This window comes from Tachysurus vachellii, chromosome 19 (genome assembly GCF_030014155.1).
Source record: "Tachysurus vachellii isolate PV-2020 chromosome 19, HZAU_Pvac_v1, whole genome shotgun sequence".
Taxonomy (NCBI): Eukaryota; Metazoa; Chordata; class Actinopteri; order Siluriformes; family Bagridae; genus Tachysurus; species Tachysurus vachellii.
In genome coordinates, this window is record NC_083478.1 from 3,900,360 (window position 1) to 3,971,067 (window position 70,708).

At 38.9% G+C, this 70,708-nt stretch overlaps 6 protein-coding genes across 12 annotated transcripts in view; 1 reads left to right on the plus strand and 5 right to left on the minus strand.

Moving 5' to 3' along the window:
• tpx2 (TPX2 microtubule nucleation factor) overlaps positions 1-4,694 on the minus strand; it is a 7,112-nt gene extending 2,418 nt beyond the window's left edge. For 2 of the 3 annotated variants that reach the window (XM_060894673.1, XM_060894672.1), the window contains exons 1-12: positions 4,541-4,694; positions 4,142-4,256; positions 3,207-3,356; positions 2,968-3,088; positions 2,417-2,488; positions 2,286-2,333; positions 1,951-2,073; positions 1,749-1,858; positions 1,513-1,667; positions 781-952; positions 419-557; positions 96-312 (exon numbers count right to left, since the gene is read on the minus strand). In XM_060894673.1, the coding sequence (XP_060750656.1) occupies positions 96-312; positions 419-557; positions 781-952; positions 1,513-1,667; positions 1,749-1,858; positions 1,951-2,073; positions 2,286-2,333; positions 2,417-2,488; positions 2,968-3,088; positions 3,207-3,356; positions 4,142-4,253 (1,419 nt within the window). In that variant the 5' untranslated portion in view covers positions 4,254-4,256; positions 4,541-4,694. The remainder of the gene's footprint in view (positions 1-95; positions 313-418; positions 558-780; positions 953-1,512; positions 1,668-1,748; positions 1,859-1,950; positions 2,074-2,285; positions 2,334-2,416; positions 2,489-2,967; positions 3,089-3,206; positions 3,357-4,141; positions 4,257-4,540) is intronic. The other variant, XM_060894674.1, reaches the window with a different exon arrangement.
• A 3,957-nt stretch (positions 4,695-8,651) lies between these two features.
• Positions 8,652-13,798, minus strand: trappc6b (trafficking protein particle complex subunit 6B). Of its 2 annotated transcripts, XM_060894862.1 has the most exons (6): positions 13,541-13,795; positions 13,251-13,318; positions 9,962-10,079; positions 9,718-9,801; positions 9,458-9,551; positions 8,652-8,935 (listed from the first exon to the last, which is right to left on the minus strand). In XM_060894862.1, exons 1-6 carry the CDS (start codon positions 13,616-13,618, stop codon positions 8,904-8,906), a joined length of 474 nt encoding a protein of 157 aa, XP_060750845.1. In that variant the 5' UTR covers positions 13,619-13,795; the 3' UTR covers positions 8,652-8,903. The 2 variants fall into 2 exon arrangements, with proteins under 2 accessions (XP_060750845.1, XP_060750844.1); XM_060894861.1 differs by lacking the exon at positions 8,652-8,935 and having other exon boundaries at positions 9,384-9,551; positions 13,541-13,798.
• Positions 13,799-15,461: 1,663 nt separating this feature from the next.
• Positions 15,462-22,272, minus strand: plagx (pleiomorphic adenoma gene X). The gene is made up of 2 exons (XM_060894902.1): positions 22,033-22,272; positions 15,462-19,002 (listed from the first exon to the last, which is right to left on the minus strand). Exon 2 carries the CDS (start codon positions 18,890-18,892, stop codon positions 17,702-17,704), a length of 1,191 nt encoding a protein of 396 aa, XP_060750885.1. The 5' UTR covers positions 18,893-19,002; positions 22,033-22,272; the 3' UTR covers positions 15,462-17,701.
• A 2,544-nt stretch (positions 22,273-24,816) lies between these two features.
• On the minus strand, positions 24,817-47,973 carry pan2 (poly(A) specific ribonuclease subunit PAN2). 3 transcript variants are annotated; one of them, XM_060893501.1, is made up of 26 exons: positions 47,865-47,973; positions 47,276-47,522; positions 45,356-45,525; positions 45,139-45,259; positions 43,160-43,237; positions 42,508-42,778; positions 41,813-42,158; positions 41,524-41,620; positions 40,027-40,146; positions 36,624-36,743; positions 36,352-36,480; positions 36,007-36,203; positions 34,968-35,116; positions 34,612-34,715; positions 33,071-33,169; positions 31,754-31,827; positions 31,389-31,530; positions 31,102-31,239; positions 30,378-30,437; positions 30,201-30,291; positions 29,939-30,096; positions 29,245-29,388; positions 28,674-28,853; positions 28,452-28,545; positions 27,656-27,856; positions 24,817-27,110 (listed from the first exon to the last, which is right to left on the minus strand). In XM_060893501.1, the coding sequence occupies exons 2-26, from the start codon at positions 47,507-47,509 to the stop codon at positions 27,076-27,078; spliced, it is 3,552 nt and encodes a 1,183-aa protein (XP_060749484.1). In that variant the 5' UTR covers positions 47,510-47,522; positions 47,865-47,973; the 3' UTR covers positions 24,817-27,075. The 3 variants fall into 3 exon arrangements, with proteins under 3 accessions (XP_060749484.1, XP_060749482.1, XP_060749483.1); XM_060893499.1 differs by having other exon boundaries at positions 31,745-31,827; XM_060893500.1 differs by having other exon boundaries at positions 31,745-31,827; positions 47,276-47,519; positions 47,865-47,950.
• Positions 47,974-59,642: 11,669 nt separating this feature from the next.
• On the plus strand, positions 59,643-66,424 carry ormdl2 (ORMDL sphingolipid biosynthesis regulator 2). Of its 2 annotated transcripts, none has more exons than XM_060894221.1 (4): positions 59,643-59,681; positions 61,065-61,248; positions 62,468-62,619; positions 63,712-66,424. In XM_060894221.1, the coding sequence occupies exons 2-4, from the start codon at positions 61,075-61,077 to the stop codon at positions 63,845-63,847; spliced, it is 462 nt and encodes a 153-aa protein (XP_060750204.1). In that variant the 5' UTR covers positions 59,643-59,681; positions 61,065-61,074; the 3' UTR covers positions 63,848-66,424. The 2 variants fall into 2 exon arrangements, with proteins under 2 accessions (XP_060750204.1, XP_060750203.1); XM_060894220.1 differs by lacking the exon at positions 59,643-59,681 and adding an exon at positions 60,215-60,347.
• A 1,783-nt stretch (positions 66,425-68,207) lies between these two features.
• The window catches only part of nemp1 (nuclear envelope integral membrane protein 1), a 5,943-nt gene continuing 3,442 nt past the window's right edge, over positions 68,208-70,708 (minus strand). Inside the window, exons 6-9 of the mRNA XM_060894901.1 lie at positions 70,683-70,708; positions 70,323-70,548; positions 69,538-69,714; positions 68,208-68,797 (exon numbers count right to left, since the gene is read on the minus strand). The exon at positions 70,683-70,708 is cut by the window's right edge and continues 89 nt beyond it. Of these exons, the coding sequence (XP_060750884.1) occupies positions 68,593-68,797; positions 69,538-69,714; positions 70,323-70,548; positions 70,683-70,708 (634 nt within the window). The 3' untranslated portion in view covers positions 68,208-68,592. The remainder of the gene's footprint in view (positions 68,798-69,537; positions 69,715-70,322; positions 70,549-70,682) is intronic.

Consider the following 70,708-nt stretch of genomic DNA (forward strand, 5'->3'; position numbering starts at 1 on the left):
ATGGAACGTTAGCAAAGAGCCAATTTGGAAAGCGCAATGCCAGTCAGTTCATTTGAACAGACAAAACTCTTATATACAGTCTAAAAGGTCCTTACCACCACCTCTTCCAGGATACGTGTTGGTAAGGGCTTGGAATGGAAGGAGTAGTCTTCCTGCTCTTCTGTCTTTTTGGTGGCGTTTCTCTCGTGCAGACGTTTCTCCACCTCCAGCTTAAAGCTCTCTGGACGAGTCGCTTCTTTAGGTGGAGGCTTCCTCGGAGCCAGGGCCCCTTCGAGGATCTTGCGATTGAGCTCCAGAGCCTTGAACTTGAACCTGAGGGAAAAAAAAAATAAAAAAATCAGATAGATTATTCCTTATAGCAAAAGCTAAAACTTTTGTGGGGACACACAAGATAAGACAAAAACCTAGAGCTACATACTGCTGCAGTTTTTCAGCTTCTTCAGCCTCAAGCTCAGCAGCGCTCTTCACCGTGACAGGGCGGCTCCTCTGGCGGGTGAGGAGCTGAGGGGTGTGAGGGTGAGTAACCTTGGGCTTCTCAGTCTTTACTGGTGATGGGCCTGAGGACACACATGGAAGTCTAGTTAACAGGCTGAACGACAACTAAAGCTGTACATTTACAGATTGTATATTAAGAGACTACAACTTTAGTTACATTAACCAGTACAGAACCTGTGTTATTGCTCTACATGCATAAAGTCACTGTGATTAGCATGTTAACTCAAAAAATTAGAAAAGTATTAAGCATCGATTACACCTTTAATAAGGGAAGCTTTGACCCACCCTTTTCTTGACTCTGTCGGCTGCGCAGGTGATATCGAGTTGGTGTGCGCCTCTGAAACTGTTCGATCTGCTCAGCCATGGATACGTAGGAATTGCTTTCATCCAACTTCCTCTTGTTACCAGTAGAGAGGTTGAAGGGCTTTGGAACGGTGGTGCCCTTAGGAGCCTTGAACTATACAAAAGGTCACAAGTGGAAATAAATGAGCCTGTTTGAGTTCATGGCCTGTTCGGTCATATCTCTGATACAGTGCTCAAAACATATGCATTGTTGCTAAATATTTAAATGAAGGCAGCTCCATGGACCAGAGATTACCGACAAGGTTAGAAGTATTTGATCAGACAGTGAAAACTGTACTTGCCCTCTGCTTCTTTGTTTAGTTAATAGGAAATTTGACATGTTAAAAGTAAAGTCTAAGACAAAAAAATTTAATGCTTTAAGGAGAAAAAAAACAAACAAGACTTCATCTCTCCTCCTGGACCAAATTCACAATTGATGCATTACCAATTCACAGTTTGTGTTGCTAGATGGAAGTATGGAAGTGACACTATGAACAGGAAGATGGGGAACCCACCTCACCCACCCCCACTTGTCTTACGCTTAAATATTAAGAATTAGAAAGTAATTTTCCTGTCAGGTTTTTTTTCCATCTCTGGACTTCTATAACAAGACCTATTTTTAGCTCAACACTCCTGACCTAGCCGTTCACACCTGCTTTCAAAGTAGATACTCACGGGTGAGGACGGGTGCTTGCGCAGTTGTGAAGTAAAGTTCGACTCCTTGTATGAAGCTTCAGAAACATCTGTCTGGTTTTTCAATCTACTGTCTGAACGGAAGTTAAATTCTTTGGGAATGGTGGAGGACAGCACGTGTTTCTTTGGAGGCTGACCTTTAAAGAAAGACCGTTAGTAAGACTTGTCTCTTAAAACAAAAAACTAGATATCATACCAGCAAGAGCTTGTATACTCACTTCCTGCCAGTGCGGCTCTGTAGCTGGCCTCGTTTCTCTTGCGCTGCTCGGCCACCTCCTTCTGTAGGGCTTCGATGCGCTCCAGCTCCTGCTGCTCGGTGCTCTTCTGTCTGCAGGCAGAAAAGTAATTTGAGTAAGTGAAACAAAATGAAACCATATCTGACTCGGGGTAGACAACTATCTTAATGTTACTACTACTTACTGGGTAGTGGAGGCAGAAGACGCAGATGCAGCACCTGAGGGTACGGGTAGTTTGTTCTTTAGCCTGATGCTGCGTCTGGCAGCAGTACCACTCAGACAAGCTTGCCTTGCACCAGTTGAGCTCCTGTAAAAAACACACACAAAAAAAATCTCCACATATGTAGCAAGATTTTATGTATGAATACTGAAAAGCCTCTTGTGACTACCCAAAAGATTTATCAAAATCACTTTATATAGTGTGGCACATATTTAATGCCACCAGTGATCATGCCCCATCATGCAACATCACCATTAACCCTGTGTACCGACTCTACACACACTCAAAGTCCATTTTACCTCCTAGATAGACGCATAACTGTTCTTCTTCTTGGAGTTGGAACGACTCTGTAAACAATCGATACGAACCTCTAACTGAACACTATTATTAAAACACTGCAAGTCATTTTGTATCCTGGTCCTTATCTTACCTCCTTTTCTTAATCGCAGGGGGCGGTGACTGAGCTTGAGGCCGATCTTTGACCACGGAACGCTTCAATATTCTGTATGAGGGGGTAAAACAAAATAAGATAAAAATTAAATTTTAAATTGGATTAGAGCACAACAGCTTCTTACCCAAAATTATTTTTTTATATCTATAAAAAGTAAAGAAAGGAAATAAAATTTGACAAACATGTTGAACATTCACATCTATCACACCAAACCCCTATTATATTAATTCTGACATTTTTATGTCGGACATTTTTTTAGATCCACTCTTTTATAAACAGGTTTGCTAGATAGCAAAGATTTTTAGTCATTTGTGAATTCAACTTCAGAAAAATCACCAGTCTCAACCATCTGCTTTCATTTATTTAATTTAAAAAAAAAAAAAAAAAAAAAAAAAAAAAAAAAAAAAGCCATGCAGCCATTGGATTGCACTGATCCAGCAATAGACTGGCCATTGGTCAGTACTTGAAGGGTAAGAATGTACTGTACATTTACAGCATTTGGTAGACACCCTTATCCAGAGTGACTGTACCTGCGTGGCTGAGCTGTTGCATTCTTCTTCTGAGGCTGACTAGGAGCTGTGGTTGGTCTGTTGTCTCCCCATGAAGTCACAATGTTGGTTGGAGGTTCTGGAGCAGAGCTTTCAGGAACATCTAAGTCCAGCACAAAATATCCAGCTTTTAATTCCACACATCATTTCAAAAGACTCAATAAGCTATATTATAAACCAAATATCGATAGGATCCAAATAGAACACTTCAGAAGTCTGACCTGCTGATGCTTTCGTATCCACCCCATGGACCATGGGTGAGACTATGGCTTTAGGCAGGTCTTCACTGTGCAACGCATCAAAAGGTTTTGTCACCCTCAAGGGGGTTGTGAGTTGCTCCAATTCCCCACTTTCTGGAGCAGCCATCATGTCTAAAGAAAGAAAGCATTTCCAGGTAAGTCGTTTGATGTGTTTCATAACCCCTTATGGACTGTCGGTTTTCATCATGCATACATCCATGGAACACATTTATGCATGTGGAAAAAAAAACAAAAACATTTATATATAAAAGAAAGAGCATCAGTGTGTCCACAAAGCAAAATTAAAAATTAAATAATTAAATACATTTATCAAACTGATAGATGAAGAAAAAAAAAAGATATTAAGAGTATATTAATATTTTTCTAAGGCAGTCTTTATGGGGCAGTGGTAGCACAAGTAGTGAAGGCTCTGGGCTGTTTGTTCTGAGGATCAGGGTTCAAGCCCTAGAGCTGCCAAACTGCCACTGTCGGGCCCTTGAGCAAGACCCTTATCCCTCTCTGCTCCAGGGTGCTGTATCATAGCAGCCCCTGCTCTCCAACCCCAACCTCCTCAGTTGGGAAATGACAGTGGTAGAGACACGGTAGACTAGTAGTTAAGATTTCGAACTACCAATCAGTTGGTTGCAAGTTCAAATCCCACGTCCACCGAGCTGCCACTCTTGGGCCCCCGAGCAAGGCCCTTAACCCTCAATTGTTCAGTTGTATAAATTGAAATAAATAAAATGTAAATATCACTCTGGATAAAGATGTAAATGTAAATGATGAAAAAAAAAAATCTCAAAAAAAAGTGTTACCCCAATTTTTTTTTTTTGGGAAAAAGACAAAAAGTTGATTTCTGATTAACACAGAGTGTTGATAGGTGCACGCTACTGTTCAAGAGGATACATGTAACTTACCAAACCACTGATCAGCATTATCTTCAGAGTCTGGACTAAAGTCGTGCATGACATGAGAAGGAGCATCGAACGTGTAGGGATCAGCAGAGTCTCCAGGCTGCTGCGCGTCCATCTTCTAAACCACAGAACACTTATATAAAACTCACCAACACCAAGTGAAATCAACTACAGGAGGTTTTCTCACAACTTTAACATCGAATGAAGCGTTTATTCGCGTGTAGTCACGGTGTAAACGACGTCAACACAACAGAAGATGGAGGACTAGCATGCTAGCGCGTTAGCATGTTATGCTACTATTTCCTGTCACCAACAGGACATATAAACTAGAACGGATATTACTATAAAATGATACAGTATTATAGTACGTAAGCGGTTAATAATCAGTTATATCGTTCTTACCCTCGAAAAAACTCTTCTATCGACGCTGGAATCTGTCAACAAACGAAGTCCAACGAACGCGAACGAAAGCCAACAGCAATGAAGAGAGAAAATGGAGTTTGAATATCAGCGCCGTTGGGCCGCGTTTTAAAAATCAGCCAATGGCAACGCTGATCAGGATCAACTACGCTTCTAATTGGTCACATCAAGGCGAACGGTTAACCACGTGACGTTTATTTTAAACTCTGCCACGAATGAACGCGCTTCCGGGACATTTAAAAAAACGAGCTTGTTGTGTTTTCTTCCTTATAAAAGTATAATATCTCACCAGTGTATGTGTTTATCCTGGGACCTGGGTTTTGTTGTAGACCCTCCTAAACGTACGTGGTCAAAATTAATTTGGAGCACATCAGAGAAATAAAATCTAAACTATGAAAATATTTCATTCCTCAAATACAATCATGTCTTAAGTCCAACTGTGACAGCAGTCAAAATTCACTGTCCTCAGTAAGATTTAGCCCAGATGCCTCCAAATATATATATATATATAGAGAGAGAGAGAGAGAGAAAGGGAGAGGGGGAAGAGAGGGAGAGAGAGAGAAAGGGAGAGGGGGAAGAGAGGGAGAGAGAGAGAAAGGGAGAGGGGGAAGAGAGGGAGAGAGAGAGAGAAAGGGAGAGGGGGAAGAGAGGGAGAGAGAGAGAGAGAAAGGGAGATGGGGAAGAGAGAGAGAGAGAAAGGGAGAGGGGGAAGAGAGGGAGAGAGAGAGAGAAAGAGAGAGAGAAAGGGAGAGGGGGAGGAGAGAGAGGAGGGGAGGGAGAGAAAGGGAGAGGGGGAAGAGAGGGAGAGGGGGAGAGAGAGAGAGAGAAAGGGAGAGGGGGAAGAGAGGGAGAGAGAGAGAAAGGGAGAGGGAGAGGGGGAAGAGAGGGAGAGAGAGAGAAAGGGAGAGGGGGAAGAGAGGGAGAGAGAGAGAGAAAGGGAGAGGGGCAAGAGAGAGAGAGAGAGAAAGGGAGAGGGGCAAGAGAGAGAGAGAAGGGGAGAGGGGGGAGAGGAGGAGAGAGAGAGAAAGGGAGAGGGGGAAGATAGGGAGAGAGAGAGAAAGGGAGAGGGGGAAGAGAGGGAGAGAGAGAGAAAGGGAGAGGGGGAAGAGAGGGAGAGAGAGAAAGGGAGAGGGGGAAGAGAGGGAGAGAGAGAGAGCGAGGGGGAAGAGAGGGAGAGAAAGGGAGAGGGAGAGGGGGAAGAGAGAAAGGGAGAGGGGGAAGAGAGGGAGAGAGAGAGAGAAAGGGAGAGGGGAAGAGAGGGAGAGAGAGAGAGAAAGGGAGAGGGAGAGGGGGAAGAGAGGGAGAGAGAGAGAGAAAGGGAGAGGGGCAAGAGAGGGAGAGAGAGGGGGGGGAAGAGAGGGAGAGAAAGGGAGAGGGGGAAGGGAGAGGGAGAGGGGGAAGAGAGGGAGAGAGAGAGAAAGGGAGAGGGGAAGAGAGGGAGAGAGAGAGAGAAAGGGAGAGGGAGAGGGGAAGAGAGAGAGAGAGAAAGGGAGAGGGGGAAGAGAGGGAGAGAGAGAGAGAAAGGGAGAGGGGCAAGAGAGAGAGAGAAAGGGAGAGGGGCAAGAGAGAGAGAGAAGGGGAGAGGGGGGAGAGGAGGAGAGAGAGAGAAAGGGAGAGGGGGAAGAGAGGGAGAGAGAGAGAAAGGGAGAGGGGGAAGAGAGGGAGAGAGAGAGAAAGGGAGAGGGGCAAGAGAGGGAGAGAGAGAAAGGGAGAGGGGGAAGAGAGGGAGAGAGAGAGAGAGGGGGGGAAGAGAGGGAGAGAAAGGGAGAGGGAGAGGGGGAAGAGAGAAAGAGAGAAAGGGAGAGGGGGAAGAGAGGGAGAGAGAGAGAGAAAGGGAGAGGGGAAGAGAGGGAGAGAGAGAGAGAAAGGGAGAGGGAGAGGGGGAAGAGAGGGAGAGAGAGAGAGAAAGGGAGAGGGGCAAGAGAGAGAGAGAGAGAGAAGGGGAGAGGAGGAGAGAGAGAGAAAGGGAGAGGGGGAAGATAGGGAGAGAGAGAGAAAGGGAGAGGGGGAAGAGAGGGAGAGAGAGAGAAAGGGAGAGGGGCAAGAGAGGGAGAGAGAGTGAGAGAAGGGAGATGGGGAAGAGAGAGGGGGGAGAGGAGGAGAGAGAAAGAGAGAGCGTCTTCCTATGCTGTAACATTACAATTTCCTTTTACTGGAACTAACAGATCCAAAGCTGTTTAGCATGACAAAGCCCTCGTGCACAAAGCTCTATGAAGACATGGTTTGCCAAAGTGGAGTGGAAGAACTCAAACAGGTTGCTCTGACCTCAGCCACACCAAATCCCCGATCTCACTAATGTTCAAAAATCAAGCAGAAGAGAGAAGATTCTTATTAGAGCAAACGGTGACATTAAAGTTGAATGCGACGTTAAACAAGAACATACCAAGTGTAGTGATCAGGTATCACACACTTTTGGAATCTTTATTGTTAACATCCAATCAAAAGTGCTAACTAGTCTAGAAACTTTTGATTTTTTTTTTTTGGTATATCTGAGTCTGTGGTTAATGAATTAATATTTTCGCAGAAAGTCTGGTGTTGTGTTGGTGAAATTTCTCATTTCAAACAATGAGTATCCGCACCTGATATCTCCTGTTTAATCAGCCGATCTTGGCCTTCATCAGACTGTGAAAACCTGCACACAAACTTAGTCCCTTTCTGGATATTTTACATAAATGGATAATACGCACCCGTGCTTCAGAACTGTTTTCCAACAGATTGGAATTTCTGGATTGGAAATAGATTGGGCAGATCCACAGCTTTGCTTAGAGATTTTAATTACAGCCCTGTCCTGAAATATTACTCACTCACTCACTCATCTTCTACCGCTTATCAGAACTACCTCGGGTCACGGGGAGCCTGTGCCTATCTCAGGTGTCATCGGGCATCAAGGCAGGATACACCCTGGACGGAGTGCCAACCCATCACAGGGCACACACACACACACACTCTCATTCACTCACGCAATCACACACTATGGACAATTTTCCAGAGATGCCAATCAACCTACCATGCATGTCTTTGGACCGGGGGAGGAAACCGGAGTACCCGGAGGAAACCCCCGAGGCACGGGGAGAACATGCAAACTCCACACACACAAGGTGGAGGCGGGAATCGAACCCCCAACAATGGAGGTGTGAGGCGAACGTGCAAACCACTAAGCCACCGTGTCCCCCAGAAATATTAAATATGTTTATATTGAAATATTTGTAATGTGTTTACTGATTCTGTTGTTCTTTGGAAATTAGAGGTTGTCTTTCATGCGATGTCACATGTGGACATTGCTGGTGCAGTTTTGCCCCCTTTAAACCAGAAAGAACCGGGTGCTGGTTCAGAACCTTCTAAGAACCGGTTTGCCTTTCCATGGGCCAGAGAGCCATCACATAGCCGAGTCTTACGTCATTGTATACAACGTTATACAGCAACGTTAGCGCAGCAGCGACAAACACAACATCAACAACGGCGGATGTTGCTTTACTGTTAATGCTTGTGGCTTTGCGAACCTACATTGGCATCCAAATGTGGCGAATCCTGATTTAAAATGATTTAAAAATGGCGCTAACGACGTTCTCTTTTGTCTTGTTGGTCAGAGTAACCCTGCTTCCAGCCCCTAACGCAAGTGGTTCTTAAGTCTATACCAGCAATGTTTTGGGGCCACTTTTCCTGATTCAGAGCCGGTGCTTTAGGTGTCGAAAAAGAAAGAACCGATTTTAAGTTAGGCTCTGAACCAGCACTCAAACTGCCTTGTTGGAAAAGGGGCATTACAGTGGTGGTTCATAGAGAAACAAACTCATTCACAAAGGTCAGATTTTGCTGTTAGCCCCAAAACACAAGAGGTGCTTCTTTCATTCTTGATTTGCCACCATGGTAGAGAAATCCACTGTAGATCCTGGTGCAAATGTTGGCTTTCCAGGTGGATTTTTCCTACTGGCAACTCGTCCACTGTATTCCAAGAGAATAAAATCAAATATACACTAGAAATCCAACAAACATATAATCCTGAACTACACTTTGTGACACAGCGTAACGCTTATTTAAACTAATTTGATTTGCCAATATTATATCCTGCACATTCAAATAAGACACGGTGTAAAACTCCTTCAAACAGAATATGTTTTAATATCTTGTGCAAATGATGTAGGAGATAAAGTGTAAACCCAACGATGAATCAAGGTTATGGTACAAATGAACACAGTACAATAAGGCATGACCTCAACATGCTGTAGATTGCATGCAAGGAATTTAAGAGGCTTTGATGGAGAGAAAATACAGTAGAATAAAATCACAAATAAACAAAACTATATGACAGATGCCTATATATTAGAAAGACTTTGTTCTTGTTCGGTGTTTACATCTTCTGGATCATCACCTGGAATTTACCTGAGAAGAGAAGAACAGTAAGTGTGTTACATTGAGCTCCCTACTATCCTGTTGTTCTTCTCTCTAACGTTCTTTCTCTCTATGTCCGAGTTAGTCTCTGTCTTTCTCTTTATCTCTCATCTCTCTATCGTGTTTCTTGCTCTGTCATATCCATTCTCTGTCTCTCTCATCTCTGGCCCCTTATTCTGTTTCCATCCTTTCTTATTTTTCTCCCACCATCCATCCTCTCTCTCTCTCTCTGACCATCCTCTCTCTCTCACCATCATCTCTCTCTCTGTCACCATCCTGTCTCTCTATCTCTCTCTCACCATCCTCTCTCTCTATCTCTCTCTCTCTCTCTCAATCTCCATCATGTCTCAGTCTCTCTCTCTCTCTCCATCATGTCTCACTCTCTCTGTCTCTTTCTCAGTCTGCAGCCTGTCTCTTTCTCAGTCACCATCATGTCTCTCAGTCTCCAGCCTATCTATCTCATCCTGAACTCTGTGTGTGTGTGTGTGTGATCATTAAAACAGTTCTCCTTACAAGCAGGCATGACAGACACCTCAGCGGTGACAATGCTCTTCACACCAAGGTTGTACAGCCCTCCTCTCACCAGGCCGCAGGTAAACGCCAAGTACTGTGCAGGATGAAACAAAACAAACAAACCTTTAATCACCAAAATGCGACGTTGTTTATTTTCAGTGAAGCCAAAGTACGCAAAAATACACAACAGCACATAGAGTGACTACGCTAGGTATGAAAGAGTGTAGGAATGTGTTGGTGTTGTCAGGGTGCATGTGTACCTTCGGGGCATGTTCCAGATATTGTTTACCAGCAGACAGTTGGTTCAATAAACGGAACTTGTTATCCTGTAAGACGTAAATACCCTGCCAAAAAAGATTTTTGGAATTACACGCTATTGCAGTATTTGAGGTAATAAGTGTGTAAACAGCACGTCACAGTGACTACAAGCTTTTCAACCCATTAACATATTCAGGCTGTGATCAGCAGACATCGCTTCAAGTAGATTCATCTATTCACACTTACCTGGTGGTTTGTTCTCAGGTTATCGATCTGCTTCTTAAACACACAGGTCCAGAAATCTTTGCAGATGAATTTCATGACGTCGAGCTCGTCTTTAAAGCGCGCCGTGTCTTTGGTGAACCTACAGAGACAGCAATCACCACCACGATCACTTATTTTGCACGTGACACATTTTCATTGTAATAAATTCAAGGAAATAAAATAAATAAAGTGCATCGGAATTAGCAAAAATACCATTAACTTCTTTTGACCAGGATTCGAAAAAACTTTATTCGTGCATCGTAATTCTAAACGTAAGACCTTGAATGACCTGCACATTAAACTCTGTACTCAACGTGCCTGTGTCAATATTACCTGTGTGCAATATGTCTGTTAGTCTAACTACTTACTCGTGGTCTCTTTTTTATACATTTTTGTTTTGTATAGACTGTATATTATATAGGGTTGGGAACCGAGAACCGGTTCTTATTCAGAACCGCTTCTGTTTTTTAACAGGAACCGATGCAATGACGAGCAAAGCGCTGGGAGCGGTCACTTTAAATAGCCACGTCTTACCTCATGAATATTAATTGTTTTACAGTCACGCAACCAAATTAACGCAGCTTACAACAGAAATCAGTCACTCGCGCTGCTGTGCTGAGGTACGCTTTGTGTTAAACATGTCTAAAAAAAAAAAAGTCTAAAGTGTGGATTAATTTCCAAAGCTACGACAAGGAAGCAAATCTACCCCATCATAAAAAAACAAAAAAAAAACAAAAAAAAAACCACATATGTAGTACAACACTCAGGACATCAGTGATGTGTGATCTGAGTTTGGTGACAGTACAGTGTATTACAGTAAAGTTATTGACTGTTTTTTGTTTTCGCTTTTCGGGTTTTGCACTTTGCAGACGGTCCCTTGGAATCTGTCTCTTAGGTGTTCGCACATAGAGAATTATGTATTTTGTCCAACGCGGAGGAAAGCTGATATTGAGGAAACTTGGGTTGTAGCTGCGTTGTAGCTGCCTCTCTACACTACTACGATAAAAAAAAAGAGGCGTTATTTGTGTAATAAGAGTGTTTAGGTCAGGAGCTATTGACTCAGGGAATTCGAATCTGTGAATATGGAGCCAACTTTACTTAAGTCCGTCCATCTGAGAAGGTTTTCTCCACAGCTGGAGATACAATAAGCCAGGAAAGGTCTCGTCTTCACCCAGAGAAAGCAGACATGTTAATTTTTCTTCAGAAAAATTGCTAACTGTTTTGCTAAGTTGTAAATTCTGAATGTTAAATTTGATGTTGGATTTATTTAAATTTAAATTGATATGAATTGAAATGCTCTGTTTAAAATATTTAAAGAGTGATTAATAAACACAAATGGAATTGTTTAAGTATTGTGCATTATTTTTCACATTTCTTTTATTATGGAATCGGAATGCCCTTCTGCCCTTCATTACCACTATCGCCAATAGATCCATAGCATCTGGTCAGGTACCAACTACTTTCAAGAGAGCAAGGGTTATTCCCATCCTGAAGAAACCTGCTCTGGATCCATCAGACATCAGTAACTACAGACCGGTATCACTTCTCTCGTTTCTTTCAAAAATTCTTGAACGCATTGTCTTTAATCAACTGTCTGTCTATCTCTCACAGAACAACCTCCAAGACCCCAACCAGTCTGGCTTTAAAGCAGCTCATTCCACAGAGACAGCCCTTTTGGATGTCTCTGAGAAACTACATGCTGCTAGATCAGCCAAACTCTCATCCGTCCTTATCCTCCTTGACCTTTCAGCAGCGTTTGATACGGTCAACCATAAGACTCTCTTAGCCACTCTCAGGAGTCTTGGGATTTGCCAGATCAGCTTGGGAATTGTTCGCTTCCTACCTGGAAGGACGCTCATATCAGGTAACATGGAGGGGAGTGACATCTGCTCCACGCAGACTCTCCACTGGCGTCCCACAAGGCTCAGTACTTGGTCCTCTTCTTTTCTCCCTGTATACTCACTCTCTTGGTGAAGTTATTTCCTCACATGGGTTCTCTTACCACTGCTATGCTGATGATACACAACTTATCTTCTCTTTCCCACCCGCAGATGCCACAGCTTCTGACCGGATCTCAGCATGTCTGGCAGAAATTTCATCATGGATGACTGCTCATCAGTTAAAGCTTAATCCTAGCAAAACTGAGCTGCTCTTCATCCCAGGTGATTCATCCCCAGGTCATGATCTTGCTATATCCTTGCACAACGATCTGATCTCCCCTTCAGCCACAGCTTGCAACCTTGGGGTAACCATGGACAATCAACTGTCCTTTTCCTCTCATGTTGCTAATGTGACTCGCTCATGTTGGTTTCTTCTCTACAACATTAGAAGTATTCGGCCATTTCTGTCCACACAGGCTGCTCAGGTACTTGTTCAGTCTCTTGTCATTTCTAGACTGGATTACTGCAATGCACTGCTGGCAGGTCTACCTATGAACGCAATCCGTCCTCTGCAAATGATCCAAAATGCAGCTGCCCGGCTTGTTTTCAACCTGCCAAAGTTCTCTCATACCACCCCGCTGCTGCGATCCCTCCACTGGCTTCCGGTAGCTGCACGCATCAGATTCAAAACACTGATGCTGGCCTACAAAGCCAAAAATGGACCAGCTCCCTCTTACCTCAAAGCCCTCATCACTCCTCGCACTGCACCCCGCACCCTCCGATCTACCAGCACTGCTCGACTGGTTCCACCATCTCTCAGGGTAAGAGGCAAGTATACTACAAGACTCTTCTCTGTACTGGCACCAAGGTGGTGGAATGAACTTCCCCTAGAGGTCCGGACAGCTGAGTCACTGGATATTTTCAAGCGGTGGTTGAAGACCTACTTATTCAGGAAACACTTCAACTAGCACTTCTTTCCTTAATTCTTTCGCATTTAAAAAAAATAAGTATGTAACTTAGTGAGGCAGCATTAATGTATTCAATGTTAGAGATTTAAGCACTTATGTACGTCGCTCTGGATAAGGGCATCTGCCAAATGCTGTATGTAATGTAAATGTAAATGGAATCAGAACCGGGAATCGTAAGGCAGAACTGGAACCGGAATCGGAACTGGAACATTCCTTTTGATACCCAACCCTAATATTATATTATGTCTCTATACTTTTTATATATTTGCATTTTCTTACATTTGCTGCTCTAACAGTGAAATTTCCCCATTGTGGGACGAATAAAGGTACATCTTATTATATCTTATCTTATAGATGATATATGATTTATTTTACACAGGAATTTACACGAAAATTTGAGAATAATTCACAATATTTACTTACCTTTCGATGAGACCTTGTCCCACACGAAAGCCTATGTTCTCAAGCTTAGAAACACACCGTCCATTTTCCTACATTTGATAAGACAATTGTACAAAAACACAACAACACAAACAACATCACTAACTGACACCAGCCAGAGTTAAAGACACTCAATACACCTTCATACATGAACCTTTTATTTATTTATTTTAATTTCTTTTTTTACAGCTGAACTACATGTAAGACAACATTATATCATATAAATCTATAAGACAAGATTTTATCTGTTACTTTATAATATTATATCTTACATTTTCGCCATTTTCTGTGTTGTTGACATATTGAATAAGTTCATTATGGAGGAACTGGAAAAGAGCCTCGTCTGCCATTTCTGTTGGACAACAACACTGTACCGGCTAATACATGGAGATCATCTGTAGCTTTAAACAGAAACAACATCCACAACAATTATATAAAATAAATATTTACTCTGTCATATTTACTTTTGCTTCCTACAATTAGAAAAGAAAACATATCAGTAGCGCCCCATTCAGGCAAAATAATGGCTGAATCCCAAACGGATAAATAGCTTGTTAGAGAAGTGCACTACGTAGTTTGTGATGAATCGGCTTTTGAGCCCTACGTAGTGGACTATATGTTTACTCTGGAGTCATTTGAGACACAGCCAAGGGTCCTTCATCTGGGTTTGGTACTGGTTGCCTTAGCTGCCCGTGTATTTTGCCTGTTTGCATGTACATAGAAATAGAAAAAATAGCCATAAATACATAAATTTTTTTTTTTTAAAAACGTGTTTATTTTAATCATATCAATGTGCTTAATAAAATTATAGCATTTAGGTTGTCGAGAAAGCATTTTATTCTATGTTTAAGTGAATGCGTATGGGTATCACAGTTCAGTGATAAATTATACACTTAAAATATTAAAAAATAAAAAAAAATAAAATTCTAAATTATTTCTATTTAAACTCATGCTGCGTTATTCTACATAAAAGCATTAAAATTCATTCATTTTTATACTCCAACGAATCCAAACCAAATTATTTTCTCAGAAATAAAGTGATAATGTTAATAAATACCTTACAATATTAAATTAGATTTGATTATTTATTTATTTTTTGTTTTGTCATATTCATTTTCTAAGATTTCCTGTTCACATCTTGTAAAAAGTGTCACACACACGACCCTTGTTTGCCATTAAAAAGTTCAGTAACTAAAGATGTGACAAAACTAAAGACGTACTTCGTCGTGTCAAGTTTTTTTCCCCTATTAGAATTGTTTCTCTATTTGGAAACTAATAACCCTTCATTTTAGGCACAAAACCATTGAAGAACTTGTTATTTTATTTTAAACGGCGTACGTGCGTGTATGTATTCACTGGGTAAACTATAAGACACGATCTCCAAACGATCAGTAATGATCTTATTCTTAATACCTAGAACTTGTCAGCAATTTCAAACTGTTGTAGAACATTTTCAAGGGTTCCTTATAAGCTTTCATGGGACAATTTTAGGATTTCTAGTGAATGCTGTGGCTCCTCTGGAAGTACGACTAAAGAACTAAAAAGAAAACTAGCAAACATCAATGCTGAATATGGCAGTTAATGTTAGCTCATGGGAGAGCATCATCCTTAACACACGACTTTATAAGAACAGAGGAATCAGCCTTAGTTACATCATTTTGATAAGATGAGATCAGTTCTATTACAGGTTCTTTACATACACCAAATCTAACCCAAAACTTTGATTGTAACAAACACCACCAGAAACATATGGATGTTTCATAGATGTTCTACAAAACTGAATGTTTAAAAGGATTAAAAATATTTTTGTGTCAATCTATAATAAACTAAAAAGTGTAATTGTTGGCAAATTGGTTCCAAACCAACCAGAGATTTTTTTTTTTTTACATAATAAAAACAGCACAGAGGCTTTTTCTCCATTAAAGTAAACACAAATAAAAAAAAAAAAGTCTATAGAAGAATCTTACAAATTTAAACTTTCTCAAAAATCCCACGTTAGCCCGGATGTCAAATGTAATTAGAAGTTTGGTTATAAGAATGAAAAGACTCAGAAGTTTCGAAGATACTTTATTTTCTCTGTCATCCATGAACTTGATACTAAGTACATTTAATGAATCCAGCCTTTTTTCTGAAAACGTGAAAAAAAAAAAAAGACTTCAAATAATACCAACTGAAAGACAACAAGTGCCACGATTGGACATTATTAAAGATGTAAACCATCTTACTCCAGTGAGATACCCACATAAACACAGTTGCAGATATGTCTGAGGTAGATACGTCTGAGTCCAAACACGTCACAGTAACATTGGGTTCCAGTCCATTTCAACTCAGGTTTTTTTTACTTCTGCTCCCGAGTCGTGCCATTTGCAGAACGATAAGACTGTCATTAACTTGTGTAACATCCATAACGGGAAAAGTAACTCATAAGTCTCATAAAACAAAATACTTTGTGGATTCAAGGGACGAAAACTTTGATTTGTTTCTGTTGGGGACCTTTAAGAAAAAAAAACACAAGGTGAACTTTTAAAAAAAAATTAAATTAAGTTCCTTCTGTTAGGAACCAGTAACCATACGTTCCTTCAGATAGCCATTTCTTTTTGAATGATATCGTATTTTTAATATTTGAAATCATTTGCTTTTCCAATGAATTTTTGGAATGAACAGAGAGAAATTAAGAGTTACAGGCAACAAAACAAACAAAATTGTCTTCACACTTCACCGTCGTTCCGTACGTCGTCGATCTACGTAACACAACGGCACCGTTTTAAATTTAAATCACTGTAAATGCTAAAACAACATGGATAAAAGCTAATTCTTTTTAGAACACCTGACTCTATAATCGTCTCAGATTCCTTACTACCGAAATGCACTCTAAAATCCCCACTTTTTTTTTTTTTTGCTTTTGTTTTAAAGTTCTCTTTTTTTTGTTTTGTTTTAAAAGTTCTCTACATCCACTACATCTTTTCATACGAGGATTCGCTTTGCTTTTCTAGCCGATATCACGAGAGGGAGACGGCTCCCTTACGGAGAAGTCCACTAAAAGAGGTAGATTACGTACTGTGTGAAAGCTGCGAGATGGGATGTGATTAAAGACCACAGTTCAAACTGACTCTTAAGTCATGGAAGTGCTTCGGACTGAGAAAAGTGCTTGTACAATGGAGAACACTGTGATAAATCCAGTCTCTTTTTTTCCCAAAGAGTATAACAAGGAACAGGACTGCGTAAAAGTCAGAGATCACACTTTATTTCGTTTCCAGACGAAATGAACAGCTAGTGATTTGTTCGGTGTCAAAATAACTTTGACAGGTTTAAGATCACTAAAGATCAGAACTTTTTCTATTCAGCATTTTTGTTTTCAACTAGTATCAACTAGTACGGTATTTACATTTGTGACATTTAGCTCAGGGGCCCAGGAGTGGCAGCTCGGTGGCCCTTGGGATCGAACTCACAACCTTCTGATCCACCTTAACCAACACCTTAACCACTGAGCTCCCACTTCCCACTGATATACCACGTTTTTCTGTCAACACCTCCGGTATCCAAAAATACTCCCAAAAATCATCTCACTGTGATATCTACAGTCATTTCTTGACATATCCGGCTCTGGAAATTCCACACCGCACAAGTTTAACCACAGAATTTCCTTTGCCTTTCCACTTCTACATAAAAGCAAATACCTCTTTTTTTTTTTTTTTTTTGAAAACTTAGCCTGTAGCCATTTATAGTTGCTTGACTGAAGGTAGGTGCCATTTTTAAAGGGTACGTCTGACATTTCGGGATGCCTTTTGTTAAGAGTTATCACAGCGATATCTTGTCTTAGATGTTCTCCTACATAGAACCAGAAGACAGATTTTAAAACGTGTTTGTGTTGAGAAGTTTCTAGTACTGTATAACGAGCGTAGTCGTGTTAGCTTCGGTTTTATTTATCCCCGATAACTGCTTTGTCCGGGTGCGAACTGCGATCGAGGCTTATCCCGGGAAACCCTTAGTCGGAATACATCCACACACATTCCACACTATAGTTTTATTTCCAGTTCAATACACGTTTCCTGCTTTACCGTCTGACGTGCAGACATCTTTGACTTGCCGTTCTGACTGGAAGTTAGCTGAAATAAACGGAGGTCTCTGACTTTTGCGCGCCATCGGATTTCCTCGGTTTAGTTCGATGCGGACTTCTCGATACTAAATGAACCTAAATAACAACACCATAAATCACTACAATCGAATAAAGGGAAGAAGTACTAAAAAAAAAAAAACCCAGCTAAGTCAAAACTATTCTAAAACAATCTCTATTCAATCCAAAATTCTCCCAAATCAGCTCGTTCTACAGAATTTTATGGAGTCGTAAAAGTAAGAGCCTTCGATCGAAGTCTGCCGAGTGCTTCGCTGTAGGTGTACGCAAGAATATGTGTCACTCAGTTTAAGAAGGAACATCACTGCTGGAAGGCCTGATGGAATCGAGGTAGAGTAGGAGAGAATCCAGGAGGCTGATTTATATGCCCCAAAGCGTGAGGCTCGTGCAGCGGCTGCGGCTGAAACGAGGCGAGCGGCCCAGCGAGCTGAGAGGTAGGAGTTGGCGAGCAATCTGTGGTAGCTGTAGAGTATCCCATTACAAGACCTCCTGAACTCAAAGGGGCACTGTACGGCGGCAGACCGAACGGCAGGAAGCCCAGCAGTGGCGAGAGGTCCACGTTAGCAGCGGTGGGTGAAGGCTCGGCGGTTGCGTTCCTGAGGGTGAAATGGGCAGGTTGACCTCCCAGGCTATCAGGTATAAGGTCGCTCGGTCTGGACGCAGAGGTTGCGACAGTGGCCTGAGGTGGCATCGGTCCACACTGTAGCTCATTCAGGAAGTTCTCCATCTCAACTTTCAGATATGAGGTAGCAGAGGCAGGTTGGTATCGCTGAGCCTCATGGTACTGTTGGAGCTGGTGCTTACTTGGCTCAAAATAACAGCTCACACCCATGTGGCTGGATAGGGATCCAGGCACCACAGAATGATGGTGACTGACTGCTGAGGTAGAGGCACTCTGCAGACCTTGAGGATTGAACATACCCATTGAAAACGCTTCCGAGGCATCCTTAGGGGATCCCGAGGTGCACATGGTCAGACTCGGTTCTTCCTTCACCACATTGGGGGCTGCAGACGTGAGGATGTCCAGCTCCTGAGCATGACTCTTCTTCAGGTGGCGGGTAAGGTGGTCACGTCGGCCGAAGCGCTGAGCGCAGCGAGGGCAAAGGAAGTCCCTTCTGCCTGTGTGCACAACAGCATGGCGCCTCACGTCCTTGCGAGTGAAGAAGCGTCGGCCGCAGCGCTCGCACTGGTGCTTTCGCTCCCGCACGGCTCCGCCTGGAGGAGGACGGCCGGTGTGGGTGCTCAGGTGCTCGAGAAGAGTCGGCATGCTTTCAAAAACCTGACGGCACACCTTGCAGGAAAGATCTCCGGTCACAGAGGTGGCGTGGGTGGCCACGTGACGTCTCAGACCCAGCCGAGTGTTGTAGTGTTTGCCACACTCTTCACACTGCAGTTCTTGCTTGTTGGAGTCATGGGTCTGTAGGTGGCTGTTTAGCTGCTCCTTTCCATGGAACATCATTATGTTTGTGCTTGGACATTTAGGAGAAGCCATTTCTTGCACAGCATGGTTATGATGAGTGTTAAGAATAATTTCAGAATACCAGAGATCCAACTTTTTCAAAAGTTCTTGAGATGGTTGGTAGTCGTCACATAGTCAACATCCTGCACAAAGACACAAATGTGTAATGAGTGAGAAAGTTTAAGGTATAAACTGTTGTGTTGTATTTATTATGCTGTCTCTCTTACTGAGTCTACTTGCTCAGTGTATAAATAAATGCCTCGTGTTCTGTTGTCCATTTGCACTTTAATAATAATAATAATAATAATAATAATAATACATTTTATTTAAAGGCGCCTTTCAGGGCACTCAAGGACACCGTACAGTTGAGTGGTGATGATAAAATCAATACAACAAACAACAATTATTGACATTAAATAGTTTAAAATTGATCAGAGAAAGAAGCTAAGTGAGTTTTAAGACATGATTTAAAAGTAGTCAGACAGTCACTTTCTCGTATAGATCGTGGAAGAGAATTCCAGAGATTAGGAGCAGCACAACTAAATGCCCTAGACCCCATAGTGGCTAAACGAACAGAAGCTACAACAAGGGAAACAGATGAAGAAGATCTGAGCGTACGCTTCGGGATGTAAATATGAAGCAAGTCAGAGAGATGAAGCAAGTCAGAGATGTCATCACTGTCCAATTAAATAGAAACACTTGTACTTCTGCACATTCATCCAGACACGTGGCAAAAGCTTCAGGTACGTCAGAATGTTTAAAGAGATCAGAATGGGGAAAAGTTGTGATCTCTGTAACTTTAACTGTGGAATGGATGTTGGTTCCAGAAGCATGGTTGGTTCCATGGTGAGAAAAAAAACACAAAAATCATGGATGGAAACACCTTGATGATGAGAAAAATGTCCAGATTGGTCCAAGCTGCTAGGAAGGATCGTATTAACTAACGTAATCACTATTTACAACTGTGGTGAGAAGAAAATCATCTCGATTGTTTCAACCGAAAAGTTTCTGCGACTCTGCGCTCGTGATTGAATCGGATTCTAGTTCCTGGTTGACAGGCGTGGAACCCGATGAAGTATTCTCCTGTTGTAGCCCGTCCACCTCAAGGTTCGAGGTTTTGTGCATTCTGAAATGCTTTTCTGCTCACCACGGTTATAAAGAGCGCTTATTTGAGATACTACAGACTTCCTGTCGGCTCAAACCGGTCTAGTCCTTCTCCTCTGATCTCTCTTACCAACAAGGCATTTCAGCCTGCAGTGTATTTTTGCACAATGTTGTGTAAAATCTAGTGTTTGTTGTGTGTGAACATCTCAGGAGATCAGCGGTTTCTGAAATACCTAAAACAGCCCATCTGGGACCAACAACCATGCCGCAGATGACATCACAGAGATTACGCTTATTTCCCCATAATCTGATATTTGATGTGAACATTAACTAAAGTTTTTGACTAGTACCTTCATGACTGCCAAACGATCAGCTGATTGGATAACTGCATCAAAGAGCAGGTGTATACAGTAGGTGTTCCTTATAAATTGCCTAGTGAGTGTATAGGAAACCGTCAGTTACTACGAAACTGCATTGTACTGTACAAACTATGTACGACAGTGTAATAATCCTGTTGTTATATTAAATTATTCTGCCATAAAAAAAATCTAAAACAAATAGCTGTTACATTACTCCTTTCAAACCGCTTAAGAAGCACCCTGATCCGTTTCATTTCAGTCTTCATACGCAAGATATGGAAATGAATCAAAGGCCAGGAAATGGAACAGACGCACAGTTACAAAGTCGTACACGTACAACAGCCTGTATATAAAATTCTTTTTTTTTTTTTTTTTTTTTTCCGTTTGTCTTTGCACGTCATGATTTTTTTTCTTTCTACTCATTCAATCCAGAGTTCAGCTACTATGAAACATAAAGCGTACAGTTCCTATGCTTACTTAGGTCTTACTATAATTACAACTATATTACTAATAGAATATGACAGAAACTTTATCGTTAATAAATAATTATATATCAATAAATAAAAATTCTCTGTGTTTAATGTTTTACAAAAAAATTGTGTGTTTAATTTTTCACAAAAATTCAACTCTAAAAGTGTCTGCGATGAATATTTTTAATTTTAAAAAGTTTCAAGAAGCGATAATTACAGATTACACTTTTACATCATATCTTACACATTTCAATTCAGGGGGAAAAAAAATAAAAAATCAGCCTATGACTGCAATCTACATTAGAATTATTATTTTTTTATTCTAAATGGAAGAAAAACTTTTCTTTTTAATAAATAACTAAAAATATCAACCGTGTAAAAGCTGCTAGACTTAAACAAAGCCGGATTATAGAATTGGATCTCAGTCGGTTACACAAAAGACTGACTTTTATAAAAAGGAAATGCACAATCAAAATCTACAATTAAAGCAAACTCAAAAGGTGTCACTAATATCTTCAAACTACACTGGATGTGAATAGCTCATCCAAATCCAATGGGTATTATTTAATAGTGACACAATTTAAACATTTCTTTACATGCTTATTTTGAAGAAATCATAGAAGAAATTCTTTTTTCCATGTAAAATAAACAACAGACATAATTCTACCTATATAACACAAATGGTATATGGTAAATAAATATATTTTAGATATAAGGACCCTTTTTATTCATATAAAAAAAAAACAAAAAAAAACAACTTTGCACTTAGTCAGCAGAAGTGTGTAAGGCTGCATGCATTAGACCCCCATCATCATCCCACCACCATGCAGCCACACACACACACACACACACACACACATTCAAGCGACACAATTGCAACAAAACATCTAGATTACACATGCACATTTCACCATTGATCTGAAAACAAGTTTTCTCACTCGAAAAATCAGAGAAAATGCAAATCGTATATAACACAAATTAATACATAACATATATGTGTGTACACACACACATATATTTATATGCTCACTACTGAACATGTTTGTTTAACCAACATTAGACCTCAGAATTGGTTTTCCAGTTTGATTTAAACCGAAATCTGATCTTTTGCATTTGAAAACGTTCATGCACACTCATGCACGCTCATGCACGCTCATGCACACGTGAAATATAACCACAACTTTATCTTATTTATGTAAGATTTATTATTTCAGTAAAAAAAAAAAAAAATTTTGCTCACCAACAAAACTTTAAAGCCCCGCACAAGTTCACTTTGTGTGTCGGATCGGATCCCTAACCAGGCGCCAAAAACACACACTCCCTGCTTCCATCAGCACACGAACGTTTCCTGCAATAAAATTTCACACATTTCTTTCTCTCCTTCTTTCTTTAATTTCTGGAGTTTGTCCAGGGCCTGCGGTGTTTTCCCTCTAAACACAGCGGCGCTCGAGCTGCTCGGGCGCGCGTGCATTGTGGGAACGTGACGTCACGCCTTTTTCTTTTTTTTTTTTTCCCTTTTTGAGTTCGGTCGGTTTTTATAATCTCTCTGTGGCTCATTTTACATCAATAAATCACCGTTCTGTCCGTCTGAGTGTTCGGCGGACGAATCCTACAAGTTTTAGGGATTGTTTTGGTATGTTTTTAAACAAACAAACAAATAAACAAATTGAATAAGCTTCCGTTATATTTATGCATGTTGTCTGTCCTACTTTTTCTGCAAATCTTTCTTCCGTTTCCATGGCAATATGCTGAGGAATAGTTGACTAGCACAGCGTCAGCTATACAACTCGTATTTTCTTAACAAACTGCCATATAAAGCTATGTAAAGTACCAAGATAAATACATTTTTTAATAAATGAACGATAAATTTATACATTACAGTATTTTCCCCTTCAGATATTTACATTTACATTTACAGCATTTAGCAGACACTCATCCAGAGTGACTTCCATTTTTTCTTATTTCAGTTTATACATTTTATACATTTACATTTACAGCATTTGGCAGACGCACATCCAGAGCGACGTACATTATCTCATTTGTATACAGTTGAGCAATTGAGGGTTAAGGGCCTTGCTCAGGGGCCCAACAGTGGCAGCTTGGTGGACTTGGGATCGAACTCACAACCTTCCGAATGGTAGCCCAACACCTTAACCACTAGGCTACCACAGGCCTACTGATTTGAACACACAACCTTCTGATCTGGAGTCAGACGCGCTACCGTTGCGCCACGAGGTCTCACCTGAGCAATTGAGGGTTAAGGGCCTTGCTCAGGGGCCCTGCAGTGGCAACTTGGTGGACCTGGGATTCAAACCAGTGACCTTCCAATCAGTAGTCGAACACCTTAACCACTGAGCTACCACATCCCTATTGCTTAATGAGCACGGGATGAACAGTCGCTGTTTCCAAAAACATGCCTTTTTGAGTAGATTGGCTTTGCTAAAGTGCTCCAAGGTGTGAATGAGTGTGTGTGTGAGATAAAATCCAGCTCCACTGCTCCTCTGACATGGATTACGTGAATACAGATTAGTCAATAAATGAATGAATGAACGAATGAAGGAAAACATGAATAATGAATAATCATATCTCTGTGACCAATTAAGATGCTTGGAATGAATAATAATAAATACAATAGACTGGAAATCAGCAAGAGAGACTTGGGTTAAAAAAAAAAATCAGGTATTGAGATCGTTCATTCAAACGTCACATCAATAAAACAAATCTACGATAAATAAACTCTTAACAACAAACTAAAAAAGAAGCAGGAGGGAAAGTTTGCATTACATACATAGAAACTAATTTGATTAGTTCATTATTTTCTGCCTGTTGGTCATGTGTTAAAACCCACCATATTTATTTTTTGAATTTTTAAAAATTACATTTTTTTTTCCACAATTAAAAAATAATAATAAGAATTTTAGTTAGGATGTGATAGCCTACTGGTTAAAGCGTTGGACTACTGACCAGAAGGTCATGGGGTTGAATCCCAGGTCCACCAAGCTGCCACTGCTAGGCCCCTGGGCAAGGTCCTAAACTCTAAATTGCTCGGTTGTATAAATTGTAAGTCACTCTGGATAGCTAAATGCCAGAAATGTAAATGTATTCAACATTGCTCACTAAGTGTAAATATGTGCCTTGTAGTTCTTCCAAACCCAAAACACAGTCTAAATTCAAACAGACTATCTATTCCCTTAGAAATGATCAGCAGAACTTTCAGTTTATTCCCAAAGCTGAGGAGAATGATAAGTAAAAATGTTCAAGATGTTTCTGTCTGAAGGACCTGTTTCATACACATCGTATCTATAATCCATTAACAAAAAGGTTAAAGGAACTCTGGGAAAATCTGCACCTCATTCAGGATTTTGAACGGTGAACTTTAACATATGGACTTTTTTAAGATAGAAATATTAGTTTTAAATTCATTCATTTATTATTGTGAGATGCTAAAGGAAAAGATAATGAGAGTGAGATGGTATTTTTACGGTGTACTTTATGTAAGCGAAAGAAATCCAATTGGACATAGGAACATGTTATAGGAACGTGATCAGTAAAAGTGTAGTGTAATGTGGCTCAGTGTGAAGGAGATATTGCTGTTAGCACACTGAAGCTGATCATATTCCAACAAGAGCACATCCAGAAGTGTTATATTCCTCTTTATACCACAGCAAATTGCTAATTATTAATCATTTTAAATAAAAAAGACTTTTACTACGGTTGACAATATACTCAAAACCTGTCATAGACATGTGTCATAGACATTTAATCAACACCTTTTGATCAGTTAGATTAGAAAATTAGATGTTAAGATAAAAATATAAACATCATCTAATGAGTAAGCAGTATAATTTCTTCAGCTGTTTCACGTGTAATGATTGAATCATACACACGTTGTACACTATTAAAAAAAGTGTGGATGATCAAATAAATGCAGGAAATCAGGAGAGCATCACAGAGTATATTTCCTTCTTCATCCTATCCCCGGTGTACTTCATGTTTTATATTATTAATGACACCAAATCACCCAAAGTGTGAAAAAAGTTTATTCAGCTACACTCCTCAAAGTGTACAACATTGTTAGAAAATACAAAAACACAACAATACGTTTGCTTTGGCTTCCTGTACTAACACCAAGATTTAATAAGTGCAATGTTTGACTTTACAGGAAGGTCAAAGCAATAAAATCTGAGGCAAACCTGCCCCAGTACTATGTGCAGTCAGAGGTTTGTAACACACTTCAAATGATATATATCCATGACGCTACAGCGATAGAAAAAAAAAGAACAAAAACCAACAAAAACACAAAAAAAAGTTTTAATAATAATAATAATAAAAAAAAAATTCTCAAAATCTACAATTAAAGCAAACTCAAAAGGTGTCACTAATATCTTCAAACTACACTGGATGTGAATAGCTCATCCAAATCCAATGGGTATTATTTAATAGTGACACAATTTGAACATTTCTTTACATGCTTATTTTGAGATGCTTTATCACTTTTAAAAAAAAAAAAGTGATTTTAATAACACCAGTAAATTGTGGAGTTCTTAAATCCAGATAAAAATATCAGTAAGTTTGGCTCACTGGAGTGTAAAATCTGGATAAAATTGCAATTGCTACACAAAGGTCATCGTTCAATAGTAAAACGAGCATTACATTCACATCACAACCTCTATCCTGGTTAAAATAATCTTAACTGTGCAATGCATTAGCTCAGAGGTTTAACTCCTCAGGCTGTGTGCAACATCAAAAAAGGGAAAATTTATTTCCACAACTTTTAATGATTACCACAAATGTAGTCAATTAGCCGAGATGTTTCACAAACTCACTCATGAGTCTAGAGCAAGTCTTTCAAAATTGAATGAATAAAGTGAAATGAAACAGACGTCAAAGCCGCTTGACAAAGGACTGTGAAGATATTTCCTATGCAGTCTGCTAAAGCAGTGGCTTCATGCCTCCAGAATTTGTTAGCTACAGTAGAAATAAAAAGTCTGCACATCCCTGTCAAAATTGCAGGTTTCTGTGATGAAAAACTGCAACCAAGATAAATCATATCAGATCTTCTTCCATCTTTAACGTCACATGGCAAAGCAAAAACGGAGGGATGCGTCTGTGAGAATGAAACATATCACATTCAAACTTAACATCGTGTTCCAGCAACTCAAGCCTTGGTCTGAAAGAACCTTTGGAAGCATGTATAGGATCTAACGGTTGAAAGGTATCAACCAGGAGAGGTGTACAAAAGAATTTCCAAATCATGAGATGTACCATGGAACAAGGACAAGAAGAAATGTTAAAGTAGCTTCAGGAATATCTGATAAGTACTGGTCACTTCTGGCATGTGATGATAATCTCCTGTATTCTTCACAAGGGCTAGATCATAAGGCAGATAGACAGAAAACCTTTTTAACAAAAATGAATGAATTAATTACTCAATAATAATAGTGTTTTGGCCTGATGTAGAACATTTTGGGGAAAATTAAGACCTTCACGCCCAAAGATTACGTCACCCACGGTGAAGTACGGTGGTGGCGACTGCTGGCTATGCAGCTGGGACTGGGAATCTATTCGAGATCAATGGATTCGTGGATAGCTCCAAATACCAATCTATTGGTGTGTAAATAAAAAAAAAAAAAAAAATGCAGTTTTCTGTTAGACAGCAGAAGAAACATTTCAGAACAACAATGACCCAAAGTCAAGTTCAAATCAAAAAAGAAACTTCAGAAGACGATCAGCGTTTCATATCTGCATTCTATTCAAATCCCGCGGAATCAGAGAATGACAAACACCAGGAAGAGTGGAATAAAATCGTCAAATCGAGACTTGCAAAGACGTCAACAAAGAATCAGGACACGTCAACACACTACGCCACCAGGTTATTAATCCTGGTTTAAAACATTTCTATTTGTTCTTCACTTTTTTGTTGTTGCTAGATCACAGAAAATTTGGAAAAAGGTCTGACATGATTTTTTTTTGTTTGTTTCATTTTTATAACAACATAAAAATCTGCAAGTGTAACAGGGGTGTGAAGATTTGTTATACAAACATCTTACAAACACGTCTTGTAAGGTAAAAAAATTATTATTTTTTTTTTTGGTTTAACATTTTCTTTTTTCCTGCTGCATGTTCACTTTTCTCAAAAATATCTGCTATAAATCAGTGTTTGCTTTTCCAGTGTTTGCACAAAACAGACAATGAGTATAGCAATATTGAAGACTCCTGGATGGATGAGTGTAGAAGAGGGAGGAAAGTCCGTTCGGCTGGAATGTTACAGTTTTCTCTCTGATCATAAGCCGAGCACCGAGGGGAACATAGCAGTACCTGAGAAAGGGAGGGGGAAAAAAAATAAAAAATCAAAAAAAAAAAAACACTGAAGAAGAATCAGGCTCAACTAAAATTAATCATAAAATTTAATCATAAATTGTTTTATTCCTTGAGTACCACAGCAATCAATATTTCTTTTTAATTAAAGGATGATGCATACAAAGAAACTGGAAATCCTGATATTTAATTGAAAAAAAAAATAAATTAACATCTTTTAAACAACCAGAAGGTAAAAAAATTCTACCACAGCACTGTTGTATTGTCAAATATACAAAACAGAATCATTATCCTATGAAATCAATAGCTATACGTGTCTAGTTTATATCTGGCCCACCACTTTGTTGTCCTTAAGATGGATACAAGCTGAGCGTATGAATCGTGAGTGAATTAAATCAACTGATTACTAATTCACACTGAGCAGGTCTATGTAATGTAGTTTATTAAATCAGTCACTCCATTGGACTTCTTTTTACCTGTGAAATTACACATAAGACTCCAAGTATCATGTACTGACTGTGTCACGTTCTGGTCAGGTTACATACCTTTGGGGCTTCCCTGGTTGTCTGCACAATCCGACTCCGGCACTTTCCAGTCTTGCTTTCGTCCTTTTTCATAAAGACCCTTCAGTACTTTCCGGAACTCCTCCTGCCCCCCACGGCTCAGCTCTAAGTACTTCCTGTACAGCTGCAGAGCGGTGCGTGCATCCTCTATACTGTCATGGGTCTCGCCCTGAATGTTTAAGTCTGAAGCAGAAAGTCATAAATAAAGAACTGGACTGAAGCCATAATGTGTGTCTGTAGCAAAAGTGATGGTTCCACATAAATAAAGGAATGAATGAATGAATGAATGAATGAATGAATGAATGAATAAATAAATAAATAAAAATCAAATACAATAAAATAATAATATATATAGGGGGCACGGTGGCTTAGTGGTTAGCACGTTCGCCTCACACCTCCAGGGTTGGGGGTTCGATTCCCGCCTCCACCTTGTGTGTGTGGAGTTTGCATGTTCTCCCCGTGCCTCGGGGGTTTCCTCCGGGTACTCCGGTTTCCTCCCCCGGTCCAAAGACATGCATGGTAGGTTGATTGGCATCTCTGGAAAATTGTCCATAGTGTGTGAGTGAATGAGAGTGTGTGTGTGTGCCCTGTGATGGGTTGGCACTCCGTCCAGGGTCTATCCTGCCTTGATGCCCGATGACGCCTGAGATAGACACAGGCTCCCCGTGACCCGAGGTAGTTCGGATAAGCGGTAGAAGATGAATGAATGAATGAATGAATGAATGAATGAATAATATATATATTTTTAAGATGCTTCAGAAGAGCAGAAAACACCTACCCAGGAAATACCAGGCAAGGAAACGCAAAGAGATCATTCTTTTCCTGGGCATGTGGAAGAGGTAGACTGTATCAATCACTTGGTCTTTCGGGACCTGAACACAGTAAACATGTTTATATAAAAAAAATATAGAAGCCAAGAAGCTCTGGACAATTTGCCGACATATTTTACATTCCACAGTTTACAGAGTGAGCAAGGCAAGAGGAGGTGCATCAAACTCACCAAAAGGTTTATGACTCGGAAATCCTTCTGTAGACCGTGACCAACAAAACGCACTCCGGTGTCAATAAGGAAACGGAGTTTGAGGTAAGTAGACTTAAGCGTGGTTAAGTGCTTAGAAGAAATCTTGGCATCCAGGTCACCGGGTTTGATTCCCGAATACTGAGTCAAGTAATCGACCACCTGGAGCAAAAAAAAGGGTTTTAAAAAACAATATTTTAAATGACTATTAAAAAATATTTAATTATTAATAACAAGCTAGAAATAACACTGTTATTGAACCTTATTTATTATATTATGATCCAAGGTATTTATTATATTGTATGTATGTAAATTGTATGTTTCCTTTTTCTTCTGTGAAGCGCTTTGAGATGCTACTTTTAAAGGCGTTATAGAAAATAAAGTTTATTATTATTATTATCATTATTGAACATTCTTGAATCGTAATTTTTTTTTTAATGATCTCAAACTGTAATATTTTCTTGACATATACTGCATACTGCAATGTAAATATGCAAGGAGCAAAAATCATCAAGCTAAATCGATGTCAGCTCACATTCTCCAGACACCTCACCTGCTCCTGTGTTGAAATATAATCGTCAATAAAAGGAACCCCTTCGTTGGGCCCTTGTCCCCTAACACAAGTAATACGAGCCACAGACATCTGGCTCGGCTTTATGGTGGACTTGGTGCCGTCGCTTCGTAGCTCCGCCTCTTCCTGTTCGGTGGCAAACACACAGATAACATGACATCAGTGAACATGCCGTGCACAAGTGTAGATAGAATTTAATGTGATGGTTAAAGGTCAGCGCTGTAGGTCACGTTTCCAAACACGTATCACATTAGTGTGTATACCAAAAAAAAAACAAAAAAAAAACAATACATATTTACATAAAGCAGCATTATTATATAGACAGGTTATTAATGATCATTTAGAGGAAATGCACTGAAACCCAGAGAGAATCTAGTTGCTCGTAGAATTTTTTTTAAACCCAATTTCTTGTAATCTGGTCAATCGTGAATTCCCACCAACAAGCTGTTTCCAACCAAACAGACAGGGTGAAGGCTTGCACATGCTTCATCCCAGACATCTAAAGTCACTTTTTTTTTTTTTTTGGAAGTATATGCCCAAGATTGTTTAGTGTCACTCAGATGGATGGAAAGAAATCAGGCAGCAGAAACAATTCAAACTCGCGATGACAGAGTTGTATCACTCGGGAACTTGAGAAAAAGGCATTTAAACAAAATCCGAAGCGCTTTTCACTGACCTGATTGAGCGTGACAAACTCTGCATCCAGTCCCACGAGGTCTCCAGGCTGAGGCATCTCACTCACCATCAGAGGGATGAAGGTGGCATGACTCTTCCTCTGTTTGCGGGCCAGCGATGCTTCCGTCAGCAGCACGTTGGCTTCGATTGGGTTTTTAACTGTGAATGATCCCAGAGTATTCTTAAAAAAACTGAGAATTGATAATGGACTAATGAGCCGCATGTCTTAACATGTCTTGACTAATCGTGGTGAAAAATCTTACTCCGCAGGTCATATTTTGTATGGTAGTTCCTCCTGGCATAGTAAATGATGGCTGGGACCTTCCAGTTTAAATCAAACTGAGCCGCTTCGGTCTGAGGGACACAAATGCTTTCTTAGCACTCGTTTGCTCACAGAACAGAATGGTGCAAACATCTACATGTAATGTCTATGACGTTACCTTATCAACGGGCTCGATCAGGAAGTCGTTAAACAGATACCATTGCTGATGTGTGACGCCCTATACAGGAACAAAAGATTTTATCCAGTATCGCCAACGTAATAAACATTTTGTCACCGCTTACAATTTACTAATTGAAAAAATGATAACTATTTACATTTATATGGCCAAAAGTATGCGAACACCTGACATTTACACCCGGTCCAAACCCACAGTCTATTGTTTTCCACTAGATTTTGAGGTATGGCTGTGGGGATTTGTGCTCCTTCATCTACACAGCTCAGTGCAGGACACTTGGGTCCTTCCACTCCAACCTTAACACGCCGTGTCTTCATGGAGCTCTGTGCTTTGTGCATCGTCATGCTGGAACAGCGTTTGGACTACACAGTTCTATTAAAAAGAAATCTTAATTCTACAGAAGATTCTACGTTCTAGACAATTGTGTTCATCTGAATTTGTAGCAACGGTTTCTGGAGGAACCACACGAGTGTCATGGTCAGGGGTCTGAATACTTCTGACCTTATTAGTTTAGCACGGCTGATATTAAAGAAGTAAAAGTAGGGTAAGGTAAATGTTCTTTAGAATGCGATTTAACCTCATTTGCAAGAATCCAGTTACCATTAAGCTGATTATCTCTGACTGTCTATCCATCTGTCTGCCTATGTCAATCCTTACAATGTCAGCCACGGCTGAATTTCACAATCACAGGGTCTGTCTGTCTGACCTCTTTCCTCTGGTGGTACGTCTCTCCCACTTTGATATGAGCCACCAAGTTTCCGCCTGTACGGGGATCAAGAATGTGAGGCACAGTGACCACCAGGTCATAAACAGCAGCTCCTTCTGACTCTTCCTCTGGATTTAACTACAGCAAAAAAAGAAATAGATCAACAAATAAATAACACAGTGCACAAACTGCTGCTCGCTGTAACACTAACTGTACATGCTCTCGTGTCCCGTGAGCTTTGAATAACATCCTGTACGACTCTGAGCGCTTTAGTCGGACTTTCTCACCTCTTCGGTCCCGTTCCAGCTGCACACCTCCAGACCGTGAGTCTTATTAATGCACATCTTTAGACTCTGTGGAATCCACACATGCTTCAGGTCCTCTGCTCGGGTGTCGAAGGATAAACCTTCTGCACTGTAGACTTCATCCCTGTTCATGTTAAAGTACATGAATAGAAATATTACAGATATAATGCCAATATAATGTCATGACTATGAGTAGAAAACATGGCTGCCATCAAAAGCCTCATAAGCTTTTATTTATTTATTTTTAATCTGTTTCGGAGGATTTTGAGATTATTGCTAAATAACAGTAGTGTGTATGTGGAAGGATGTCAGCTAGGTACAGTGTGTTTCAGTATTACTCTAAGCACCACTCTGTCGGAAGAGGCTCTTTGGGCTTTGGTGGCTCTGCGGCTTCTTTCTTCAGTGCCTTGTTGAACGAGTACTGCACAGCAATCAGATGTACAAAAAGGTTAGGATATTTTAAACCAACAAACAGCCATTCGCTAAATCGGAGAGGACATTTAACCCCAACTGAATCTGTGATTGTTAAAATGTAAGGTTTAGCGGCTTATTGTAACTTATTATAAGTTACACTTCGCCGAGTGCTCACCAATCCTACAAACCCTAGGAGTTTAGCATCACTTTAGATTTCTCCAACAGCTACAGAAAATAAACTCTGTGATCAACAAACGTTTAAGAATTTGGCACATTTTCATCGAGATGACCTTCACAAATAAACACAAGTTTAATGAATTTTGAAAACTAAATACATTTGAAGAAGTAAAACTCTAAACTTTGGCTATGTACAGAACTACAGCATGCACAGTCGCTTGACTTCAAAGTCTCCGAAAATAAGCGTCCCGTCTATTCTTTCATTCATTCATCTTCTACCGCTTATCCGAACTACCTCGGGTCACGGGGAGCCTGTGCCTATCTCAGGCGTCATGGGGCATCAAGGCAGGATACACCCTGGACGGAGTGCCAACCCTTCGCAGGGCACACACACGCACACACACACTCTCATTCACTCACTACGGACAATTTTCCAGAGATGCCAATCAACCTACCATGCTTGTCTTTGGACCGGGGGAGGAAACCGGAGTACCCGGAGGAAACCCCCGAGGCACGGGGAGAACATGCAAACTCCACACACACAAGGCGGAGGCGGGAATCGAACCCCGACCCTGGAGGTGTGAGGCGAACGTGCTAACCACTAAGACACTGTGCCCCCTTCTCACAGACAGGCTGAGAAAAATAAAAATAAAATCCATCTCCCTTTCTCAGTGCCTGAAGACTTTTGTGTGGTTTCCGAAACGTTTGGGTCTATTCTTTCAATCGTTAAAAAATGAAAAATGTTCTCAGATAAGGATCCACCGTTCTCCTTCTGTGGAGAAACTGGAAGGAATAAAAGTTTAAGGTGAAACAGATTGCGAGAGGGCGTTATTAGTACAAACATAAAGCCGTACTAGAGGAGTTGTCCGTTTTCGCGTGAGGTATTTTTTTTTGTCCCTGATAACCACAGACATTTATTTCAGGCGTTTAAATCAGAAACCTGTTCACGGACTTCTGAACCCGAAGCGCTATAAGGCGACATTATTTCCAGGTTTTAGGGTTTGTTCCTGCAGAATCGGTGAGTACTTTGGGACCCTGAGTACAGATTTGTTGATATGGTGCGGAGAGCTCACCTCAGCTTGGGCTTTCCAGAAATCTGCTTCTTTCACACTGTTCACCTCACAGTTTATTACCAACACGTCAGGAAGACAGCGGATGTTCCTTGTTTGTACCTACATACGCGCGCACGTGCACACACACACACACACACACACACAATTACTGAGCATCACAAAGAGTATTTTGATTTCTATAACAAAAGTTTGTTTGTTTTACTCTTCAGCATTAAAACTTCTTTATTACATACAATGACTTCATAGCTTTTAAAAGCTTAGAGTTACATTTATAGAGGAACATCTTCAGAACAAGTCAGCTCCTATTAGTACATACATTAAACCAGCTACAAACAAATGTCCACACAGCAAAAGTCTCTTTTTTTCCTCTTAAAGTTAAGAACACAAAATAAACTTGGTACCGAAAAGGCATAATAATTTTCTATCCTGAAAAGATCCTCTGACTTTTATAAAAGTCTTACACTTAACACTCCTTACAGAAACCTTCACCGTATCAACACCTTACACACATTTTTTTAAAACTGATACACAGAGTATGCCAAACAAGTCTCTGTGTAAGTTATTACTATAGAAACCATATCAGAAAGAGTGCATTAACATTAAAACTTGAAGTCAGACCTATTGTGTAAACTGATTATTAAAGGTGGGGTCTCCGTTGTTTGAGAAATGCTTCAGAAAACGGAGTCGGGCCAACAAACAAAACAAAAACAAAACAAACGTGTAGCCAATGAGCAGAAAGGGGCGTGTCTTGTCTATATAGGCAGAAGAGAGTGTTCAGTGTGCATGTGTGACATTAGCAGAAAGCGGTTTTAACATTGACACGGAGGATAAAAACAAAGAAAGAAAGCGAAGAAAGGTTTACGATAAGGTAAGAAGTAGGACGTGTTAATATAGGATCAGCTTTCCAGCGCTGGAGAGAACTGAAGGAGCAGGAAGTTGGTCACATTCACAGATTGGAGTTTCCTGAGTCAATAACTCCTGAGCTAAACGCTGTTACTACACAAATAACACCTCTTTTCTAGTAATGTAGAGACGCAGCTACAACCGTGTTTTGTGTAGTAACAGTGTTTAGCTCAGGAGTTATTGACTCGGGAAACTCCAATCTGTGAATATGTGACCAACTTTACTTAAGACACCGAGGCGCTTTTTTCCTTCTTGATAGGTGAGTAACGTTGGTTTTGTTTTGTTACACAGAACTAATATATGCCTTTGTCCTTTACATGATTATGCTTGTGTGTCATTTTTGCTTGTTTGTTTATCTGCAATCGTATTGTTCTTCCCTTCAGCTATGATAAAGACACGTTTCTTTCCGTTAGTTGCCTGGGTTACGTATGTATGTGTGGGCGGAGCTATCAATACAGGGGTGGGACCCGTTTGGGTTAGGGGCGTGTTTGTTTTGGTGATTTCAAATGTCAACATTGGCTTTCAAACAACGGAGACCGCACCTTTAACACTTTCTAACCAATCAGCATCCACGCTTCAACAGGATCTGTCGGTTTGATCAGGCTGCATGCTGATAAGGCTAATATACACAGACTTACTGTGGGCTGATATTTTTCACAGTTTTCACACCAGGCCTGTGTGCTCTGCTCCAGACAGATGCTCTTCTTCAGGATTTCAGCAAAATCATATTCAGGGACCTTTTCTATTTAAAAAAAAAAAAAATTATATATAATATATATATATATATATATATATATATATATATATATATATATATATATATATATATATATATATAATTCTCTCATGATACTGGCTTATGTGGTCTGTTTTATTAATACCTCGAGCTCGAGCTAATTAAACTGATCGCCGAGATCTCTAATTTGAGTTAGTTTTCTTTGATTTACTGATGAAGGTGTGATAAATGTCACTAGTTGTGTGTCTATACAGTTACCGATGGAGCTCTGCTCAGGGTAGTGCATAGTGAAGAGCAGAGTGAGTGACGAGCGCACAGTCTCCTTCCCACAGCGACAGAGACTGCTGTTCTCCACCTCGCAGCCAAACAGCCTGCCAATCACAGACTCCCCTGAAGAACCCAGCGTACTGCAAACACACACATACTTTATTGTTTCATTCGCAGAAATTTTTATTTCAAAATCGCATACGTCAGTCCAACTGCATGATAAATGTTTGTGAGTAAACAAAGTGCTTTATACCTAATCCATATCCCTGATACGTTTCATCCGCATAATAGCACCAATAAACTAGAACGTACATTTCCTGAAGAAAATGTGAATGGTGTTTGCACATGGCAAATCCCGGAGGCTAGTCGAGACGAGCATGTGATGTCATCAGAATACACGTGACGGAGTTCCCCTCATTGTTGTGAGTGTTTTGATATGTTACATGTCCATGTTGTAAAAAGTTTTTTCATTTTGCATATTTTGGGGGCGGGGCTGCGGCACAACCGGAAGGCCAGTCGGTACACCAATTTAAAACTTTGTTCAGAGTATCACCCTAAAGGCTCTGGCCGAGTTTGGTGTAGATAGTTCGAAAACTTGCCGAGTTACAAACCTCCAAATTTTATAATGGGAGTCTATGGGAAAAAAGGCCACTTTGAGACCCGGTACCGGAAGTACGGGTACTCGGATCGCTAATAAAAGTCATAGCACACCTCTCCTCAATGAGCCGGTCGATTTGACATCTTATTCATGGGTCTAGGACAAAAGCTGTGGGACAAGTTACGCGCCGAAGTTTTGTCCGGCACAATAGTAATAATGTTGCTTTGCAAGCACCATTAATAAACAAATAAATAATAAATATTGTGAGTAGTGTAGTGCTTTATACGCACGAGTGTGATGATGCAAGATTTGACGAGATTTAAAAGTGTGTCTAAAACCAGACCAACAAAATATAGGGCACCAGGAACAATCGCGCTTGGATTCAGACGGCAGCAAATGTACCCGGTTTGAAAACTGTGAATTGCCCCTCACCTACTGGTCCCTCTGTAAGCCTGAGGTCCTTCCTGCTCCTGTGTTTCCTGGTGCAGCTGTGTGAGGATGAAGCAGTTCCAGCTCTGGATTAAGTGACCCAGCCTGGCCTTCCCTGTCTGCTCATCTGAATCAGCCAGGATCAAGCCAAGAGCTGACGCTTCAGGAATTGTCCGGAAGGCCCGCAGGAAATTACTGGCCTGGAAAAAAGGATTTTTCCATTTTATATCATCATCATCATCATCATCTCCTCCAAATACTACTAAGAATAGTAAATGCAAGCAAAGATCCTTAACCTTGTGAGATTGTATCACATATTTTATCCTTAACCGGTAAATGGAAGTGTACCTGGCAGGGATCTCCTCTGCTCAGATCTAGCATATGAAAGAGGAAGCCGAGCTCACAGGCCAAGCAGAACTCCTTCTGACACAAGTGATTCTGCACCAGGCATCGAATTGGCTCCAGTAAATACAGCACCTTGTCGTCAATTAGAGAGAAATGTAATCATAATCAAAGTGAATATCCAGTCTTTATTCATCAACCAGCAAAAATCCCCATGCGTGGTGTTGGTTACTCTCTATATAAATTCTAAATGCTTGTTTAAGTGAATATGTTCCTACCTGGATCATGCAGTTACAGTAAGCGTTGGGTATATGAGGCTCCAAACCAGCAAACAGAGTTCTGTTGTAATGCTTAAAGTCAAAGTCCTCCAGTCCCAGTTTGGAGTATTTGATGGTGACCTGGTGGAGATCGAGGTGTTCGGTTATTATTATACGGTTCAATAGTCACAGCGCTTACGCAAAAAGGCTCAGGATGACTTTCAAGTACAGAGTTTAAACCCGATAACATCGGTTTTGTACGGTGGCCGAGAAGTGCAAAACAAATTAACAAATCCGAAAACACATTAACAAATCCGAAAACAAATTAACAAATCCGAAAACACATTAACAAATCCGAAAACACATTAACAAATCCGAAAACAAATTAACAAATCCGAAAACACATTAACAAATCCGAAAACAAATTAACAAATCCGAAAACACATTAACAAATCCGAAAACACATTAACAAATCCGAAAACACATTAACAAATCCGAAAACAAATTAACAAATCCGAAAACACATTAACAAATCCGAAAACAAATTAACAAATCCGAAAACACATTAACAAATCCGAAAACACATTAACAAATCCGAAAACAAATTAACAAATCCGAAAACACATTAACAAATCCGAAAACAAATTAACAAATCCGAAAACACATTAACAAATCCGAAAACAAATTAACAAATCCGAAAACACATTAACAAATCCGAAAACAAATTAACAAATCCGAAAACACATTAACAAATCCGAAAACACATTAACAAATCCGAAAACAAATTAACAAATCCGAAAACACATTAACAAATCCGAAAACACATTAACAAATCCGAAAACAAATTAACAAATCCGAAAACACATTAACAAATCCGAAAACAAATTAACAAATCCGAAAACACATTAACAAATCCGAAAACAAATTAACAAATCCGAAAACACATTAACAAATCCGAAAACAAATTAACAAATCCGAAAACACATTAACAAATACGAAAACACATTAACAAATCCGAAAACGCAACGACAATTCAGACAACCTGGAAGAGGTTTGTGATTGGAACACGTACCGATCATTGGACAAGACACCTGTCACTCAAGGTATACATGAAGTTCAACAGTCTGCCGCAGGGAAAAGTTGGAATGGATGGATGGAACGGATTACTGTGGATTAATTCTGTTATTTTCTTATATTTAAACGGAGAACTTTACACATTACACATAAGATTCCATACCTGTATATCTTGAGTGACAGGAGTCTTGTCCAATGATCGGTAAGTTTCCATTCAAAAACGATACACTGCCGTTTCTGGGTTGTCTGACTTGTCGTTGTGCTTTCGGATTTGTTAATGTGTTTTCGGATTTGTTAATGTGTTTTCGGATTTGTTAATTTGTTTTCGGATTTGTTAATGTGTTTTCGGATTTGTTAATTTGTTTTTGGATTTGTTAATTTGTTTTCGGATTTGTTAATGTGTTTTTGGATTTGTTAATGTGTTTTCGGATTTGTTAATTTGTTTTCGGATTTGTTAATTTGTTTTCGGATTTGTTAATTTGTTTTTGGATTTGTTAATTTGTTTTCGGATTTGTTAATTTGTTTTCGGATTTGTTAATGTGTTTTTGGATTTGTTAATGTGTTTTCGGATTTGTTAATGTGTTTTTGGATTTGTTAATGTGTTTTCGGATTTGTTAATTTGTTTTGGGATTTGTTAATTTGTTTTCGGATTTGTTAATTTGTTTTCGGATTTGTTAATGTGTTTTCGGATTTGTTAATGTGTTTTCGGATTTGTTAATGTGTTTTGCACTTCTCGGCCACCGTAGTTTTGTCTTTATGAAGTACAGACAATGAAACTAAAAAAGATGCATCTGTAACATATATATTAGTCATTTTTGAACGAGGTGCACTAATAATACATCATGCAGTATAGATGAGCACACATGGGTTCAAACCCCAGCACTGCCACTGTTGGGCCCTTGTGCCTTCCTGCTCCTGGGGCGCTGTATCATAGCTGCAGGGCTGTCAAGTGTCAGGCATCGAGAGTGACAGTCACTCATTTGGGTCTTTTGTCACGTTCTCCCGCCACACATCGTATTTCTCACGCAGAAAAACTTTTTGACTATTTATCATATATTTAATATGCCACAGCGCTCAAAATGTATCTGTCCGCACCGCTGTCTCTATGGAACCGTGCAGGAAACAGCTTGTCTCTGGACGGGACATTGTCCTCAATCATGACCGTAAAAATGTCTGGGCTTGAGCCGAACTGTTTTAAATGGGAGCAACATTACAAATGATAAAGGAGTCCAAAAAAGGCAACAAACACTTATAATAAACAACACCAGTCATAATCTCTCTCTTTTTCTCTCTCTCTCTCTCACACACACACACTCACACACACAAATTAATAAATGGAAATTAAACAAATACTTTGTATACTCAGTTGGGATATGCGAAGAAAAGAATTCCACCGTGCTGTAATGTATACCGTATTTTCCGCACTATAAGGCGCACCTAAGAGCCTTAAATTTTCTCAAAAATCGCCCGTGCGCCTAATAATCCGGTGCGCCTTATGTGTGCACTGAGTTCCAAAAATCTGTAAAAATGTTATTGTGCGACTTTGGTAAGCGCTCCGCTTGATCGACTGTCGGACCATTTCCCGCTGACACAGGGACGTAATACGTACACTACGTACGCTGGCAGCGATAAACCGATCAGAGAACATTACGTAATACGTACAGTACGTACGCTTACCTCCGCCACGCCTCCGGTAGGTACGTATACTACCGCTATGTTGCAAAACAACATTTGTTTCTTCCTAACCATTATGCGCTCCACAGTCCAGTCCAGTAGGTGGTGGCAAATGCACCTTAAGTTGGTTTGCCATCCACCAATAAAAATCAGAAGAAAAAAGAAGACAACATTTGTTTGTCTAAGGACAGCCGAACATGGCACCGGTGAAGAGACATGCTTACGAGGCACAATTCAAACCACAGGCTATCAGTTACGTGGTTGTAAATGGGAATAGAGCAGCTGTGAAAGAATTCAACATCAATGAATCTATGGTTCGGAAGTAGAAGAAGCAAGAAAATGAACTGCGCCAAGTTAAGAAGACACAGTAGATGAGGACTTTGATGGATTTGTGGGAGAAGATTGATTAAAAAATAATGTGTGTGTGTGTTGTTAAATAGTAGAATAAAGTTCAACTAAACTCACTGTTTTGCTTCCGTTACCTTTTTTGTAGACCGTATGTTTTAGCATGCGCCTTATAATACGGCGCGCCTTATGTATGGGTTAAGTACAGGAATAGACCCCGTAATTGAGACTGCGCCTTATAATTCGGTGCGCTTTATAGTGCGGAAAATACGATACATGTCCATAATAAAGTCTTCAATGCCCCCAATTCATTCATAAGGTATGTCATTACCTTTCTGTATTTCTTTGGCACCATGTATAAGTGAGGCTCCTCGTCTCTTCCGATCGGAGACTCTGGAACCTGGTTATAGCTGTCATACTCCATCTCTACCTCCTTTATCTTATACGGAACCTGACACACAGAACATTTAAAGTTTTTGTGAAGGCACAAACATTTTATATGAATGTATGTACAGTATTAGGGCTATACAATATGCCACTGCATCAGAAGATGAATTCAATTAAATTTATTTGTATAGCGCTTCTAATAACCAACATTGTCCCAAAACAGCTTTACAGGAGCATAAATAATTAAAAAAATAATAAAGTTAAACTAAAATTATTATTTATCGTTAAAATCTACCCTTAATGAGCAAATCTGCATCGAGGTTGGCAAGGAAAAACTTCCTAAAACGATATGAGGAAGAAACCTTGAGAGGAACCAGATTTCGAAGGGAACCTCGTCCTTTTTTGGGTGACGCTGGACAGTAAATAATATAAATAATGTCCTTTCTAAAATGGTTTATGGATTAGCCGATTCAACACCGATATCACAAATATAGCCCTGCAAATATACAAATGTGCAAACCAAAATAAATATATTTCCAACGTATGCGTGTGTGCAACTATGTCAGACGTTCCAAAGTCTTTAAAGTTGGGGTGCACGATGTTTGAAAGCCAATGTTGACATTTGAAATCACCAAAACAAACACGCCCCTAACCCAAATGGGTGTCACCCCTGTTTTGATAGCTCCGCCCCGCACATACATACGTAACCCAGGCAACTATTACGGCGGAACCTGTTGGGGCAGCTGACCGAGGGTATATTTTTATCAATAAATGAACACAATGAGTAATACTATGGTAATACAGATGTGTTTTTGTAGTACTGTGTGTTGTACCGTGAAAGGTTCAGCTCCGTTTCACGCGGAAGACGACGTTCAACTGTCCTCCAGGCAGAGGTAACGGCAGGTCAATGTTTCAACCGCTTTCTACTAATGTCACACATGCGCAATGAACACTCTCTCCGCCCATATCGACAAGACACGCCCCTTTCTGCTCACTGGCCACACGTTTGTTTTGTTTGTCGGCCCGACTCGGTTTTCTGAAGCAGTTTTCAAACATCGTGCACCGCACCTTTAATGTATTTCAGGCTGATCTTTAATAGTGGTGCATTACAGCTTTAAATATTATATTTTTTGCCCAGATGTACCCAAACGGACCACACCGGCCATCTGAGAGCACATACATTTGTACCACTGGCCTTTAAAAAAAAAAACAAAAGTCAATTTTAAGGTAATTTATGGCTTATCTAATTTGCTTAATTTGCTTAATTGAACTTAATTCCTGCTTGACAAATTAGCATACCATACAGTGTGAGACTGTGAGATATATAGATATAGTCCACAAATCAAATTATGTAATCAAATTTTATATTATAGAAATAAGTGGGGAAAAAAAAAAGACCTCATCCCTGATTTTCATGAATATTGAATAAAATTTGCAGTACCTGATTTCTGGGTCGTGTGCGAGGGTTGGGAGCATATCCAATAAACCCAACAGTCTTCATCGTCCTCAAAATCTCTGGGTCAACTGGAGGCGCACGTCTGTAACAGACGGAAAGTTGGAATATACGCTGCAATGTACTGCTAGCAGACAGCAGAGAGCAGAAGTGCACTGCAAACCACAAACAGCTGTAGCTCTTCAGATAAACTCTTAATAATGTAGAGTGCTAAACTGAAAATGCTAAGGATCACTTAATTACCTTTAACGAATCACGAGTGTTTGTGTTTGTGTACCTTGGGCTGGGAGTGACGAGGTTACTGAGCCAGTCTGAGAGCAAAGGCTCTGTGCTGGTCAGTGGCAAGGGCACCAGAGAAAGTGGCACCAGCTCGTGGTTCCAGTCCAGATGAGGCAGCGAATCGACAATGCAAGGAAGAGCCAGCTCCGTTTCTCTGGAGTAGTCGTTAAAGGAGACGTCGGGGGCACTGGACCACAGATGCACGCAACCGCCCGAGTCTCCGAACGCCAGCGCCTGCTTACTGCTCGACACTTCAAAGCTCATTAGCAGCTGGCCTACTGTGTTCACGTGAAAAATATCAGCCAGGTTGGCCAGACCTGTGGGCTCACAGAACTGACACTGACCTGCAGGGGGCATCAGCAGACAATTACAAAATAATCTTCAGTAATACAAAACAACAGATGATGGCCTCATGACAAAGTCCTGCAGGTATGTTAAATTTAGATACCCGGAAATATTGGAATTCTTTTTTTTTTTTTTTTTTTACATACCACAAAGTGTGAGAAAATGAGAAAGAGAACAGAAAATTTATCCACACAATATCCGTGTTATATTTTATCAAAACTTTGATATCACTTTGTGCAGGATAACCTAAAAGAATAAGGGAAACAATGTAAACATGTGCTACATGTGGGAAATTAACCAAGCCGTCACTTCTGCTGATTCTGCACACTCTACCGGGCAGTGATGTACCTGTCTGGGAGATAATAGCCAGCCGTGAGGTGTAGGTCGGGATGAAGCGGAGGAACAGCGGATCCACGTGCACCTGCAGAGGGGTAACGGCTCGCATCATGCGGAGGTCGTACACCATCAGGAAGCGATCGCAGGACAGGCCGTTGAGGCCACGGCTCGAGAAGCCGCACGCCGCCAGCAGATTGCCGTGCACATCGAAATCAGAAAGGCTGCCGGAGTAAGCATCAAACTCATGCTCTATTTTAAAGGTGCGGAGATCTCGCAGAGACACCTGTCACGCCAGGAGACAGGAAAGACGAGAGCAACGTTGTAAAAATACGCCATAATCTCACAATGTTCTGAAGAAAACGTACCTCAGAGAGAAACAGTGAATGCTCGTAATCTGTCCCCATTTAAAAATTCCACCCTTTTCTTTTCAGTGCATTGTCCATATTTCCTAATTCTAAATTTTCCAGACTTTCTATGATCAGCTTTCTTGCTAATTTTTAAAGGTCATGAACTATGACACAAACCTGAACTATTACACACACTCGCATTGTTCGCATTTGTATAAACTGATTCTTGGAAAGTCCACATATTCTGCTCCAGTCCAAAGATGATATCCCTTTTACACGTTTTCACACAGACACATCCTGTTTCGCTTTCCTCTCACCTTTCCTGACGTATGTCCACAAAAGAAGAAGCGATTGGACTGCCTCATGATGGCCACACCTGGGATCTCCACGGTGAACTACAATAACACACCGTAAAGGGGGAAAAGAAAAGAAAAAAACACACAAAAAACCTTTATATTATTTTAGCTTTTCAAAGAAGTGCGTCTAAGCTGAGGACACGTTATTTCAGGTTTTTTTTTTTTTTTAAATCTAATCCATGTCTAAAATCACATACATCACTGCATGACGAATAATAAAAGTGTTGTTTTCTGTAAGAGGTTTTCTTCCTTCGTGACAATGTTGATGTTTTGACAATGACAATGTTGAACAAATTATTTCCCGTTATCACTTTCATTGCAGAAGCTTTAAACAAAAATGAATTAAATAAAATAAAGAAATAAAAAAAAAAAAAAAAAAAGAGAAAAAGAAAGCAGACACAACGTTCCACTGAAACATCCTCGGGATACAGGACGTTGTGGTTTCTTGGTTACATGACAACATGACTCTTCTGTCTTATTAAATTTAATGAGTAAAGCACCCATTTTTAGAGGAAATAAAACAGAAAAATGAAACCGGTGTCCTCTCTGTCCTGAAGACCCTCCAGCGCCAGAGAACTTTGCGCCGACTTCGCGCTTTCTCATGCATGACAATTTTCATTGGTCTTAATATCTTCAAAAGAAAAATAGACACACTGATGAGAGAACGACCGTTTGTAGTGTAAATGATAACAGAAACTAAATTACAAAACAGAAAGTCATCAAGTTTCTCAATGAATAACAATGTCAAGCCTTAGAGAAGATTATTTATTTTTTGTAAAACAAACTTCATAGATTCTGACCGAACTGGAGAATGTTTTATGATTTCTTGATGGTAACGTTTGTAAATTGTAAATTCTGCAATTTCTGGAGTTCGCTCCCAAGAATTTGACTCACCGAAGGCACATGTGCTGTGGTGATGTGACAATAAAAGTGACTTAACGTTTTATAGACTTGAGATACTGGGGATATATAAATCGTTTAAGAGGTTAATATTGTATTTTATTCCTTATTTCATTTTTTAGTTTTTACCTTTTTATTATTAATTCTTTTTATCATCTTATTATAGTTATTATTATCTTTTATTTGTATTATTTATTTTAATTTGACTGTAATGTACAATCCTAATTACAGCATAATTTGTGTTCACTTCATAGTGTTAAATATAAATAATAATAATAATAATAAGAATAATAATAATAATAATAAGAATAATACTCTCTCACTCATTTTCTACCGCTTATCCGAACTACCTCGGGTCACGGGGAGCCTGTGCCTATCTCAGGCGTCATCGGGCATCAAGGCAGGATACACCCTGGACGGAGTGCCAACCCATCGCAGGGCACACACACACACTCTCATTCACTCACACACACGCACACTACGGACAATTTTCCAGAGATGCCAATCAACCTACCATGCATGTCTTTGGACTGGAGGAGGAAACCGGAGTAGCCGGAGGAAACCCCCGAGGCACGGGGAGAACATGCCAACTCCACACACACAAGGCAGAGGTGGGAATCGAACCCCCAACCATGGAGGTGTGAGGCGAACGTGCTAACCACTAAGCCACCGTGCCCCCTAATAATAATATATTATATAAAATTCTAAAACACTTAAAAAAATGAATTTCTTTTGTGGATATTAACTATAAATGGATAAAAAGAATAACGTGTTGTTCTTTAATAAACTAATAATGCTCACTGTAGAGAAACTGACTGTTTCAAACCACCTCACTGTTGATTATTTTCCTGTAACAGCCAGTCAGGTCATGTTTTATTACTCATTTTGTTACTAGTGTAACTAGTAACTGTGACTTTGTTACTTCTGTAATATTTATCCCATCATTCAAACCCACGGCTCCATCCTACGCACATAAAAAAATTGATTAAAAATAAACACTATCATGATCAGTATTAAGTGCACGTGTAATGAAAGCTTACTTTCTGTGTTTCCTGCACAGTGTTCAGATCCACTTCAGTCACGTAGTTCTGCAAACCTCCCAACAGCAGCGTGTTATTGTCAGTGAGCAGCAAACTGTGCATGTCAGCACCCTCCTCCATCCTGGTACATGGCAACAGACAGACATACAGTATTTTATGAGTCATGAGGTTATACACTGTCACTTTTCACTGTCAGCAAGTTTCAAGTGAAACTCACGGGTAGTCGAACATGATGAGGCCTCCGCGTGTAAGGCACTTGATGTTACTCTTGGTCAGGAACAGGACGCCAGTATCCATGCTCTGAATATGGCGAATGTCATCAGCTAGGTGCACTTGGAACGAGGAGTAACGTCCCATCGTGGGCCCAAAAAAAGAGCTTGCGTGTCCCTGTAATAGGAGAAAATGAAAGCACAAAAATTCCCATAACCTGTTAAATAATAAAACAAAGAAAAGTTGCAAATGTGCTATCAGGGAAAAGATGAGTCTTTTAATCCACAGAACACCTTCCCAGCTGAGAAGCATGGGGATGGCAGCATCATGGGAATGATGCACTTTCTATAGAACAAAGATGACATCCGAAGAAAGGAGAATTAACTAGAAACACTGAAGCAACTCATGTGACAGAAACGTTAAAGCGTGGTCACAGCTGATCCTAAGCATACTTCACGATATGTAACGTAATGGTTGAAAATCCTCCACTGGATTATGACAAAACCCTGACCTCAATCCTATAGAATATTTGTAGACCGAACTGAAAAAAAAATTCACATCTACGCACTGAGGCCCACAAACCTGAACGTTTCATTTGATTGAGGTTCAAGCAATCAAAAGTTAATGCCACCAAGTATGACTGCATTAACTGTATGTAAATATGTATAATTGATCCAGTGACAATTTTAAATTTAATATAAATAAAACTGTCTTAGTTACTGTTTTTATGTAACATTTATATAACGGAAATAAAGTAAGAGAGTCCTGACTGTCTGTAAATTTACATTTATATTCACATTTCCGGCATTTAGCAGACACCTTTATCCAGAGCGACTTACATTTTATCTCATTTATTTTTTATACAACTGAGCAATTGAGGGTTAAGAGCCTTGCTCAGGGGCCCAACAGTGGCAGCTCGGTGGACATGGGATTCAATCTCACAACCTTCAGTTGGACCAGATCAGTTGTCCACTGTTACACCTTAACCACTAGACTACCACATGCCCACAAGTATTTCCAGCATCTTAGCTGGACGTCCTTATCTTACATTTACACTTACATTTTATCTCATTTTTATACAGCAATGCAGTTGATGGTTAAGGGCCTTGCGCAGGGGCCCAACCGTGGCAGCTCGGTGGAAGTGGTGGAAGTGGGATTCGAACTCACAACCTTCAGTTGGACCAGATCAGTTGTCCACTGTTACACCTTAACCACTAGACTACCACATGCCCACAAGTATTTCCAGCATCTTAGCTGGACGTCCTTATCTTACATTTACACTTACATTTTATCTCATTTTCAATGCAGTTGAGGGTTAAGGGCCTTGCTCAGGGGCCCAACCGTGGCAGCTCGGTGGAAGTGAGATTCAAACTCATAACCTTCTTATCGGTTGTCCACTGTTACACCGTAAAAAACTAATGTACCAATATAGAAAAATTACAGCAACATGAAACGTAGGATGTGGTAGCCTAGTGGTTAAGGTGTTGGACTGCCAATCAAGAGGTTGTGAGTTCGATTCCTACGTCCACAAGCTGCCACTGCCTGAGCAAGGCCCTTAACCCTCAATTGCTCAGTTGTATGAAAATGAGATAGAATGTAAGTCGCTCTGGATATAAGGGCGTCTGCTAGGTTAAGGTGTTGGGCTACCAATTGGAAGGTTGTGAGTTCGATTCCTACGTCCACCAAGCTGCCACTGCTGGGCCCCTGAGCAAGGCCCTTAACCCTCAATTGCCCAGTTGTATAAAAATGAGATAAAAATGTAAGTCGCTCTGGATATAAAGGCGTCTTCTAAATGCTGTAAATGTAATGTAAATGAAACGTGTGCCCTGAGTCTCAATGCCTTAAACTTGCTTTTATGCAAACTTTTAGCTTCAACTGCACATTTGCTGTATTCCAGATGTTGCAGTTTTGCACTGATGTCCGTTACCCGGTGGTTTCCGATCCACAGGAGCTCTTCGTGCAGGTCGAAGTGAGTCGCTGTGACTGGAACTCCGACCTCGGACGCCACGCTATGCAGCTCGGAGTACATGCCCTCGGCCACGGGCACTGCCATAGCGTCCGGGTCCATCTCCACAGCCTGCAGCAGTCCCGGGTCCAGAGTGGAGTCCAGCGCGGCTGCGTACTCACCCAGTCCCGGGTCCAGACTGTCAAAGTTCATCATGAGTGTGGTTCTGCTAATGAAACAATAAACAACGTATTTACACACGTGTGTGATGCATATAAACAGCTGCACATGACACTGTCAAATCCAACCAATAATACAGCGCCTCATTTATTCCACCTAGTAAACTGACACAGAAACCACTCATCTTATCAGGAACGGAGTAAAAACGTTAGTTAAAAAGGTCATTAAAAAATCTTCACTTAGCAAACTTAGCTAACTAACACTGAATCCATTTAGCATTAGCATTAGCATTAACATAAACAAGCTGCAGAGAGCATGTATTTTTTTTACACACACACACACGTAGACGTTTGATTAAAGGCGTACTATAAATCTAAAATAAATGTAATACCTATTCAGGCAATTATCATGCTTTCACAAAACAGTCGAGATGATCCCGGCTAGCTGCTACAAGCACATCGCCTTATCATTCAAAATAAAAACACACTTAGGCTCGATCCCAAATGCAGCCTTATTTCCTAAAGAGGTGTCCTACATAGCCGTGAAAGCATCGGCGTTACATGCTGTAGTGCACTAGATGGCCAATAGGGGTGTAGTTTTTAGTATACGGCCCTGAGTTTTACTTCCGGGAGAGGTAACGCTGTTCTTAGGTCGCTACGACTTTTGGTGCGAAGTAATAAATAGTCATTATTTTACACCTTATCTAGTGCACTTCTGTACAGATTAAAGAGCGGTTTGGGATTCATCCATTCTGCCAGCACGCCTTCTGAATAATAATAATAATAATAATAATAATAATAATAATAATAATAATAATAATAATAAATAAATACATCAATTAATTAATTATGAATAATAATTATACAAATAAATAAATGAATAATCAGAATCAGAATCAGAAATCAGAAAGATCTTTATTGCCAGGTATGTTTCTACATACGAGGAATTTGATCTAGTGCAGAAGCTCCACAGTGTAAACAGAATGGCATTGACAAGACAAGAACACATATACTGTATAATATAGACAGTTGTACAGTGGGAAAAAATGTGCAAATTGAAATATAAATGTGCAAATTGAAATATAAATAAGTAAGTTTGTGTTTTAAGTAAATTATGTAAGAATAGTGTGGTGTGTTTCGTGTATGTCAAGTGTTCATCAGATGGATAGCCTGAGGGAAGAAACTGTTCCTGTGTCTGGTCGTTCTGGTGCTCAGGGCTCTGTAACGTTCAGTTGGCAGCAGTTCAAAGAGTGAGTGTGCTGGATGTGAGGGGTCCTAGAGTGAGTGTGCTGGATGTGAGGGGTCCAGAGTGAGTGTGCTGGATGTGAGTGGTCCTAGAGTGAGTGTGCTGGATGTGAGTGGTCCTAGAGTGAGTGTGCTGGATGTGAGTGGTCCTAGAGTGAGTGTGCTGGATGTGAGGGGTCCAGAATGATTGTCTTTGCCCTTTTGCTCACTCTGGAGAAGTACAGGTCTTGGAGAGTGGGGAGTGTTGTGCCAATGGTTCACTCAGCAGTCTGGACTACCCTCTGTAGTCTTCTGAGGTCAGATTTGGTAGCTGAGCTGAACCAAACAGTCACTGAAGTGCAGAGGATGGATTCACTGATGGCAGTGTAGAACTGTTTCAGCAGATCCTGTGGCAGGTTGAACTTCCTCAGTTGGCGAAGGAAGTACAACCACTGCTGAGCCTTTTTCACAATAAATAATAATAATAATAATAACAATAACAATGATAAATACATTAATTATAATAATAATGATAATGACAAAAAATAATAATACTAATAATAATAACAATAATAATAAATAAGTAAGTAAATAAATAAATTAGTAATAATAATACAAATTAATAATAATAATAATAATAATAATAATAATAATAATAATAATAATAATGACAAAAAATAAAATAATATTTGATCCACCATTATAAATCCTGCAGCCAGGTGTGTTTCTATAAGAAAAAGATTTCATGGAGAAGAAAAAGTGAAGGCTTTTTTCTTGTATAAATAAGTTTTAAAATTGTTTTGTCGTAAAATTTTGTTTAATTAAATTAAATTTGGTCAATTTGCTCTCCAGTACAGCGTGAAATGTACAATAACAAACAATAACTACATTCTTCTTAGTAATTAGTGAGATAATTGCTCATTGGTCTATGGTCGCTCATAATTGATCAATTTTAGCACCATCAACATCTATGTAGTCATGACAAGTAGAATAAAACATGACACGTTTTATAAAATATTGATTCCACTGAATGTTGTGGATCGGTTACGGCATGAGATTCTGTTATCATTCACATTATAACAGCTGGAAACAGATGTTCTCGCACCAGCTTCTTTTTTCTCTTCCAGTTAAAAGGGCAAAAATACAGCTGTGTTACCAACAAACCACAAAGAAAAAAATGTTAAGCTACAGTTACCTGTACTGAAAATTCCTTCCATAAATGCTAAATCTGTCCTCAACGCCAGACACCGGCGATTTACCGGTGTTTACGAGCCGAATACATAACAAAATAAATACAAATAAAAACAATTCACGGTATAAAGGCTATACTTTATACTATATATATATATATATATATATATATATATATATATATATATATATATATATATATATAAACTGTATATATATATATATTAAAACTGTTAAAAAGACACAAAAGTGTATTAAGATAAATAAAAAATAGTAAAAAGTACTTTTTTAAGTAAAAAAAATAAATAAAATTCAGATGAATTCATTTTAATGTAGAATTACGAAGATATTTCTCTTCAAAGTCATTATATCTGACATATCTTTTTAATCTTATAATTTTAATATTAATTTTTTTCTGATAAAACTGACTTTATATTAAAGATAAGGAGAAAATAAAAATCAACCAAATTTACTGTGAAATTTACTGATCAGTTTCTCTGCAAAGTCACCATACCTGGCAATAGAATTGCCCCAGGAGGCACTTAATGCATCATAAAATGGATATTTCAAAACTTTTAGTTGATACAATCATCAGATCACTTCAGCATGACTTACCTACCTATGATCATAATAAAGCTCAGCCAATTTTACTGTGGAATTTTTTTTAATAATTCCCCTTCAAACTCACCCTATATGCCAATATAATTGCACCAGGAGACAAAATTTCAAAATGTTAGTCGATCAAACTAATTCAATCACGTCATAATGGCCTACTCTATGGGCAAAATAAAGATCATCCAATTGTACTGTAGAATTGTTTTCATTAATTCATCTTCAAAGTCACCATATCTGGCAATATCATTGCTCCAGGAGGCACTTTTAACACCAGGCAAACAAACATTTCAAAATGTTGGTTGATGAAACCAACTAAATTCATTTTCTGCACAGAGTAGGTTATGCTGAAGTGGTCTGAGAAGGTTTTATCAACTAAAATGTTCAAAATATCAATTATAGGAGCAATTATATTGCCAGATATGGTGACTTTTGAAGATGAATTAATAAATAAATTCTATAGTAAAATTGGTTGGTCTTTATTTTAAGCCTAGAGTAGGTCATTCTGAAGTGATGTTAGGTAGTTTCATCAACTAACATCTTAAAATGTTTATTTTATAATGGATTAGTGCTTTCTGGAGTAATTGTATTGCCAGATATGGTGAGTTAGAAGAGGAATTATTAAAGAATTCTACAGTAAAATTGGCTGATCTTTAGAGGGAGCATAGAGTAGGTCATTCTGAAATGATCCGAAAGGTTTGATCGCCTAAAAATTGGGACTGTTTATTAATTTTATAATGGATTTTCAAAAATAACTGTAACAAATTTGGCTTATTTCATTTTACTTTTTATTTATGTATCTCATTTCTGAGGTTTTTATTTATGTGAGGATTTTATTTGTGTACCTCATTTTTAAGGTTTTTATTTATGTGCCTCATTTTTGAGGTTTACATTTATGTACTTAATATTTAAGGTTTTTATTTAGGTACCTCATTTTTTAAGGTTTACATCTATGTTCCTCATTTTTAAGGTTTTTATTTATGTACCTCATTTTTGAGGTTTTTATTTATGTGAGGTTTTTATTTATGTACCTAATTTTTGAGGTTTTTATTTCTGTGAGGTTTTTATTTATGTACCTCATTTTTGAGGTTTTTATTTATGTACCTCATTTTTAAGGTTTTTATTTATGTACCTCATTTTTAAGGTTTTTATTTATGTACCTCATTTTTGAGGTTTACATTTATGTTCCTCATTTTTAAGGTTTTTATTTATGTACCTCATTTTTGAGGTTTACATTTATGTTCCTCATTTTTAAGGTTTTTATTTATGTACCTCATTTTTGAGGTTTTTACTTATGTGAGGATTTTATTTATGTACATAATTTTTGAGGTTTTTATTCATGTGGGGTTTTTATTTATGTACATAATTTTTGAAGTTTACATTTATTTAATGGATTATTAAAACGTTAAGCCTTTATTCTCGTAAATACTGTGAATTGTTTTGTATCCGTTTTGTCGCGCATTTAATTAAAAATAAACGATCGTTTTGTATTAATTGAATGTTCTGTAGTGTAGGATTTATTATGCAGCGCTATTACCGCTAAGTATCTAAAAGCCGCGCCCACTAAAATATACGCAAATACTAATAGAAAATCTTATTTTAATCTCAATCATTAAAAATGATTATGCTCTTATAGTCCACTATAGTCATCCTTACTATTGTGTAAATAATGAATTTGACTAATGTCTGCACCAGTCTTTGTAAATGTTTTGTTATTTCCCAGACCCTCCATGGAATTAGATAACAAAAGGGTTGTGTTTTGAGTTAGAAAAATCATCTAAAAAAATCAGGGTATTTTTGTTACTGTACTTTTTGATAGCCAATCACACCCTTATCTCTCTCAAAAGGGAATTTATTTACACACTTAAATCAAAAAGTCACTTTAAAGGGCATTCACATAGTGATGCAAGAAGCACACATTAAAAAAGCCCTGTTTTATTGCTGTCTTTAGAAATTATTTGTCAGGGGAAATCCTATTTATATGTAGTTTGGGAATATTGTAAAATAATGCGTCCAATATGTTGTCTTTACCACCGTGAAGTTGATTATTTTCCAATAATTGTTTTATCATTTTTACCACAACACTTTGACAACACTTTCCAATCTCTCTCTGTCTCTCCCTCTCTCTTTCTCTCCCTCTATCTATCTATCTATCTATCTATCTATCTATCTATCTATCTATCTATCTATCTATCTATCTATCTATCTGTCTCTCTTGGAGATACTATGACAAAAACAAAACAAAACAAAAAAGCGTTTGTTACAGAGAACCTGGAAAAGCCCTAGGTTCTCTGTCCTGAAGACTTTCCCATGGCATTAAACATTCTGTCTCTAACAAAGTCCTTACACTGGAGACTCCTTCCAAAAAAACTAAATAACAACCCATTTATTATTAGGCTTAGATATTTTGGAATGTCCACATCAGTTTTCACAGTGAACATGTTGTTTCTAATATGTATAGACTGCAGGATTCAAATCTATGCAGAAACATAATAATCTGATTTTTTTTTTTCCTTTTTAAAATAGCAAACGTATTTTTAATATAATGCACACACAAAAAAGAACAATTACATGCTTTAAAAAACAAACAAACAATACAATTTTAACTACTTTACCATGTAAGGACTGGATGTATAATTTCAGAACTTTTCTTCTTTCATTGGAAAGACGGGCGCGGCACATTAGTCATAACGGGAAGTGCACAAGGACATGCTGAGTGATGAAATAGTATTGAAAAGGGGTAGATTTCTTCTCTTGTATTACTTACACACATTGTTTATTAAGTGCAGTTTCACTTCCTCAGCATACCACAGTTAAAGAGCACAATATTTGAGCAACTTTCAGATGAGGAAATTAAAGTATAATGTATAGAATCATATAGAGACAGCTCCAGACACAGCAATGGAAATTTTCATTTTGTTGAGCAATTCAGAATAAAGGCTGGAGATGAAATAAGCTGTACAAGGAAAAATGAGCAGCTGAAATATGGAAAAATACACTGATACACTTTAGTGCATTCATATGATTGATTTTTCTATACATTTTTCACTTCATATCGCATTGTATGATTGTGTACGTGACCAAAATATTTTTAAAAATTTTTAATTAGTATTTAAAATTTGGCATCTGTCAAATAAAATTATTTGACTTAATTGTTGGAGGAAAAAATGGGACCAAAGAATTGTAATAGATCAGACATCATGGATAAATAATTAGATTTAATTAAAGTATTTTTCAGTCTTTTTAATTAAATCCTACACATGGCAGCCTCTAATACTCATTTTACAAATGAGACATAATTAAAAAACACAATTACCTAAAAAAATGTTCATTCAAATGTGTTTCATATTAATTCATATTAGATACTAACAAAGATTATTACTTATGAAGGTATTTATAGAAGGATTTATAATAAGCAGTGCATGGAAACCATTAAAATGTTTACATATACACTTTCTCATTACTGTATATAACATTTCTTGCCTTAAACAGAATGTTCAAAGTTTTGCTCGATGCAGTATGTGTATTAGGCAATTTATTTATATGAAGATCTAGACTCTTGTTCACTGTGACAATTCTAAACACAATTATACATAAACACCTTTGCAAGGGGAAAAAACATAAAGAAATATTAAAGCAAACTACAAAATAAAAAGAACTCTGTTGCGAAATTTCCTACATTTTAACGCTGAAATAAACCGATCTATTAAATCCATATCTATATGACAGAGACATTTTTCTGCAGTGTGTAATAATATATCGAATCATGGCCACAACCCTTAAAATAATGTTGTCACTAAGACACTAAGAATGATGAGGTAAGGTAACATATCAAAAGTCCAGATGATACAGTAGATGACAAAAAACCTACACAGTTATTTACAAATATACTGTCATTCACTTCTCATTTCCTGTTTTGAAATCTAACAATGGAGCTGTGGGGTGCAAATTTTATTTGAACAGGAAGCTCTGATTTTACATTTTAATTGAAAAGGGATTTTCTGAAACGGTGTCTGAGATCATTCACAGTTGCAATTCAGAACTTCCAAAGCAATCGTGTTGTGTTGTCAAGGTGACAGGTATACAGAATGAGTCATTCAAATTCATTCACTCATTGATTTCCAACTCATGTCCATATTGGAAAAAAAAAAAGATCTAGGGCATTTCATTCAACCATTGACGGAATGAAGGAAGGTGTTAGGTCCTTTTTATTTTACTAAAACTAAACAATTAGCCTATAAATAACTTTATCACTAAAGTGATGCAATAATAATAAAGTGATGAAATAATGCACATAATTGAGACATTCTATAATATCATTTGCATTAATATTGTAATGACTAAAGGCAGGAAAAAAAAACCCCTGATGATTAACCTGCTTAACACTTATTTCTGTAACATGACACTAAATGCCATTTTGTCATTATAACAAATGACAAAATGTATTATACATAATCATGTATCTTGTATAATCATGACACAATGATAAATCATGACACAATGATTATACACCCAGGTTGTGGATATTAACAAAACAGCTAATCCGGATGGGGATTCAGCATTTCCGTAAGCAAAGTACAGTGTCTTGAGATCACATTTACACAAATATAATGAAACAAAATGCTACACAAAAAAGCATGTACAATTGTAAGACATAAAAACACACACAATATTAGATATCAGATATCAGATATTAGATATTAGATATTAGAGCAGTGGATGCTGATTGTGCTAATTGTTCTAACCTTAGTTACAGGTTCACATTTCCATTCTTGATGTACTCATTTCCATTCCTGAAAAAAAAAAAAAGATTGAATTAAGGAAGAATTAAATCTAAATTCACCATTTGAATGTTTTAAGTAGCAAATATGTTGTTTCTGAATCATTTTTAATCCAATGACTATATGTCCAAATAAAATATTTCAAAATCTAACACTGCTTGTTTGCTCTTACAGTCTTCACTGCTCTTTTCAAATCGTTTTAAATTCTGTTTAAATAAAGATAAAGATAAAAAACAAAAGGCTCTGTTCAAGGCATTTCAAGACGGTTCAAAGATTTAGAAACGAAGGTTCACCTGCCAAGTCAAGACAATGGATTGCTTTAAAAGTGTATAAAACTGATAAACTTGAGCTCAGTATTCAAAACATGCAATGACATCTGAGTTAAAGTAAAGGAATAAGATCACTGAATGAATGGGGATATCGTATTGTAGTGTACGACCGTCACAAGACCATTATCACAATCCAGTGGACTAATCTGAACTCTCCTGATAAAAAAAGATACTGAACTGGATTTGTTTTCTGGTCGCTTATTATATATTATCTTTCACTTGAAAATGTGGATAAATTGTAACGATAATAATAATAATAATAATAATAATAATAATAATAATAATAATAATAAAAAATTATAATACTAATTATAATCATAATTATAATAGTAATATTTTACAATAATAATAAATATAATAAATACAATAATAATAATAATAATAATAATATAAATATAATAATAATAATAATAATAATAATAATAATAATAATAATAATAATAATAATAATAATGTATATAAATGGAGCTTACTAAAAGGAAGTGTATGTTATTATCACTAATCTATTACTCTATAACAACAACAACAACAACAACATAATAATAACACAATAATAATATAATAACAGGACGCAGAAGACAAACAAGTACATAAAAACAAACAAACAAACAAACAAACAAACAAACAAATAATCGTCAACTATATCATCATCATCATCATAAGATCTGAGTACTTTATTAATCCCCGAAGGGAAATTTTATTGTATTCAGGTACAGTATAATGATGTGACGACTGGAATTTCTCATAGCTAAAGTCGTTAACAAAGTGTCCAAAACAGAGCGGAAAGCAGAGTGATGAATAATTGAGGAAACCCAAAGTGTACCTGTGGCTGCGGAGGAGGGAAACTCCTCACGTGACTCAACATCACCCGTATAAATAAGGTAAGAATCTGGGGCTTCTCATGCAGAGCTATCTCGGTACTCCAGAGATTCGAGATAAACAAGATTAAGCTCACTCGTGTAGTAACAAAACAGCAAAAACAACAAAACAATAATAACTCTGACCATGGGTTTATTTCAGCAGCTGGCTGTCGTTGCGGCGATGCTCGTGTGCGCGCTCGGAGCTCCAATGCGCGTCACCGACACGAACTACGAGGAGGGCAAAGCACTGGCTTTAAAGCTCAATGAAAACGCCAGGCTTTTATACGAAGAGGTGAGTGACACCACACATCCAGACACTAACCCTGTGCGAGTTAGATGTGCTTTTTTTTTGGGATGATTTGAGTGATTTAAACGACATCAGTCGTGTTATATATTATATAAATATGACATTTTCACAGAAATAAAGTTATCTAGAGCTTTTTTCTTTCGTACCATTTAGTATTTGACCTAGAAAGGTTTTCTTTTATTAGCTTTAAACCAGAGAGGAAAGTTTAAAAGGAATATCATAAGTCCTTAATGGGTAATTATACACATTACATTATTGTAAAATGAAAGGTTAATGATGTATACAGAATTTTGCATACATTAATAACCTTTAGTACATTAAATACAAGATATTTAAGGGACTTAATTGTGCCATAATTAGCTTTTAGTGCAATGCTTGAACAGAACTATTACTATATGCACCTTTCCAGGTAAGTGACACAAGTATATATGTATAAGGGTTTAAGTAATGCTATAATTTAGTACTATGTTTGAGAGTGTAGGACTAGCAATAATTCCAATTATAATTTAGTAACGCTATGCTAAATATGGAGTATTATTTAAAGAAATAATAAAAAATCATATTATCATAAACAACAAATGTTTATGATATAATCAGTATTTATTCTGCTTATGCTTTCTTCAGGTGGAGACCACAAACGAGATGGCTGCAGTCAGTGACCCTCCACTGATGATCAGGTCTGAGGACAGTTGTGATCCTGATAGTCTTAAGACCAAACCAGAGGTGAATATTCTCTGCAGATGTATTCATTTTTTTTGCAATTGTACAGCTGAGACAGGACACGACTAAACAATCTAGAAAACAATTAACAATTGTTTTAAACAATTTAAACACTGAAAAGTAAATTATATTCTTCAGCATATATTACCTTAAAATGTTCACGGTCAGAAATGTACTGGTATGATACAGTATTTCATGGAATATTAAAGCCCAGTACATTCGGAGGCATAGACTGCTGATGAGAAAATAAATAGCTATAGATATTAAGCATGCATAGTCCATAAAGATCTAATCAATATATTGTTTCATTGATTCATTCTATGTGTTTGGTTGTTTTTAGATTTGCCTGTCCAGGGTTGTTCTTGCTTTGAAGAACTATAGCAGGATCTTTGGAGATGATGGAATATTTCAGGGCAGAAACACCAAATGTAACAAGTGGAGAGCAAATGCTACAGCTATAGCTGAGGTTACAAAACAAATCCTGGAAGCACTAAAGGTAATATTTCTATAAACAATCATATTTGATGTAATAATGACGTATATGTGAAAGATTTAGTAAATGTTTTTTTGTGCTGATTTGAATATCATGCCCTTAATCATATAAAGTAAACATAGACATTCTGAACCTGATTATAAACATTCAGACTTTTAAATTAATACAGTTCAAGTGTCAACGCACTTATTTGACTATGTACCTAATTTAATACGATTGCTAACTTTAAAATCTGACCCTAGGAGCCATTGGAGATTCAGGCACCCATGTTGGTTGATAACTGGATGACCGAGGGCTATCTTTGCCGTGACAGCGTCGAGCGCCTGTACTCCTTCTCCATCGTAATGGCTCGTGTCTTTAGCCATTTATTTTCACTTCAACAGTCAGCTTAGATGAAAAGGATAGCGGTGAATGATTATTTATCATAATTGTGTTTGTCAAAATGTGTTAAAACTATTGCATTTTGAACAACAAAAACAAAACATTGTTCTCATGAGTCATGATAATTCCATTCCGTACCTATCGAGATAACTAGTCATAAAAAGTATATTCATGTCTTGCGTGAAATATTGTGTATTTATTAACTTATTTATTTGAACAATATTTATTGATATTTATTGATTCGTGTAATCTTGCATGTGCTGAGTACATTACAGTATGTTACAATGTAACTATGGTTGTTTTTATTAAACATATTTAATAAACTTACAAAGCTACACTCACGTCTGTGTTGCCCCTTCTCTTTAAACTGTATTTTCTATGAAATTATTACCTACAGAGGAACTCAGTCCTCATTGTGCCATTGCACCAATAAGGAAATGACGTTTAATATTATTGAATTTCCCAATCTGCAGCCAATGTCTTTTTGTAAGTAGAGGAGGAAGGTGTGCTTTCCAAAAACATTCCCACTATATCTAAATGTCTTCCTGATACATTTACAAACAACATATTAAATAAAGAGATTACTCTGAACACTTCACGTAACGTGTTCGAATTACGTGTAGAAGGAAAAATAAAAAAAATTAAAAAAAAAAAAAGAATAACCAGAAGATAGACAAAAGAAGACCCAAAAGGACGATGTTGACATGGAGCTTGTTATTTCTTTTTTTCCTCATTCTCCTGTTACACAATATGGAAATAGAAATGAATAGAATAGAAATGACCTAGCAAATATGAACTTATAATATATAATAGCTGTTTATATGTATATATATATATATATATATACAGAAAATTTGAAATATTGAATTGAAAGATGTATATCTCAAAACACTGTTAAAAAAATAATAACAATAATAAAAAAAAAGCGTTTTAAAAATGTACGTACGATCTACTATTGGACTGCTGGACCAATCCTAAAGCGGCAATGATGAACGACAGGACATATTGACCAATCAGAAACAGGAAAGGGCGGGACTAAGCATGGAATTTCATCCTTTTCTTGTTACACTCACAGTAGGCTTCAATTTTATGATATTAAATCGTATAAATCTTAAAAACGTGTATTAAATTTAAAAAAATTATACAACGTTTGAAAAAAAAGAAAAACTTTGATTCCCGAAAATAGTGTTACGAGGGTAGATAGTGGACCAATCAGAAACACGCAAGGGAGGCGTCGTCAACGGAACGCCGACCAATCAGAAACAGGAGAGAGCAGAATCTGGAATTCGTGACTTCCTGGTTACAGACAAGGTGTGTATGTGTCTTATAGTAGCGTTTATTATTCACTATTTTACTCGATTTAATCGTCGGGTTTGAAATAAACACCTTCTGATTCGCCTCACTGACACATTTCCTTTTGAATATGGTGTCAGTTCTGGGTGTAAAATCCTTTAGCAGTATGTTAGCAAAGGTTGCTAGCTAACTAGCCTAATAAATAAATAAACGAATTAGTTACCGTATTTCGTCCACGGTGTCGTTTAAAACGTATAATATACATTATATAAAGGTCTTAAATGGACAAAAATCTACTTTTTCATATCAACATTTATCATTAATATTCTGTTATTAGATTAAACTGCGTTTATTGACACGTCTGGTTGTTGACGTGATGCAGCAGCGCTTTAGTCTTTTCAGCTCCGTCACCTCACCTTCTCAGCTCTACTCTGTGCATAAACAAACCAGCTTACAATGATTTGGCTTCCTCTTATAATAACAATAACAACAACAACAACAATAATAAAGGCTTTTTATTTGTTGCCAAAACTAACATCAACGCCATTAACACTCATCTCAGGTCTCAGTCTAACTCTGGTGTAACTCTGCAACAGCTCAAGTCCAGTATTTGAACCATCTACTCAACTTCTTCTATGCTGGAGTTATAATTTATGACCTCAAAAGTATTTGGAGAAAGAAAAGGTGAGAACATAACGAAGCACTTCCCTAGTCTAGTCAAGTCTAGTCTGAGTCTCTTTCACGTTTTCATTTTCATCAACTGCATGTGGTCTTTGGGGACAACAACCTCCTCATCGATACGACATTTGACGGAGCGTATATTTATAATCACACCCTCCGGTGTCACCCAAATGAGGATGAGGTTCCCCTTTGACTCCCTTTGATGGGTCCCTTGGTTCCTCTCAAGGTTTCTTCCTTTATCTTTAAGGGAGTTTTTCCTCCCCACAGTCACCTGAGTCACCTCAGACTTGCTCGTTAAGGATAAATACAAATACATTTAAATATATCAAATATTAATCTTGAATTTTGGATTCTATTTTTCCTTATAATGACCTTTTGTTCTATGTATGTTCTGTAAAGCTGCTTTGAGAAAATGTCAATTGTAAAAAGCGCCATACGAATAAATTTGAATTGAATTGAATTTTCATCCCCTTTTAAATCTCATTGTAAATACACGAGCAGCGTCTGACTGTGACATCAGCTCAGCAGACGAGTGCTAAACTTTCAAAGCAGCACCAAAGTCGCTCAACACTAACGATTTAATACAAATGAGTGTTTATCAGGGTGGTACTGATAAAAGGAAGGCAGGGAGAAACAAAACTACGGTTCTTCAGGAACAGAAATCCACTGAGTAGCACTGCTAATATCCACTGTAATAACCTTTCTTGTCTTTACACACAGCGCTTGCAGGATGAATGTGGGCGTCGCTCACAGCGAGGTGAACCCTAACACGAGGGTGATGAACAGCAGAGGGATTTGGCTCACTTACCTGCTGCTGACCGTCGTCCTACACATCGTCTTACTGAGCATCCCTTTCCTTAGCGTGCCGATCGTGTGGACCTTAACCAATGTCATTCACAATCTGGTCAGTCTATGCAAGATGCATTTTGTTTAAAGGAGTGATGCATGCTGGGCACAGTGGCTACGCTCACACCGATATAGGTGGCACAGATCAGGAATTCATGTGGCTTGATAGATGTTAGAACTTGATATTTGTGCGTGAAGGGTTTCAGGGAACAGGTACAGACAAGAGTTACTTACAGTTACAAATGTGAACGGTTGAGATAAACAGATCTGTCCTGAGTCAGAAATCAGAACTGTGGAAGTTAGCTTGTAACGTGAACGCAGCCGCTGTGAATAATTCTCTGCATATTTATCATCTTCTTTCTTATACCAGCACCGAGATTAATTTGTACCTCTTCAGGATGTTAATAAGGCTATTTCAAGGCAGTTCTTTTCAGATCTGGGAAAGTATTCGAATGTTTTAAAAGACTGATATTGTGTCATCAGTGTAACAGACTCTGGACACTAAGGTTCTAAGGTTATTCTTTTAATCTGTGTGCTAACAGAATGACAAATACAAACTATAACTATTCTGTTAATTCAGTAAAATTTTGAGTAAAACTCCAGAGAGAACATAAACCGAGCATGTGCAGTATTTGTAATTTTCATATTACGTTCATATCACAGGTACAGCAACACCAGAAATATTGGCACCCATAGTGAGAAACCTTGTGAAAAAAAAAAATGCTATATAAATATTATTAATAATTATTGTTAATAGTAAAATGATGATGGAATTACAGTTTGATTATAAAAATCAATAATAATGAGACCTTTTATGATAATAAGAACATTATGAATTATATGCCAGGGAAATGTAACCTTGAACGAAATGTATTCGGAAAACGTTTTTTATTTTTATTATTATTATTTAAATGTTCCTAGAATAAATTTGCAGCAGAAAGTTTATTTTTGTTTCTTCAGTTAAAGATGAGACGGAGATAATGAATAATTCTGGAGCTGACTGTACCAGTTTTCTGTTTTTTTTTTTTTTTTTACTGTTGAACATAGAAGTGAACATGCCTCTATTACTCTACTACCGTATTTGCACATAGGAGAAAGCAGAACAACTGTGATTCAGCTCTGAGTAAATATTAGTCAGTGAGAGATCCTCAGTGACCGAGCCGTTCAAGAAGGAAGTAACGTAACGAAAAGATCGGACGTCTCGGCTGTGAACTCTTCAATGAACTTCCTTATTCTGGTCCTGGAGTCGAGCGCTGACTGTGCGTTTTATTTTCCAGGCCATGTACGTGTTCCTTCACACGGTAAAGGGCACTCCGTTTGAGACGCCAGACCAGGGCAAAGCCCGCTTGCTCACTCACTGGGAACAGATGGATTATGGCATCCAGTTCACATCATCAAGAAAATTCCTCACCATTTCACCCATAGTACTGTGAGTTCCTAGTGACACCACATGAGAAACGTGTGTGTGTGTGTGTGTGTGTGTGTGTGTGTGTGTGTCTATCCAGTGGTAATTGCATAATTGTTAGGATACAACATTCATAATCATTAGACACATATGGGATCACAGTTTATGATAAATAACACCTGTAAGATGTTAAGATAATGAACAATACACCATGTATGATTATTATTCTGCCACCTCATGCATGAGGTCCAGAATGTACAGATATGGTTTAGGACAATAATCAACAATTCAAAGCTGCAGTCTTTTATTCCTCTTACACCACATCAGATTATGAACAAACAGAATTTATTTATTATTATTTAATTTATTAGTTAAGGGGGAAAATGTTTTTTTTCCTTTTATAGTTACACTTGAAGTTACATGAAACAAGTTCCTGCTATCTCTTAAGGTAGAGCAGCGATAAGCTGTAGATTCCCTCACCAGCCGCTTTCTCTTTCTCTCGCACTCTCTCTCTCTTGCTCGTGCTCACTCTTACTCTTGTGCGCGCACGCTCGCTCACACACACACTCCCTCTCTCTCTCTTGCTCTTACTCTCCCGCATGCTTGTTCACGCTCACTCTTACTCTCGCGCATGCTCGCTCACTCTCTCTCATGCTCTCATGCTTGCTAACGCTCTCAATCGCTCCCTCTCTCTCACTCTCTTACTCTCGCCCACGCTCGCGCTCACTCTCTCATGTTCGTTAACGCTCTCACTGGCTCTCTCTCTCGCTCGCACACACTCTCACTCTCACCCTTGCGCTTTCTTGTATGCTCTCTCTCTCGTGCTCTCTCTGGGATGCTACCAATAACCAAATTACTGACACGTTCTCCCCACAGGAAACATCCCAATAAACGTAGGGAAAGTCACTATGAACTAGCTGCTACTTTGGAAACAGTAATATTTTAGATCAAGGGCATCAGTATAAAGCTGTGATTTGACATCTTGTTGTAAAAAACAAACCAGTCCCTCCAGGATTTCATCATTCTCCTCCGTGTACTGACAGGTTATTATTTTCCATTGATTTAATAATATAATTACTTGTTGCAAATTCTACCATGATTTTTGTCTTCTCTTAGGTACATCCTGGCCAGCTTTTACACCAAATACGATGCCACCCATTTCCTCATCAACACAAGCTCCCTTCTCAGCGTCCTCCTTCCCAAGTTGCCTCAGTTCCACGGAGTGCGTCTGTTCGGCATCAATAAATACTGATGCGACCTACAGATCGGTGGTCAGGAGGTAAAGGGGACAGTAGCGCAGAAAGTCTTTCAGTTTAATTATCAGCCTTGTCTTAATACGAGCTGACGCTAAGGAAGCAACACAACTGAACTTCTTACACCTTATCGAAAAAGGACCTGCGGTTTAAATTTTCTTAGTATTTTCTCCCATCTTTTTTTTTTCTTCACCGGAACCGGAAAAGCCGGTTTTCCAGACGACGAATTCACTCCAAGCGCAAGTGAATTTATATATTTATTTATTCGTTCTTAAAAAAAAACCTTCACGCCAAGAGACTCAAACGAAGCCGAATCCAGTAACAGAGCGAGTTTCCGTCGAACGTCTACGATTAAAGTGAAAGAAGGTTGTAGGAGAATAAAAACATCCAACTACACACACGGATAAAGGATCAGAGCTAGTGCACCAAACCTTCAAGCCCCAGCCCGACCCCCAAGATACAAACTCAGCGAGTCGAATGACTGACAATCGTAGAAGTCTGACATACTTCTCTAACAGCGACGCACAACAATAGAGTAACACACAGAAAGCACATTGTAGATATACATAAACACACACGTGTGTGTGTGTATATATATATATATATATATATATGTATGTATGTATATATATATATATATATATATTGGCCTGGACTGATGTTAACACGCTCTCGTTTGAGTTGGGTGTATAGACGTGAATCAGAACTCTGATCCAGACCTGCAAGATCCAATAAATAAAGCAGGGGCAGGTGTATTTTACCCCATGTCGTCAGTCAGATATGGATCACATGAGGTTAAGGCCAAGTTCGTTAACATGCCGCTTTCTACGTGGCATAAGCAATGTTTGTTCACTTATTTTTTAGTTTCCTGAAGCGTTAGTTCATGTTACAAATCCATAGACTAGAACCCAGTTTGGTAGAAAATATCACAGGCGTGTATGCAAACGAGGGGCGGGATCGGTGTGAACGCTTGACCGGAGCAGGCAGGACGGGTCAAATTGTCTGTGGTAGAGGGCAGGTTTGGGCAAATGTTATATGCCTGGAATTGATTTGGTAGAAAACAGGATTTGTTAGGAGTTGGTCTTTCAGGAGTGGGTGGGATAGATATGGAAATAGAAACAGTTTGGACAAAGTTTTGGGAAGAATGAGCAGGATTGGTCAGAATTCTTTTGGGATTGATCAGGATTGGTCAGAATGATTCCCTGAGCGAATAGGAATCGTAAGTTATTTTGGGAGTGCCCTGGGAGCAGTGAGAATTCTTTCAGTTGTGGACAGGATTGGAATCTTTCGGGGAATCTGAGGGACGAGCAATTCTTTCGGTTTAGTCGGAATTCTTTCAGCGGATCGGTCAGGATTTCACGACAGGGCGGTCAGAGTTCTTTCAGGAGCGGGTGGGACCGATCCGAATTTGTGTGCGTGAGCGGGATTTTAAAAACCGTCCTGTTTACAACCTCTAGTTGCGTGTTCAGGTTACCGGTCAGACTCAGAGCGGCTTTCACAAACACCTTTCACAAGTGGAGATCTGGATACTGTGCAGTCCCGTGTTGAGTGATGAAAGGCCCACTGCAGGCAGTGTTTTTTTTTATTTTTATTTTTATTGTTTTTTAAAGAATACAAACAATATTGTCGTGATCACCGCTGTTCAGTTACAGATGCCTGAACCTGACCGCTCTCTCTCGCTCTCTTTCTCTCTCGCTCTCAAAAAGCCTGATTTTGATCACAAATCAAAACAGTCGGGTCACAATATTACATTTTAAGAAGCGATTCATCAGTTTCACCCTTTTTTCCCCTCTCCATCAGTGGGATTTATCTAAACCGACTCATCTCTGGAAACCTCACAGTCGATGCTGTTATCATCTCATCATTTGTTTTGTCTTTGAAGTGCCTTGTCTCGCGTTTTTCATTTTATGTGTATCGATTGTCGCGTGTATCACGTTTTTTCCCCCTCGGTCTAGATTCCATCATTCATTGCTTTGCAGCGAGCAGTTTTTTTGTTAGCTACTTGACATTTATACAGGATGCCGACGTCTTTAAAAAGGGGAACCGTTTAGTCTCAGAACATTTACACAATCGAGGTCCAGCTTTAATTCAGACTCATTCGTACGTCTAAAGCAGGTTATTGCAGGAATGACTGCATGCCGTTTGGGGCAAAAAAAAACTAACTATAAAGCAAAAAAAACAAACTACTACACATTTGATCATATTCTACAGCTAGAGTTCTGGGCGTACAATGTGGCATACTGTGTTTATTTTTGGATACCTTTTTTTTTTTATAATATATTATATTGTTTGTAGCCATAAACGTTGACCCCCTACGATAAACGATCCCTGTTCACGTCTGTGTGTGTTTTCACGTTTAAAGATGATTCATTCTGTCATTTCTCGGTCAGTTCTATAACAGGCTCAATCGTGGGCAACGAACGAATAAACGACGCACTGTACATATTATACTGTCAATTATAAATCCTGATATAATAGCATCACTTTGTTTTCTGTCCTCTGTCTTGTCCATGAGATCCTTTCATCACCTGCAGAAAGACTCGTTTAAAAATGCAATAAAACGTCTGACAAAACTACTCCTAGTTTCACGTATCCTAATTCGATAAAGGTATTCTAGGCTGTTTATGAAACCTTAAGTATTTGATACAAACCGCATGTTAACAAGGGAATCCTCCCTTCGATCACGGACCACAAAGGGAACCTCACGTACAAACAAGGAAGTGGGCGTTATCAATCACCAGGAGGAAACCCAACACACTCCCACCTTCTCCACTGTCCATACACAGATCTGCGGTCCATCAGTGGGGAATTACACGTGCCGCTGGATTACCTGTGTAGGTTCACCTGTCTGTCCCTGGGAAAATCCGAGTGTTTTACATGCTGCCTCCACGTGAGGTTAGCCCATTTCCAACTCCATGCTGATGGGAAGCCCCATTCCTCTCTCACGGCTTTCTCGCAGGAAAGAAAACCTGGCGAGAGGAAAAACGAGTCCCTGCACTTCTGTTTAGATTTGCATAGTTTGTCAAACGCATCTCTTTCCCAGGGAACTACATGCAAAATGGCCCGTCAGCACTACTGAAGAATACCGAGCAGGCAGCGTGAACCATCAGAAGGCAGGAACTCGACGAACATTTGCATCGCAAGAAAAAAAGTTCGCGAGAAAATTTGCGTGTTCGAATCTCAGCTGGAGGGAAAGCAAAAGCAAAAGCTGAGTGACATTCACTGAGGTACACAGCACAGCACAAAGGAGACAGTGTGAGATGTTTCTGCTTATTCATGGTTCCTGGATATCAGCAGAGGAGCTCATTCTGACTTCTGAAGGTCACCGTCGCCACACCATTTGAATAAAAGTGTCGGGATTGTAACGATCAGCCGAGCCAGAGCGTTTAAAGGGGAACTAAGCCGTAATCCGCCGTCCGTCGCGTGCTTAGGGGAAAAGGAGTCGGGTTTTATTGCCACATCGGGGGAGTTAAAAGTCGACAGCGCTGATGTGTGTCGAAGCACAAAAGCAAAGCAAAGAGAGAACTGACCGCTCTCATGGCGTGGGTTCTCACACGTGTGGGAAACAAGATAAAATGCCAGTATTTTCTAAAACTGACCACCAATAACAAAGTTGCTTCACTTGCTATGAAGTCATCAGAATCATCAACAAGGTAAAAAAAAAAAAACTACAGTAGCTGAGCTGATCAATGTATAAACTACAATCAGCATTAAGTCATCATACACCAGTCATCATGAACACGCTCATCCTCGACCGGGCAAAGGCGTCTCTGCAGTTCAGATACAGCTGGAAGGTTTAACACCACTATGGAACAAAACATTATCACTTCACCTTGTTTTGTTTATAGACAAACTAATGAACCTCATCACCGTTTATCCATTTTAATCGCTTTGTGTGACCTTTTCAATCAAGGATTTTTTTTTTTACATTCCTAGCATATTAAAATAAATAATTTATTAATTAAATAAATAAAAACAACAAAGAAGAAAAAAAAACCCACCCACACAAATTCCCTCTCTCACCCCCCCAATCCCCCCACCCACTCATGTGCTCTCTTGTGCACACACACACACTCATTCTCTCTCTCTCTCACACACACACACAAAGGTATTTGGGGGAAACTGGAGAACCCATAAATGCCACTAATCTTACGTGGTATTGCTGCCACCTAGTGTGCTGCTTTTTCCCCCCAAAACCGACTTTGGACACAAAAGAACCCATTTCCTTTTTTTTTTTTTCTTCTTTTTAAATAAATTTTTTTATTTTAATTCTTAAAAAAAATGCACTCCAGGCAGTAAATTAAAATTTGTCTACCTTAGAAAAAACAAAATTCCAAAAAAAAAAAAAAAAAAGCCTGTAACAACATTGTGTTAAAAAAACAATTCAGAAGAATACATAATTTAAAAAACAAACAAAAAAAACAGGAAGTGTGTGTTTGTGTGTGTGTTGCACACGCTACAATGTCATCAACCTGCAAAAAAAAGATCTCAGATCCTCTTCAAGCATAACGATGGCTCGGATTTATTTTTAACACGAGCTTATCTGTAACCTTTATGTAGGAAAACATCCACTGGTCGTCCTGATTAACTGTTACAGCTGAAAGGTCTCTGTGCTGGTGTACAATCAGGAGCTCGTCATTCCTGGCTCCTACCTCACATATGGCTTTGCTTCTTCATGTTCACATTCAGGTTGTTGCTACGGAGTCAGGAGCTCTTTTCCGCCCTGCAGGTTTATTTCCTCACCTCAGTTCTTTCTCCCTGCGTTTCTCCACGGCGACGACACGTTCGGTTTCTCGTCTTCCTCGGTCTCCCACGCTTCTCCTTCGTCTTCCTCGTCCGTGGCGAAGAGCTCGTCCTCGAACAGCGAGCTGCCGAAACCGTATTCCTGAGCGTGCACCGAGACTTCATTGGGCATCAGATGCGGAGAGCCCTCGATGAAGTCGGCAAACCTGAGATGAGAGCAGAAATGAAGTCAGAGTCACGTAACGCCGTGTCCATGTCGTTTAAAGCCGTCGTTAACTCCTGTTCTAAAGCTTTTACTGACTTTGTACTGAAAATCATCGATGGTTCTTTTCAGGATAAATAAAAAGAAATTAATCAACAACATGCAGTTATGAACCCCCATTAAAAAATAATGTAAATTAATTAAAAATCTCTCATCCGATTGGTCGGATGCCGTCGATGGACAGTAGGACTATTTGTATTAATAAGCTGAAGTGAAGTGGTGGATGCTGGACATAATTTCATGATAGAAACCTGCCGTTATTCAACGATAAAAAATAAAATAAAAAATCCTCTATCGTCTATTTAAAAATCGTCTATTTAATCGTTACGGAAGGAGTTTCCAGCGTCAGTGCTTTGAAACGGCCGACAGGTTTTCCACCGAAGGACCCGAGTTTGCGATTTGTTTCATGTTCGCGCGACGAGCTGCTTTTCATCGTACTGACTGAGAGAGAAAAAGAGAACAAGCTGGCGAAGAAACGACTGACGGAACTTACAGCTGCCATCGACAGCGACGTTCCTTTACTCCTTATTCCTTTACCATTACATGTAAAGGATAAAAAGTTTGACTCATCGTAAATAAACGTTCGAACGTATCTGTATCGTTTCTGAGTAACTACACGGTTATTAAACGCTTCATATTACGAGGGACTGATGATGATGATGATGACGATGATGATTTGCTGACCTCTTGGGAGACTGCAGTCTGGACACAGTTTTCCAGGTGTTAAAGTCAGGACTGCTGCACTGCTTCCTCAGCTCTTCCAGAGCTTTCTGAGTCTCGACCTCGGCCTGTTTTTGGTACTCCTCCTCTGTCAGCAGGCGCCGAGGCTCCGGGTTCCAGCACAGCTTGGGCTTCAGCTTCCTGGTTAAACAGAAACCAGAGCAGAAGCACAAGGACAACACTTTATATTTGTTTATTTATTTTTTCTTTAAAGCTAAAAATATTTAAGTAAGAGGTGGGAGTTTAGACGTCGTTTGAGGACAGTCGGTGATTCGGGGGGTTTCGTGTGCGTCTTGAAAACAAGTTCATTCTGTTTAAGTTGCAAAGGTTGAATTTGCGAAATGACGAGACCGAAGGAGGATCTCATGGGAGCGGCCTGTGTGTGTGACATTAGCAGCTTGAGAGGATTCTCAGTTACATTTCGAACAACAACCATCAGTAAAGGAAGTCAGGGATTTCAAAAGAAAGAGAACTTCTCCAGAACATTTTAGAGAACTAATTGATGTGTTTGTTAATCATAGTCAAAAATTGCATGATGTGTTTCAGTCACTCAACGATTGTCTGTACGTTTAGGTTAAGACTGGCAAGTGTGTGTGTGTGTGTGTGTGTGTGTGTTTTACATAAGGAAAGAAAACATCCTGAAATCGTATCTAAGAGCCTGCTGAGACTGAACTGAGACTCAGAACGTCTTTGTCAGAAGAATAAATATAAATAAATGCCTTGGTACACCTTCGATCCCTGTTACTCACTCGTACAGAGTAAAAGCTATGGTCACTGGGTACTCCAGGTTCCTGGCACAGAAAGCAGCCACCATGATCGCTAGCGCCACCTGCTGGACCTGAATGCCGGTGTATATCAGCAGCATGCCGAATATCTGCAGCGTCCAGGACAAGATGTTTATACTGCGTTCCTCCACCAGCGGCCCGTGGCGGTAACACACGGCGAAGCTGACGAACCCCACGACTGCGATGTAGCCTACAGAAAAAAAATAAAGCACCATCAGATGAAAGAAAGAAAAAAAATAAATAAAAAATAGAATCCTGACCAATCAGATTGAAGAATGACCGTTGTATAAGGACAAACATTTAATCCTTATGTAAGAGATTTACCTAAAGCCAGGTGCCAGTGCTCTTTA

Excerpts from the sequence above, each read along its gene's own strand:
- ormdl2 (XM_060894221.1), top strand. The coding sequence starts at position 61,075 with ATGAATGTGGGCGTCGCTCACAGCGAGGTGAACCCTAACACGAGGGTG. Across the intron at positions 61,249-62,467 it reads CCAATGTCATTCACAATCTG|GCCATGTACGTGTTCCTTCA; the intron begins GTCAGTCTATGC and ends TTTATTTTCCAG. Across the intron at positions 62,620-63,711 it reads ACCATTTCACCCATAGTACT|GTACATCCTGGCCAGCTTTT; the intron begins GTGAGTTCCTAG and ends GTCTTCTCTTAG.
- pan2 (XM_060893499.1), bottom strand. The coding sequence starts at position 47,509 with ATGATGAACTTTGACAGTCTGGACCCGGGACTGGGTGAGTACGCAGCC. Across the intron at positions 42,779-43,159 it reads GTGGACATACGTCAGGAAAG|GTGTCTCTGCGAGATCTCCG; the intron begins GTGAGAGGAAAG and ends CTGGCGTGACAG. Across the intron at positions 27,111-27,655 it reads CAACCAGGGAAGCCCCAAAG|GTACTGCTATGTTCCCCTCG; the intron begins GTATGTAACCTG and ends TCCCTTTCTCAG.
- trappc6b (XM_060894861.1), bottom strand. The coding sequence starts at position 13,618 with ATGGCAGACGAGGCTCTTTTCCAGTTCCTCCATAATGAACTTATTCAA. Across the intron at positions 13,319-13,540 it reads ACACAGAAAATGGCGAAAAT|GAAAATGGACGGTGTGTTTC; the intron begins GTAAGATATAAT and ends TATCAAATGTAG. Across the intron at positions 9,802-9,961 it reads ACCTGAGAACAAACCACCAG|GGTATTTACGTCTTACAGGA; the intron begins GTAAGTGTGAAT and ends CTTTTTTGGCAG.
- plagx (XM_060894902.1), bottom strand. The coding sequence starts at position 18,892 with ATGGCTTCTCCTAAATGTCCAAGCACAAACATAATGATGTTCCATGGA.